Raw genomic sequence first — 72,089 nt, forward strand, 5'->3', positions numbered from 1 at the left:
ACACTTTCAACTGGACCCTGAACCCTTTCTGCCAATCCAACGATCGTCCTAAAACTGTCTCATCCGAACATCAAAATGTGGAGGTGCACCATACTGCTGGAATGTTATTTCATTTTCTACAAAATTTTCATCATTTTCTAAAATTTGTGTAATTATAGGATCTACACAGTCTTGTAATAGATTCAAGTATGTGTCTCCATTGAGATTACCTTCAATGAAGAATTGTCCAACACTATGATTACCAAGAATGACGGCCCAGACATTTAATTTTTGTGAAGTTTGTGAATGAGGATTCACATCGCTCCAAACCTGAAGTTTGAAACCTATCCATTACCTGTTTAACGAATTGATGGCTCACGTTTTTCTTATTATAAATTCTTGCAGCAGCTTTAGCACACTCATTATTTCGATAACAGGTTGCAACAATTTCTATTCTTTCTTCAGTAGAATGAACCATGTTTGAACACAGTGAAGGATGACTGAATAATAATTCGTGAAGTGACAGTGCCCAACTATCTTCTTTTTGTTCTGCGACAACTAGATTCAACAAAAACTATCAGTGCAGAAAAAACTAACAGTGTCGTCCATTTCAAAACGTTTACGTCTAATTGAATGAATTTTACAAATCCAGAAGACTTGCGACAGAGAAGTGTTCGGGAATTCCGATTTCTGACTTTGGACATCTTCAATAATGTAAGGAACGCTTTCGGAAGTGGACTGTACTATTGTCTGGAACTGGACGGAAGTTTTTTTGTATATTTTATCCGTTGATTGTGTTACCATTGATATTAAATTTCTTGATTTCCTCAATAAAATGAGTGACAGCGAATTCTCTGTTTTTCTTAAATAAAACGTTCAAGATTCAATATCTCAATAATGAATGAACCAATTTCAAAAAAATTACAGAGGTAATAGAGGGACAGAAGACCATCACTCGATCCCCCATGACATTGAAAAAAATAGGGGGCTAGTTGCTGATCGCAGGGGGTGAAGTTTCGGGTATGGTTTCCATATCAGAATTAGTCCCCCTAGAAATAAAAATTGACGTGTTCTTCGAAATTTTCGATTACACGTCCATTTTCGACTCACACGGGGTGTAAAGTATACGCCCTGTATATTTACAGCATTTTCATACAGATGAAAGGCATGGGCTTCTCAACCCTTCACGCAAGTTGCATGGTATCGGGTATCAGGAAACGTATCTCATCTACAGGAGCCCGAGACTTTACAAACTCATCATATTCCTAATCTTATAATAACACTCTTTCAAGTCTTATGTAAAATCGACTTTTTTTATATTAGGTTTTCGATTTCTAATACATAATTGGCAAGAAGACACGCAAAATAGTGAAACACATACCAGCAAATAAAATATTTGAATATTGAATATTTTGAAAAACTGAATGTAAATTTTTGACTAACTTTTTTGTAAATTAATGATTTTTGTGTACACAGGCCGTTTTTTATAAAATATAGGATAGAGAAAATAACCTCTGTCAAATTTCCACTGCGATTTTCATTTGTTACGACCGGTTTTGGGTTATTAAACCATTCTCAAGTAAACGTTCCTTTTTCATGATATATTATCAAATCTAACAGATATGAAGATGGGTAAACGGGAAAAAATGCATTATTTCTCAGAATATTGTGAAAAGTTGAAAAGAAAAAGTTTTTGAAATGAAATTTCCATTCATATACAAAATTTTACCTGCAAAGTATAATGTTGACTCTCTGGCAATTTATTTGTGAATTGCGCCTTCCTTGCGTAAAAGTTCTTTGTATTGACGATACTGAATTTCATACATATCTTCAAAGCAGCACTATATCAAATATGTTTCTTTTCATAATTTTTATATTACGCCTATAGTTGGTACAAGACAAGAAAATACCTTTTCTCGATTTCTCTTGGGAACTTTCTTTATATCCACAATTTGCAGTAACCGCTAAGCGTAGCATGTTCTCATTCACATTTTGAATTGTTGATTCTTGATAAACTTTGCACTCTGGGTCAGTTCGGTATATATAGTGTCACCATTAAAGTGCGCACCATATGGAAAACTTTTTTTTCGAAAAGTTTCAATGAGTTTAATTTAATTCATCTTGTTTGTGCTTTGATTATTTAACTCAAAATGATGCGGCCAACTGCGACCCACTGACGTTCAGTGTTTGTCAAATTCAACTTTTTTTTTAAATTGAAAAAGTGCATTTCTAGATCGAATTTAACAAAAAGTTACTTGAAAAAGTTGTGTCTACGGCAATCTTATATCCATTTGCCAAATTTCATGTAACTAGGAAAAAGTTAACGTTTTGCTTATTTTTGACAGATATCCCCTTTATTTTAAAAAACAAGTTCGGTTAATTGTCATCAATTCATGTATACATAACAAACTCATCATGGAGTTTAACTTTTCTGATACAGTTTTACTTATACGGACATTTTTAGAGAGAAATTAAAAATTTGCTATAAAAATTTTAACATGACTGGTGCAAAGTTTCAATCACTTGGCTATTTTCTTAAAAAAACGTCAGTACCTTCAATTTGAAAAAGCAGACACAACTCAAAAATGCAATAAGTATTAATAACATTACTAGAGTTGAAATTACATTAAAATTTCAATATTCAGTATTTACAGATTATTTATAAACACTAACTAGGGCGGTAAGGATGCTCAATCACGTTGAATAAAATTTCTAAGTATCAAGTTGTTGATACTACCATAGTTTACTTGTCAAATTTTTAACAGTTATTGTTGCAATAATGTTGTCTCTTCAGGAAAGAATAGATATAGTTTTAATATGTGTTGAGAATACACCATACCGGCAAGTAGCTAACATTTTTAATGAACGTCATCCAGGAAAAAATGTTCAACATACTACTGTGTAAAGGATAATGTCGAAATTCAGAGAAACAGGATCCGTAGCAAATCAATTTAAGAAAAAGCACACTCCAAGTAAATATGATGAGGAGGCCCAACTTAACATTTATTCAAAAGTTATTGAACACGGGCAAACGGGCATAACCGATATTATAAAAAATACCTATTACAAGAGAGAAAGTGTTAGAAAAATTTTATTAAAGAATAATTTTTGACCTTACAAGCCAAAATTTATTTACACATTAAAAGAACGAGATTTTGATGTCCCTTTGGGGTTCCCATTCTGGTTTCAAGGAGAGAAAGAAGAAAATGTAAAGTTTCCGTATGAAATTTTATGGACAGATCAGGCAGCGTTCTCTTCAAATGGAACGGTAAGTTCTCAAAATTGCCGATGATGGGTCCAAGAAAATCCCAATTTCACAGTTGAATGTAGTGATCAGTATTCCTTCAAAACTAGAGTATGGTGTGTGATACTTAACGACCAAATAATTGGGCCATTTCTCTTAAGGAAAAATGTATCATCCGTCGGTTATGTCAACCTTTCAAATTGAGGTTAGTGAAGTTTTAGATAATATGCCTTTAAATATTGAATACGACCTATGATATGAGCTTGATGGCGCACCAATACATCACACGGTTGCTGTAAAACAGTCCCTCCAACAAATGTTCAGAGGCAAAGTTATCGGACGTAACTGGGAACATTATTGGCCACTTACATCACCCGACTTGACGCCTTTAGATTTTTCCTTGTGGGGTTACCTGAAACAAAAAGTATACCGGAGTAGACCATTTGCTGACATACAACATCTGGAAAATACCATTCGCGAGTGCTGTGCAAATATAAATCCCCGATTTATCAAAATGCAGTTACAGATGTCAGTAGAAGGACCATAATTTGTATTGAACGTGGAGGACGACATACTGAAATGTAGGCTATAAGTGTTTGACAACCTCATTTAGATCAATAAGTAATTTTTTGTACCCATTTGTATTTTATATAATATTATTGTTGTTTAAAATTTATAATAATATTAATAGTTCTATCGAAATCATTTGCATTTTTTCAGTTGCCTCTGCTTTTTCGAAATCAAAGGTTTGTTTAAGAAAATAGTCAAGTGATTGAAACTTTGCACCAGTCATGTTAACATTTTTATAGCATGCATGAAATTCAGCATATGGATATAAAATTGCCGTAGAGATAACTTTTTCAAGTAAATTTTTGTTAAATTCGATCTAGAAATGCACAATTTTTTCAAAAAAAAAGTTGAATTTGACAAACACTGAACATCAGTGGGTAGCAGTTGGCCGCATCATTTTGAGTTAAATTTAAAGCACAAACAAGTGCCGAAGTTGAACTTCATTGAACTTTTTGAAAAAAAAGTTTCCCATATGGTGCGCACTTTAATGGTGACACTGTATATGATGGAATCGGCCGATACTTGATGAAAATCCATAACTAACGTATTCTAAAAACACTCTATTGTGTGATTTTCACTAGACAGTTTTACAAAAACGCAACACGTGTTTCGCCATACAATGGCTTCCTCGGCGTGTCTTAATAACTAATTCTACACATTCAATGCTATATACATATATACCTCATTCTACAATTTGAAGTACCTGCATTTCAAGTTCCTGATTTTTCACCTAAGTTTGTAATGAATTGAATTACCTGAGCTTATGTTCCATTTTCCACATTTGAAAAAATATTCAGTAACGGAGAGTTATTCAATTCTAATTGATCATTCAGTAAATTACCCGAATTCCTGACTCTATTGATTTCTGAACAGTCTAGAAGATTGAGTTTCAAACTCTTCTCTTCTCTCGTCTAAAAACGCTATACTCAAAGGTTACATCAGATTCGTTTGTTAAGCAGTGATGCCAGTTGGTGATTAATTGTAAATTTTTGATACAAAAAAAAAGGATGAGGGAGGCTTCCAAAGAAAGGAAGGAAGTAACTCTATATAAATAATATATATAATATATATAATATATATATATATATATATATATATATATAATAAATATAACCCCTTCAATTCAAACAATTGTAAATGTTTTAGTTTACTATAGGTGTACAAGAAATTACACACTGGTGTCATATGAAACATTCTTTGATAACTTATCGAGCTTTTGTCAGATTTTTGAGATGGCAGGACTGTGACGTAAAATGAAATCAATGAAAACAGTTATTCCACATCAGAACATAAATAATGCCTTTCGACGCGTATTTTACTAACCACGTTAAATATCTTTATGAGCATACTATCATAATTAACTTCATTAATTCGAGAATTAATTTGCATCTATTAAGTCTTTGTTGGTTGTTACTAGTGTTTCTTTCGGTTACCCAAATAGACTATGGAAGCAAAAGTTGATTTCTGAACGGCGAACATTATTTAAATTAATATACATTATTCCGTGCATATAAGGTTTCAAGGAAAAAACACGTTCTTGGTGGTTCCGAAAGAGCCTGACCGCTAGCTGAATAGAAGTAGGTATTACAGCAAAGCAGAATCGAAAATAAAGTAAACTTATTTACTTACATTTCTCGAGACAAGAGAGGACTATTTCGTCTTGTTTCGACCAAGTTGACCCAATCTTTTGTCTTGTCGACAGAATATTGTTCAAAAAAAAAATCGCCTATTGTCTCGTTCAAGACGAGACAAGATGAGACAAGACAGCCAAGACAAGACAAGACAAGACGAGATGAGGCAAGACGAGACAAGACACTCTTGTGTTATCGGTTTCATTAGTAAATTTGAATATTAACAATAAAACTATTTTCCTAATATATGTACCTTCTTCATAAGTGTGTTACTTCAAAGAGAGACACTACTTTTCAAAAACAGATTATTTATGAATGTACCTCAAGTACCACCAGTGATATATTTTAATTTTGTATAAAGACACATATTGCAGCGGTTCAGTTATAACTATTCCGGAAAATAACCCAACTTTTGGATTTTTTCAAAATTGAAGTTCGACAGATTATGCGTTTCATCGTGTTTCGACCATATACAGCGTATAGCTGTGTTTCAAAAATTTAAGCCCAATCTACTTAGCCATTCATACTAGACACATCTATGATATGATTTCAGAGCTGTATATCATTTTGCTCCTACTTCTGTGAACTTACTTATCGTAGTGTGGATATCAGAATAAACTCAACAACTGTTTCGAAGAGAGGTTCATACGTATTGAAAAAATAAATGTTTCGAAATTAAATTCAAAATGTCAACGTCTCCCAACGTCATTAAACTGCAGAATTTGGTAAATGCCTGTCGGAAAACAACTACTTTCTTGGCTATTACAACCATGTAAATTTAATTATATCTAACAGATATTCGTGCAAGTTTCTCCACAGAGAAAGTTCTTGTAAATGTTTTTCATTCTTCCAGCAGCAGGACCTCGCTGAAATCATTCGAGTGTTTACCAACAAACCGCTTTCGAGATATTACCCTGAATATTTGTATTACATTTCAAAGTATCTATTTTCTCAATACGTACATATATCTACTCGAAAATGTCGTGTAATTATTGTAATTTAAACGCTTATATCATCTAGATTGAAGAAAAATGGATGCAAATGTTGAATTAGGAATGAAGCCAATAAAGGAAAGAATATGGTCAAACTGTATATTAACGAAATATATTCAGTTCTGAACAGGCGTCATCAACATAATATTTTTATAGTAGGTACGCTTTCTCGTTTGGTGCGGCGAGTGTACACTTAGTACAAAGGGTGTACTACCCACATAAAAAGAACCAAAAAAATAACTATACCTATGAACATAATTCGTTTTATTAAATAAATTATAAAAAAAGTTTTTTTACTGACCCTGTATATAGGAGATATCCAAAAATACTTCACAAACATATTAGATAAGAAATGGATCAGCTTCCAGTCATCATCTCAAAATATATTTCTGATATGTGGACAATTCGATGAGAGATGAAGTGAAATATATCAGTAGTTTCAATTATTATTAAAAGGTGGTATGATTTCAAAAATGTTTTTGTCAATATATCTCCTGTCAATAGCTGTTACGGTAAATGGTAAGTAGAAGAGAATTACTGATTTTTGAAAGTGTCTGAGCCTATGAGCATGATGATAAATACTAGTTTTTGAAAGAAATTAGCTTGTTGAAGTCCCATTAATTTAGCGATTCATATAAAGACAAACAATGGACTGCTTGAAATATGTCCTTTGTATGGCTGTTCTGCAAGGCGTAATAAGCGTCATTGGATTTATCTGTGATTACATAACAAATTTCACAAACATGGATTTAATGGATCCTGTTATTAATTTTCATCAAGTAACGGGTCAGTCCATTTATAAGTCATTAGATTTTTTGGCCTCCGAAATAGGGTATGGGCTTCATGTTCTTTGTAACGAGTTTCGATGACTCACCTTGTCTGAGCGACGTATTTTTTATCAAAATCTTCACAGCTCATTTAATAAAACCCCGACATTTCATTTTCCAACATCTTGTCTTCAGGGTAATCTAAAATTTTTTGGAGTGAGGAAAACATTTTGAAAGCTAATTCTAACTTCAAACTTTTTAGAAATTCTATCCTATCAATTAGGGACCTTAGTTCATACGGACGACTGGGTATTAAGGCTGCGTAAAGCATATTTATGCTGACTCAGGTAGTTTGGTATGCAAATACCTGGAATATACCTGGAATAGGTAAATTAACAATAACAATCTTCGAATTTGTGTAATTGGTGACTTGGTCAATTTGTGGAAATTCATAATCATTTCAATTGAATGAACGAAAACCTTTTTTCTTATTTCCACTAGTTATTTCATTTTTAGGACTGGTTTCGGGTTTTATTCCAGCATTATCATTGTGGAATTGGCCACGGTGGTAGTGCGCCCGACTCACTATCGGAAGGTCGTGGGTTCGATTCCCGCCTCGACCAGATATTTTTCTCTAGAGAATTTATCTGGTTGAAGCTGGGATGATTCTGCAACCGTGTTAGGAATCACACGTTGAAAGGTAAGACCTCGTTAGTCCTTAGCTCGCACAAGTTTCTCAACTTCTGAGAGTTGTCGTTCATATGGGGGCGACAGCTGATTAACGGAAAAACATATTTTAAACAGATCAAATATAAAACTAACTGATACATTTGAAACTGTAACTGCCAACTGTAGAAATTCAACACTGGAGATTATAGAAATTCCTGAGAGTAGGAGATTTGAGCCGGTTCTAAGCCTCCCCCCACCACTATGACGTCACGTGGGGTGGATGACCTAGACCGACTCATGTGACCCTGAGAAATATGTCTGGTGCATGCCACCTTGAAAAATATGTATGGTGCATATGACCTTGAAAAATATGTCTGGTGCATAGGTGGTATGTGTACATCACAGATTACAGCCGGTTCTGGGCCTCCCCCCACCACTATGACGTATTAATTGATTTTTTTGTTGTTGTTTAGTAACATCAAGGCGATGTGACCTTGAAGGGTCTGGTGCATGGATCGTTCAGAATTTTTTTCATATGAGATTTTGTGTGTGTGTGTGTGGGTGTGACATAGTGACGTAATTACATTTGATTGGTGTGTGTGTAAGAATGCACGGTACAGGGTTTCATCATGTGCTTGTCTATGTACAAACATACGTCTGCATACTTCGAAGATCCTTCAAGTAATTAATGTTCCATCGATGTGAGCCCACCAAGTTATTAGTGGTGTGACGTCACAGCATCAACCGTTCAACGGTAAGAGAGCGAGATGTTCACTCCCCGACGTGCGGCTGAGTAATGCGTATTCATCGGTGTGCCCTCACCTATATCGCTGCAGTGAAGGAAGTGACGTAACGCATCGCTCTAGCCTCGCTATCGATGGTGACACGCAGGTGGCCGAGGACTGTGCTAACGTCTGCCCTCTTCGAGAGCGCAACGCCCACTGCCTGTTCGTAACGACATCCAGTTGGGAGGTGGGCTTGGCTGTGACGTCAGGCATCTCTAGTGGGTAGCGAAGTGGGGTGAACTGAAGAGAGTTAAATAACGTGCATTTGTATAGATAATATTGTAGAATCTCGTGAAGAATCAATTTGAAAATTATCAACTTGAGCTGTGCCAAGGTATGGTTAGGGCGAATGGGATACATATAACAATTGACTGAAATTCTCTCTATTATAGCAAAATTTGATCTCACATTTTCGCTTTGAAACCTCATTGAACTATTGAGGCCCGCGTCGGACTGCAAAGTTAAAGGTTATAATATAATTGGAGATAAGTAATGAGAAGAGTTCATTGCATGTATTCAAATGATTCAAGATGAAACAAACCAATGAAGCACAAGTGATAAGAAATGAGAGTTCAGAGAGTGGATTCTTGTTGCTTGTAACTATCCAATGGAATTTAAGATCTGAATCTTGTGTAATGTTATATTCATGATGACGAATAAAAGAACAGTTATTATTTAGGTCTATTTTATGTACGGAAAACACTGAAGAGATTGAAATTGAATTACAGAATACATATTCGGAAGAGAAATAAATATACTAGGATTTGGAAAAATCTTGAGTTTTGGATAGAATTTAAAAATTGTGGAAAGAGACAACTGCTTTGATGAGCCGATTTTCTATAGTTTGTGCCTGTATTTGCCGTATGTCAAAAACTTGTCGATTTTGATATTGCACGTAGCTTTTGCATTCCGTTTCGACCTTCACAGCATATGACATCAGCGCAACTATAACTGAAAAGTAGGATGTGCCATCACTTTGATCGAAAATAAATTCATTCACCTGTCATTGCCAGATTTACCGGCAAGTTTGGTTTGACTTTCAAATAAATACAAGGTTATTATCTGCCCCGAAACAGATGCGTAGATTCAACACATAACATTTTACAGAAGAACAGACTGACATTTCTCACGCATATGCTTGTCTAACATGAACTAGGTACCGCATACTTAATGATGATTCAAAATGCTACACTATATTTTTTCTTGAAATATGATTACATTACAATTTGAACCAACCTAGTGGATGATATTGACGTAACTTCAACTGAAACATGGGTATCGCCTCACTTTGGTCTCTTTTTTTCCACACATTGGCAAAATCTGATGGTGAAGTTTGATTTAACCTTGAAACTAAATACAAGGATTTTCTCGAGGGTCGAGTTTTCATGTATGCCGATGGCACAACATTGTGACGTCCCCAGATCTGAATGAAATTGAAAATGAAACGAAACTAGTAATCAATGAATTCGAATGTTGGTGTAGAAACAATCATTTAATAAATAATGGAAATAAAACAACATTCATCCAGTTTTCAAGTAAGTATCAGCGACTTTCCAAATAAATCTAGGTTTCGAAACTGAATTGTCTTTCAATAATCACATCGAATACTTGTGCACTTCTCTGAAAAACGTATTTTGCCTTGCTAACAATGAAATCAAATTTTTTGAGACATTATCTCTTGGATATATACTATGGTCTAGTGTATTCTAAGCTTAGTATAAATATTACCATTTGGGACACTCATCAGAAATAAATAGAATCTTTATAAGGCAAAAACGCTTCATTAGACTAATTTTTGATCTCAAAAACAGAGAATCTTGTAAGAAAACATTCCAAGACAAAAAAAAATTTCACATTACCATGCATTTATCCTTACAAAATATCAAGCTACGTTCATGTACATTCTCATTTGCTAACAAGAATTGAGGAAATTCACTGTCATTAAACGAGACGGAGAAACGATTTCCATCAGGAAAAAATGAACCATAATGAAACAAATTTTCTCATATTCAAGAAAAAAGTCAAAGACTTTTTGGTAACAAGTTGTTTTTACTTCCTGATAGAGTATGAAAATAATATTTTTGTGTAACATGTGCTACTATTGATATAAGTGCTATAAGATAAAATATCTTTTGTAAAATGTGACGTGTCATATATACATTCATGTATCAAAAATGATGACTAAAATTTGACTTTGACTTCTTCGCCAATGTTATGCTAGACTGAGATTTGTAGACATGTAGTGTCAACACTTGACATTTTACAGGAGAACAGACTGATATTTCTCACACATATGCATGCCCTACATGAACTTCCGCATGCTTAAAAATGATGTAATAATTTAAAATGTCACACTACGTTTTGTCTTTTCGAAACATGATTGATTACAAATCTGAAGCCATACAGTAGATGATATTGATATGATTTCTACTGAAAAGCAGGTTTGTTCTCACTTTGGTCTGTTTCTCCCCCACCATGTCAAGATCTGACAGAGCAGTTTGGTTTGAGCTTGAAACTGAACGCCCAGGTTATGCTAGATGGAGATTTGCGGAGTTTCCAAAAGAGATGCGTAGGGTCATGCCATTTTGCAGTAGAATAGATTGATATTTCTCACACATGCATATGCTCGCCTAACAAGAACTTTCACGTATTGCAGTACAATCTAATCATTTGAAATTCAACACTATATTGCAGTATCTGACGGTGGAGTGTGGTTTGACTGTGAAAATGAATACAAAGTTCATTCTTAGCGAAAATCGTGCTAAACGGGGTTTGGAAGTTCTCCAAAACAATGTATAGTCACAACACAACATTTTGCAGCGAAAAAGACATATTTTTCACACCTAAATATATTCTCGACATGAACTTTTACATGTCGCAATACACATGTTTCAATTTGAAATGTATTACTATCTTCTTCTTAAAACCCAATATTATCCAAGATTCAAGCCAATATACCGTATGACGTAAGCGTGTATTCAACTGAAAAGGAGGTATTTTCACACTTCAACCTGAAAACTGATTCCTCCCCTCCACCATTTCATGATCTGACCTTGAAGTTGAGTTTGATCTTCAACTTGACTACGTGGTCATTTTCTGTCGATGTCCTGCTATACTGGTTTGTGAGTCCCCAAATATTACATAATGCACACATTTTTCGTACATACACACGCATGCCTCACACCATGCATGCTTATGTTTATGTTGTAGTATTTTTCTCGAGAGAATTTATATGGTTGAAGCTGCGATGATTCTGCAACCGTGTTAGGAATCACACGTTGAAAGGTAAGACCTCGTTAGTCCTTAGCTCGCACAAGTTTCACAACTTCTGAGAGTTGTCGTTCGTATGGGGGCGACAGCTGATTAACGGAAAAACAAGAAACAGAACATTTACTTGCTGCATGATAAAGATACAGTAATGCAACTTGTCGCTATCGAATTGGGTACTATAATAACGTGATCAACATTTTTGTCAACATTTTTACTGTTGTTCCTGTGAATATAGTATTTCAGACTAATATATCATCATAGAAATTCAGTTTTCTGATATACTATGATTCCATAAGACATGTATCTCAATAGCAGATTTTATTCATATTTATATTTGGTCACATTACTTCCAACGCAAAGTTTTCCCCGCTAGGTAGTGCTGTTTCTAATTTACTGTTCGAGGAAAATTTTCTGGCGCTCCATTTCGGTCAATCAGTTATTGTTGAACCTGCTTCTGCAATTTTGAAAAATGATTGTTGATTTGATGAAATATATCGCATCTATCTTGAGCCTCATAATAGATGAATAAAAGGAGAAAACAGTGAACGATGGACTTGAAGAGTGTTATAAGGCTTCTAAACGAATAAAAAAAGATCTGAAAAATACTACTACTATGGGTGGGAAACAAAATCTACTAGCATTCTTGATCAATAATACAACACTACGTAATCAGATGAAATTTGAGATGAAGAAAGGAGCAGGCCTGATTAGCCGGAAAGAGACAGCCTCTAATCGAATACATTGGGATGATTCAGAATCGGCATTCAATTCGCGTATCCGGACTGAAGTTATTAGTAATCTCAAGCATAAGAACCCTACCTCATTTTTGATCGACTATAAGACCCTTTTTGTGAGACTAATTCAAAATGCATTGAAAAAGGATGCATTTTTGAAGGTTAATTTGACATTCGGTGGAGAATTTGAGGTTGTCAAAGGCGATCAAATCTTCAACGAATATAAGTATTTCTCAATATCTAACGCATCCATCCATAGTAACACTGATATGAATATGTGGTTTGAGGAATATGTTCTGCAATCATGATAAAGTTGGAAGAGTTTCAGGAACGTGACAGAGGTTAGACGTTGAAAGCAGTAGTGAATTTGGGGGTTACCGTAAACAAATTTGTACCGCAGAGAGGTTCATCATACATTGAACTGCCTTCTCAAATCAAAAGAGAAATCATGATATAATGCCTGCTTCGCTTGGGCCATTGTTTCGGCGTTGTATCCAGTTCCCCATGGACAACATTCAGATCACATCCCATCTTATCCTGACTATTCAAAAGTTCTGAAGTTGTGAGGTATTCACTTTCCGATGAAAATTATTCAGATGAATAGTTTCGAAGAGCAGAATGATCTCTCAGTCAATGTTTACACGTTCAAACTTTTTAAATCCAAGTATACTGTAATACCGCTAAGATTGAGCATAGCAAAAAATAAAAGCAAACATGTGAATCTACTCATGATTCAAGACATGTATTACGATGAAAGATGTGAGGATTCAATAAATGTCTGGTCACCAACCAGAAAACACTTTGTTTGGATAAAAGATCTATCTAGTTTGGTGAGTAATCAACTCGACAACCGTAATAGAAAAAAATATTATTGCCATAGGTGTTTTCACTGTTTTTCCACGCAAGCTACGTTAGATAAACACCTTGAAGACTGCTCGAATACAAAGGAATGTCTACCAAAATTACCTATGGAGGGAAAATATATTTTGAGGTTCAAAAATTTCAAAAATAAAATTACATCGCCTTTCGTCAAATATGCCGAGTGTATTGGTATCTGCACAAGATGGCAATAAATATCAACGACATATTCCGGCATCTATTATATATTATTATTTTATCGATCATTTCGTGATGAAAATTGTATGAAATGGTTTGCAGACGAGATAGGTCAGTTTGCTGAAGATGTTGCAACTGTGTTCCAGTGTCCTTTCGATGTAGATATATCAGCCAGCCAGGAAACATTTTTTCAGGCAGCAACTCATTGTCACATATGTGACAAACCATTCAATATATCAGACAAAATAGTATGCGACCATAATCGTCAAATACCTAAAAATAATTAATCGCCAACCATCACACAATGAGTGCATTATAAACTATCAAGATGATCCAACAATTCCCATCGTATTTCATAACTTATCAGGATATGATGCACATTTTGTTATAGAAAATATTGCATTGGATCTCAATGGAAGTGTCGCCGTTTGGCCGATAACAAAGGAAAAGTATATCTCCTTCACTAAAAATATTTCTGGTAGCAAGATCCACTTCAGATTTTTTAACTCATTCAGATTCATGAGTTTTTCGCTGGATACGTTAGTATCATATCTATCAGATTTTCCAAATCTCATATCATATTTCTCCAACCGCTCGAATGATGAAGAGTAGATTTTGACAAAGAAGGGTGTAATGCCGTATGACTATATCGATTCTTTCAAAAAATTCAATGAAGATTGTTTACCCCCTATCGAAACCTTTTACAACATATTGGAGGAAAAACCGTGTCCTAGGAGATCTTACTTACGTGTCAAGCTGATATGGGCTACTTTTAATATAAATACATCGGGAAAATATACGAATCTGTATTTGAAGACGGATGTTATGCTTCTGGCTATGTCTACGAGCAGTTCCGCTCAAATTGTCATGAAACTTACAGTTTGGATCATGCCCATTATTTCACTCTGCCTGGCTATACATGGGATGCTATGTTATTCAAAACGAAACAGCAACTTGAACTTCTCACCGATGTAGATCAGTAGATGTTTTTCGAAAAGGGAACAAGAGGTGGACTGAGTCAAGTTCGCTCCAAGCGATGAGTCACAGCTAATAACAAATACATGGGTGACAATTATGATGGAGCTAAAGCTGACTCATACCTAATGTATTTCGATGTTAATAATCAATATGGCTGGGCAATGTCTCAATATCTACCATACGGCTGGTTTGAGTGGATGGACACCAAAATTGATATCACAACTGTGCCTGATGATGCCTCGGAAGGTTATATACTAGAAGTTGATATGGAGTATCCAAACAACCTTCACGATATGCATAAGGATTTACTGTTTTGCCCCGATCATGTGGATCCTAAGACAAAAAAATCTCGAACCGAAAGTACATCGGATGTGAAACAATTTAAATTGATGGCTACTCTATAGTCGAAGAAATAGTGTGTAACTTTACAGAAATCTCAAGCAGGCCTTAGAACATGGTCTCATTTTGAACAAGATTCATCGTGTTCTAAAGTTCAAGCAGTCCATATGGTTGAAGCCCTACAAAGGCTTGAACACACGTTTGCGAACTGCTGCCTCGAATGATTTTGGAAAGAACCAATTCAAACTAATGAATAATGCCGTATTTGATATGTACTGCTATCTTCAAAACTCAATTTTTGTCCCGTATATATAAATATTTGTTTAAGGGAAAACTATGGAAAATCTGAGAAAGCACTCTGATGTTCGCCTTGTAACGAGTTGGGATGGGCGATATGGTGCCGAAGCCAGAATCTCCAATCCTCGGTTCAAAAGTTTGACTGTCTTCGATGAAAACTTGACTGCCATTGAATTGGGAAAATCCAAAATATTCTTCAACAAACCTATATATGTTGGAATGGTAGTACTGGATTTGGCAAAGTTGACCACATATAATTTCCATTATGAATACATGGCTCCTAGGTATAGAGAAAATTTTTGCGCAGTTTATACTGACACGGACAGTTTGATTCATGAAATTATAAATTATGATCCATATGAGATGATGAAAAATGATTGTCATCAGTATTTCGATACTAGCGATCATCAATCAGATATCATTTACAATATTCCTCGAGCGAATAAGAAAGTGATTGGATTGATGAAGGATGAGAACAACAGAAAGCTTATGCTCGACTTTATTGGACTCAGATCTAAATTATACTCAACTAAAACTGCAACGTCAGAAGATTAAATCACTGATCTGAAAAAAAGATTGAAGCAGGAGAATTATGAAAATGATGAAATCAAACAAATTGTGGCCAATTTCGGAGTATCCAAGAAAGCGAAGGGCGTTAAACATAATGTTGTCAAAAAAAAATCGCTTTCGAAGATTACGTGGCCTATTTGGAAAATTATACCGAAAAAGCAATCACACAAAAAAATTTGTGAAATCCTATAAGCATAGGGTGTATTCAACAGAACAAACGAAGATTGCTCTGAATCCTAACAATGATAAACGCTAGCTAATTCCTGAAACCTACCATACTCTTCCATGGGAACATTTTTCAATTCAAAATCTATGAATATTGATTAATAACAATATCAACTACAAATTATTCTCGTCTCACAAGAACTGTTCTATGTACGAGTGAAAATCACATATCATATTGAAAGCTTTTGTTAACATATTATCTTGTTGCTGATATACAGGTGTATTTTTGTGAGTCAAAGCAGAACTATTGGAAAAATGAACCATACTGTCATTTATTTCGAATTGAACCACACATCTATTTTCTTTCGAGAGAGGTTTTATATGGGGCTATTGGCGATGTTTTTCTTCCTCTACAATCTAAAAATCAAACGCTCCAGCAGCTCTAACTCCTGGGTGGTGTGTTGGTGTTTCAACGATGAACTCACAACCAGATGATATCAACCACTTGTCCTCATTTTTTAGGGTAACATTTCTTGGTCTCTTCCTTCGAAGGGCTCATAAGTATCTATTAAGTCGATGTATTTCCTGAAAATATTAAATTCAACTCTTCCATCATATCTTTTGTAAACAGACAACAATAAAAAATATTTATGTATTGTGTAAGATCGTGTTCATTATATCTTTTCGGTTTACATTTTGTAAGTAGTTGTTTTGAATCATTAGTTAACTTGAGTGTGTTTTTATTGATGTTCAAAATATTAATTTCAATAGAAAAATACTTTTTCTATGACATCCATCATCTTGTAGAATCAAACCATAACACAGAGAAAGATCCATGTTGACTTTACGACGACAGATTGACATTACCAGAAACATAACCCAAATAACCAAAAAAATAGCCATTAAATCATCTTGTGTGAAAGCTGTTTGGAAAAATGTGTAACTGAAACTGGTTTTGATCTATTTCAGTTTAAAATCAATTCAAAAATATCTGTTAATTTCTCTTGAATACATGTTGTTGATATAAATAGACGAAAACCCACATAAAAATTCAGTTTTGACCAAATTGCAGTATATTTCATAGTAAAGCACTCCATTAATTATGAATCTCGATATTATAGAAAATGCCAAGTCGAACAAACATGTTATTATCAGCATATACCCTTTTCAATATTAGTCCTTATTGAGATTAAAATCTTTCATAATTACCAATCAACCACATCTATCCTTCCACTATTCTAGACAAATATCTTCAATTTCATCAAAAGTCAAATATGGAGCTACATAATCGAAAATTGGTATGATGGAGATTGCGATCATACTGTTGGAATGGAACAATCACATTACAATTGTAGCGAATCAATTGTTTTGCTATTCGTCTGTAGTTTTGATCTAAATACATAACATCGATATCTTTATGGCTACACATTGATATATTTATGGCTACACATTGAAAACATTTTCTCAAATTTGTACCAATATATTTCAGATACGCACTTGGTGTTATGAGAGTTTACTTGATTTTGAGATTTACTGGTGTGTAATTTTTCTGCGTATCAGTAGAAAAACTTCAGTTTTATAGGGAGACTAGATCAAGTTTTTTTTTTCAACCATTCTTAGCTGGAAATAAAGCCCAAACATAACGCATTTATAATTCAATACCAGACAGCCCTGTTTCAATCCGCCATAGCTCTCATCAGTGGTGTTAAGCTGAACCACAAATTCATTGCTAGAATCAACTGTAATTGAAGAACAAGTTATAGTAAAGAAGCGGGTTTACATCTCTGCCCACGGCAGGGGTGGAATTTGCAGATCGGTTTCGGGTCTATAATGAACGTAAAGTCTAGTGGCCAAACTGCCCGAAACCGATCTGCAAATTCCACCCCTGCCGTGAGCAGAGATGTAAACCCGCTTCTTTACTATAACTTGTTCTTCAATTACAGTTGATTCTAGCAATGAATTTGTGGTTCAGCGTAACACCACTGATGAGAGCTATGGCGGATCGAAACAGGGCTGTCTGGTATTGAATCATAAATGCGTTATGTTTGGGCTTTATTTCCAGCTGATAATGGTTGAAAAAAAAAACTTGATCTAGTCTCCCTATAAAACTGAAGTTTTTCTACTGATACGCAGAAAAATTACACACCAGTAAATCTCAAAATCAAGTAAACTCTCATAACACCAAGTGCGTATCTGAAATATATTGGTACAAATTTGAGAAAATGTTTTCAATGTGTAGCCATAAAGATATCGATGTTATGTATTTAGATCAAAACTACAGACGAATAGCAAAACAATTGATTCGCTACAATTGTAATGTGATTGTTCCATTCCAACAGTATGATCGCAATCTCCATCATACCAATTTTCGATTATGTAGCTCCATATTTGACTTTTGATGAAATTGAAGATATTTGTCTAGAATAGTGGAAGGATAGATGTGGTTGATTGGTAATTATGAAAGATTTTAATCTCAATAAGGACTAATATTGAAAAGGGTATATGCTGATAATAACATGTTTGTTCGACTTGGCATTTTCTATAATATCGAGATTCATAATTAATGGAGTGCTTTACTATGAAATATACTGCAATTTGGTCAAAACTGAATTTTTATGTGGGTTTTCGTCTATTTATATCAACAACATGTATTCAAGAGAAATTAACAGATATTTTTGAATTGATTTTAAACTGAAATAGATCAAAACCAGTTTCAGTTACACATTTTTCCAAACAGCTTTCACACAAGATGATTTAATGGCTATTTTTTTGGTTATTTGGGTTATGTTTCTGGTAATGTCAATCTGTCGTCGTAAAGTCAACATGGATCTTTCCTCTGTGTTATGGTTTGATTCTACAAGATGATGGATGTCATAGAAAAAGTATTTTTCTATTGAAATTAATATTTTGAACATCAATAAAAACACACTCAAGTTAACTAATGATTCAAAACAACTTCTTACAAAATGTAAACCGAAAAGATATAATGAACACGATCTTACACAATACATAAATATTTTTTATTGTTGTCTGTTTACAAAAGATATGATGGAAGAGTTGAATTTAATATTTTCAGGAAATACATCGACTTAATAGATACTTATGAGCCCTTCGAAGGAAGAGACCAAGAAATGTTACCCTAAAAAATGAGGACAAGTGGTTGATATCATCTGGTTGTGAGTTCATCGTTGAAACACCAACACACCACCCAGGAGTTAGAGCTGCTGGAGCGTTTGATTTTTAGATTGTAGAGGAAGAAAAACATCGCCAATAGCCCCATATAAAACCTCTCTCGAAAGAAAATAGATGTGTGGTTCAATTCGAAATAAATGACAGTATGGTTCATTTTTCCAATAGTTCTGCTTTGACTCACAAAAATACACCTGTATATCAGCAACAAGATAATATGTTAACAAAAGCTTTCAATATGATATGTGATTTTCACTCGTACATAGAACAGTTCTTGTGAGACGAGAATAATTTGTAGTTGATATTGTTATTAATCAATATTCATAGATTTTGAATTGAGTAATGTTCCCATGGAAGAGTATGGTAGGTTTCAGGAATTAGCTAGCGTTTATCATTGTTAGGATTCAGAGCAATCTTCGTTTGTTCTGTTGAATACACCCTATGCTTATAGGATTTCACAAATTTTTTTGTGTGATTGCTTTTTCGGTATAATTTTCCAAATAGGCCACGTAATCTTCGAAAGCGATTTTTTTTTGACAACATTATGTTTAACGCCCTTCGCTTTCTTGGATACTCCGAAATTGGCCACAATTTGTTTGATTTCATCATTTTCATAATTCTCCTGCTTCAATCTTTTTTTCAGATCAGTGATTTAATCTTCTGACGTTGCAGTTTTAGTTGAGTATAATTTAGATCTGAGTCCAATAAAGTCGAGCATAAGCTTTCTGTTGTTCTCATCCTTCATCAATCCAATCACTTTCTTATTCGCTCGAGGAATATTGTAAATGATATCTGATTGATGATCGCTAGTATCGAAATACTGATGACAATCATTTTTCATCATCTCATATGGATCATAATTTATAATTTCATGAATCAAACTGTCCGTGTCAGTATAAACTGCGCAAAAATTTTCTCTATACCTAGGAGCCATGTATTCATAATGGAAATTATATGTGGTCAACTTTGCCAAATCCAGTACTACCATTCCAACATATATAGGTTTGTTGAAGAATATTTTGGATTTTCCCAATTCAATGGCAGTCAAGTTTTCATCGAAGACAGTCAAACTTTTGAACCGAGGATTGGAGATTCTGGCTTCGGCACCATATCGCCCATCCCAACTCGTTACAAGGCGAACATCAGAGTGCTTTCTCAGATTTTCCATAGTTTTCCCTTAAACAAATATTTATATATACGGGACAAAAATTGAGTTTTGAAGATAGCAGTACATATCAAATACGGCATTATTCATTAGTTTGAATTGGTTCTTTCCAAAATCATTCGAGGCAGCAGTTCGCAAACGTGTGTTCAAGCCTTTGTAGGGCTTCAACCATATGGACTGCTTGAACTTTAGAACACGATGAATCTTGTTCAAAATGAGACCATGTTCTAAGGCCTGCTTGAGATTTCTGTAAAGTTACACACTATTTCTTCGACTATAGAGTAGCCATCAATTTAAATTGTTTCACATCCGATGTACTTTCGGTTCGAGATTTTTTTGTCTTAGGATCCACATGATCGGGGCAAAACAGTAAATCCTTATGCATATCGTGAAGGTTGTTTGGATACTCCATATCAACTTCTAGTATATAACCTTCCGAGGCATCATCAGGCACAGTTGTGATATCAATTTTGGTGTCCATCCACTCAAACCAGCCGTATGGTAGATATTGAGACATTGCCCAGCCATATTGATTATTAACATCGAAATACATTAGGTATGAGTCAGCTTTAGCTCCATCATAATTGTCACCCATGTATTTGTTATTAGCTGTGACTCATCGCTTGGAGCGAACTTGACTCAGTCCACCTCTTGTTCCCTTTTCGAAAAACATCTACTGATCTACATCGGTGAGAAGTTCAAGTTGCTGTTTCGTTTTGAATAACATAGCATCCCATGTATAGCCAGGCAGAGTGAAATAATGGGCATGATCCAAACTGTAAGTTTCATGACAATTTGAGCGGAACTGCTCGTAGACATAGCCAGAAGCATAACATCCGTCTTCAAATACAGATTCGTATATTTTCCCGATGTATTTATATTAAAAGTAGCCCATATCAGCTTGACACGTAAGTAAGATCTCCTAGGACACGGTTTTTCCTCCAATATGTTGTAAAAGGTTTCGATAGGGGGTAAACAATCTTCATTGAATTTTTTGAAAGAATCGATATAGTCATACGGCATTACACCCTTCTTTGTCAAAATCTACTCTTCATCATTCGAGCGGTTGGAGAAATATGATATGAGATTTGGAAAATCTGATAGATATGATACTAACGTATCCAGCGAAAAACTCATGAATCTGAATGAGTTAAAAAATCTGAAGTGGATCTTGCTACCAGAAATATTTTTAGTGAAGGAGATATACTTTTCCTTTGTTATCGGCCAAACGGCGACACTTCCATTGAGATCCAATGCAATATTTTCTATAACAAAATGTGCATCATATCCTGATAAGTTATGAAATACGATGGGAATTGTTGGATCATCTTGATAGTTTATAATGCACTCATTGTGTGATGGTTGGCGATTAATTATTTTTAGGTATTTGACGATTATGGTCGCATACTATTTTGTCTGATATATTGAATGGTTTGTCACATATGTGACAATGAGTTGCTGCCTGAAAAAATGTTTCCTGGCTGGCTGATATATCTACATCGAAAGGACACTGGAACACAGTTGCAACATCTTCAGCAAACTGACCTATCTCGTCTGCAAACCATTTCATACAATTTTCATCACGAAATGATCGATAAAATAATAATATATAATAGATGCCGGAATATGTCGTTGATATTTATTGCCATCTTGTGCAGATACCAATACACTCGGCATATTTGACGAAAGGCGATGTAATTTTATTTTTGAAATTTTTGAACCTCAAAATATATTTTCCCTCCATAGGTAATTTTGGTAGACATTCCTTTGTATTCGAGCAGTCTTCAAGGTGTTTATCTAACGTAGCTTGCGTGGAAAAACAGTGAAAACACCTATGGCAATAATATTTTTTTCTATTACGGTTGTCGAGTTGATTACTCACCAAACTAGATAGATCTTTTATCCAAACAAAGTGTTTTCTGGTTGGTGACCAGACATTTATTGAATCCTCACATCTTTCATCGTAATACATGTCTTGAATCATGAGTAGATTCACATGTTTGCTTTTATTTTTTGCTATGCTCAATCTTAGCGGTATTACAGTATACTTGGATTTAAAAAGTTTGAACGTGTAAACATTGACTGAGAGATCATTCTGCTCTTCGAAACTATTCATCTGAATAATTTTCATCGGAAAGTGAATACCTCACAACTTCAGAACTTTTGAATAGTCAGGATAAGATGGGATGTGATCTGAATGTTGTCCATGGGGAACTGGATACAACGCCGAAACAATGGCCCAAGCGAAGCAGGCATTATATCATGATTTCTCTTTTGATTTGAGAAGGCAGTTCAATGTATGATGAACCTCTCTGCGGTACAAATTTGTTTACGGTAACCCCCAAATTCACTACTGCTTTCAACGTCTAACCTCTGTCACGTTCCTGAAACTCTTCCAACTTTATCATGATTGCAGAACATATTCCTCAAACCACATATTCATATCAGTGTTACTATGGATGGATGCGTTAGATATTGAGAAATACTTATATTCGTTGAAGATTTGATCGCCTTTGACAACCTCAAATTCTCCACCGAATGTCAAATTAACCTTCAAAAATGCATCCTTTTTCAATGCATTTTGAATTAGTCTCACAAAAAGGGTCTTATAGTCGATCAAAAATGAGGTAGGGTTCTTATGCTTGAGATTACTAATAACTTCAGTCCGGATACGCGAATTGAATGCCGATTCTGAATCATCCCAATGTATTCGATTAGAGGCTGTCTCTTTCCGGCTAATCAGGCCTGCTCCTTTCTTCATCTCAAATTTCATCTGATTACGTAGTGTTGTATTATTGATCAAGAATGCTAGTAGATTTTGTTTCCCACCCATAGTAGTAGTATTTTTCAGATCTTTTTTTATTCGTTTAGAAGCCTTATAACACTCTTCAAGTCCATCGTTCACTGTTTTCTCCTTTTATTCATCTATTATGAGGCTCAAGATAGATGCGATATATTTCATCAAATCAACAATCATTTTTCAAAATTGCAGAAGCAGGTTCAACAATAACTGATTGACCGAAATGGAGCGCCAGAAAATTTTCCTCGAACAGTAAATTAGAAACAGCACTACCTAGCGGGGAAAACTTTGCGTTGGAAGTAATGTGACCAAATATAAATATGAATAAAATCTGCTATTGAGATACATGTCTTATGGAATCATAGTATATCAGAAAACTGAATTTCTATGATGATATATTAGTCTGAAATACTATATTCACAGGAACAACAGTAAAAATGTTGACAAAAATGTTGATCACGTTATTATAGTACCCAATTCGATAGCGACAAGTTGCATTACTGTATCTTTATCATGCAGCAAGTAAATGTTCTGTTTCTTGTTTTTCCGTTAATCAGCTGTCGCCCCCATACGAACGACAACTCTCAGAAGTTGTGAAACTTGTGCGAGCTAAGGACTAACGAGGTCTTACCTTTCAACGTGTGATTCCTAACACGGTTGCAGAATCATCGCAGCTTCAACCATATAAATTCTCTCGAGAAAAATACTACAACATAAACATAAGCATGCATGGTGTGAGGCATGCGTGTGTATGTACGAAAAATGTGTGCATTATGTAATATTTGGGGACTCACAAACCAGTATAGCAGGACATCGACAGAAAATGACCACGTAGTCAAGTTGAAGATCAAACTCAACTTCAAGGTCAGATCATGAAATGGTGGAGGGGAGGAATCAGTTTTCAGGTTGAAGTGTGAAAATACCTCCTTTTCAGTTGAATACACGCTTACGTCATACGGTATATTGGCTTGAATCTTGGATAATATTGGGTTTTAAGAAGAAGATAGTAATACATTTCAAATTGAAACATGTGTATTGCGACATGTAAAAGTTCATGTCGAGAATATATTTAGGTGTGAAAAATATGTCTTTTTCGCTGCAAAATGTTGTGTTGTGACTATACATTGTTTTGGAGAACTTCCAAACCCCGTTTAGCACGATTTTCGCTAAGAATGAACTTTGTATTCATTTTCACAGTCAAACCACACTCCACCGTCAGATACTGCAATATAGTGTTGAATTTCAAATGATTAGATTGTACTGCAATACGTGAAAGTTCTTGTTAGGTGAGCATATGCATGTGTGAGAAATATCAATCTATTCTACTGCAAAATGGCATGACCCTACGCATCTCTTTTGGAAACTCCGCAAATCTCCATCTAGCATAACCTGGGCGTTCAGTTTCAAGCTCAAACCAAACTGCTCTGTCAGATCTTGACATGGTGGGGGAGAAACAGACCAAAGTGAGAACAAACCTGCTTTTCAGTAGAAATCATATCAATATCATCTACTGTATGGCTTCAGATTTGTAATCAATCATGTTTCGAAAAGACAAAACGTAGTGTGACATTTTAAATTATTACATCATTTTTAAGCATGCGGAAGTTCATGTAGGGCATGCATATGTGTGAGAAATATCAGTCTGTTCTCCTGTAAAATGTCAAGTGTTGACACTACATGTCTACAAATCTCAGTCTAGCATAACATTGGCGAAGAAGTCAAAGTCAAATTTTAGTCATCATTTTTGATACATGAATGTATATATGACACGTCACATTTTACAAAAGATATTTTATCTTATAGCACTTATATCAATAGTAGCACATGTTACACAAAAATATTATTTTCATACTCTATCAGGAAGTAAAAACAACTTGTTACCAAAAAGTCTTTGACTTTTTTCTTGAATATGAGAAAATTTGTTTCATTATGGTTCATTTTTTCCTGATGGAAATCGTTTCTCCGTCTCGTTTAATGACAGTGAATTTCCTCAATTCTTGTTAGCAAATGAGAATGTACATGAACGTAGCTTGATATTTTGTAAGGATAAATGCATGGTAATGTGAAATTTTTTTTTGTCTTGGAATGTTTTCTTACAAGATTCTCTGTTTTTGAGATCAAAAATTAGTCTAATGAAGCGTTTTTGCCTTATAAAGATTCTATTTATTTCTGATGAGTGTCCCAAATGGTAATATTTATACTAAGCTTAGAATACACTAGACCATAGTATATATCCAAGAGATAATGTCTCAAAAAATTTGATTTCATTGTTAGCAAGGCAAAATACGTTTTTCAGAGAAGTGCACAAGTATTCGATGTGATTATTGAAAGACAATTCAGTTTCGAAACCTAGATTTATTTGGAAAGTCGCTGATACTTACTTGAAAACTGGATGAATGTTGTTTTATTTCCATTATTTATTAAATGATTGTTTCTACACCAACATTCGAATTCATTGATTACTAGTTTCGTTTCATTTTCAATTTCATTCAGATCTGGGGACGTCACAATGTTGTGCCATCGGCATACATGAAAACTCGACCCTCGAGAAAATCCTTGTATTTAGTTTCAAGGTTAAATCAAACTTCACCATCAGATTTTGCCAATGTGTGGAAAAAAAGAGACCAAAGTGAGGCGATACCCATGTTTCAGTTGAAGTTACGTCAATATCATCCACTAGGTTGGTTCAAATTGTAATGTAATCATATTTCAAGAAAAAATATAGTGTAGCATTTTGAATCATCATTAAGTATGCGGTACCTAGTTCATGTTAGACATGCATATGCGTGAGAAATGTCAGTCTGTTCTTCTGTAAAATGTTATGTGTTGAATCTACGCATCTGTTTCGGGGCAGATAATAACCTTGTATTTATTTGAAAGTCAAACCAAACTTGCCGGGTAAATCTGGCAATGACAGGTGAATGAATTTATTTTCGATCAAAGTGATGGCACATCCTACTTTTCAGTTATAGTTGCGCTGATGTCATATGCTGTGAAGGTCGAAACGGAATGCAAAAGCTACGTGCAATATCAAAATCGACAAGTTTTTGACATACGGCAAATACAGGCACAAACTATAGAAAATCGGCTCATCAAAGCAGTTGTCTCTTTCCACAATTTTTAAATTCTATCCAAAACTCAAGATTTTTCCAAATCCTACTATATTTATTTCTCTTCCGAATATGTATTCTGTAATTCAATTTCAATCTCTTCAGTGTTTTCCGTACATAAAATAGACCTAAATAATAACTGTTCTTTTATTCGTCATCATGAATATAACATTACACAAGATTCAGATCTTAAATTCCATTGGATAGTTACAAGCAACAAGAATCCACTCTCTGAACTCTCATTTCTTATCACTTGTGCTTCATTGGTTTGTTTCATCTTGAATCATTTGAATACATGCAATGAACTCTTCTCATTACTTATCTCCAATTATATTATAACCTTTAACTTTGCAGTCCGACGCGGGCCTCAATAGTTCAATGAGGTTTCAAAGCGAAAATGTGAGATCAAATTTTGCTATAATAGAGAGAATTTCAGTCAATTGTTATATGTATCCCATTTGCCCTAACCATACCTTGGCACAGCTCAAGTTGATAATTTTCAAATTGATTCTTCACGAGATTCTACAATATTATCTATACAAATGCACGTTATTTAACTCTCTTCAGTTCACCCTACTTCGCTACCCACTAGAGATGCCTGACGTCACAGCCAAGCCCACCTCCCAACTGGATGTCGTTACGAACAGGCAGTGGGCGTTGCGCTCTCGAAGAGGGCAGACGTTAGCACAGTCCTCGGCCACCTGCGTGTCACCATCGATAGCGAGGCTAGAGCGATGCGTTACGTCACTTCCTTCACTGCAGCGATATAGGTGAGGGCACACCGATGAATACGCATTACTCAGCCGCACGTCGGGGAGTGAACATCTCGCTCTCTTACCGTTGAACGGTTGATGCTGTGACGTCACACCACTAATAACTTGGTGGGCTCACATCGATGGAACATTAATTACTTGAAGGATCTTCGAAGTATGCAGACGTATGTTTGTACATAGACAAGCACATGATGAAACCCTGTACCGTGCATTCTTACACACACACCAATCAAATGTAATTACGTCACTATGTCACACCCACACACACACACACAAAATCTCATATGAAAAAAATTCTGAACGATCCATGCACCAGACCCTTCAAGGTCACATCGCCTTGATGTTACTAAACAACAACAAAAAAATCAATTAATACGTCATAGTGGTGGGGGGAGGCCCAGAACCGGCTGTAATCTGTGATGTACACATACCACCTATGCACCAGACATATTTTTCAAGGTCATATGCACCATACATATTTTTCAAGGTGGCATGCACCAGACATATTTCTCAGGGTCACATGAGTCGGTCTAGGTCATCCACCCCACGTGACGTCATAGTGGTGGGGGGAGGCTTAGAACCGGCTCAAATCTCCTACTCCTGAGGTTGTCAAACTTTGAGTTCAAGAGAGGAGACCTCCATAAATCGAGTTGCTCGTTTGGGGTTATAAATTTTGGGTTTTTAATTGCTTTATTGAATTCCATGGCTTCCAACAAATTCATTTTTTTGCCATCATTACACGTGTGTAGGATTTTGAAATTATCTCTACCTATCTTGTGTTTTGATTTTTGCAAATATTCATACATTGTAGATTTTTTGTCCAATCAGACATGTTCACGGAGCCATACGTCGTAATTTCTTCCGGTTTGGCCTGTATATACTGTAGATCACACTCTATTGTATATTTACCTGATTTTTTTCATTCGTTTGGGTTTTGCATCGAACAGAATACTGCTTAAATGATCATTATATATGAAAGCTGTTGTTATTTTGTATTCAGAAAATTTTGAATATTTTCTACAAGCTTACATGAGCGATAAAACCCGAAATCGGTTGTGAAAATGAAATAACTCGTGGAAATTAGAAAGAAGTGTTGTCATTCATTTCATTCGAATGAACATTCGTCGACCTTTTGCAACCTTCCATCATGCTGCTTATCATTCTTGAACTTCTCACAATAGGATTCCATATTAGTTTGGGGTTCACAGCTTCTTATTTTCTGTTGAAATTATCCGTGTGTTTGTGAATCTTTATTGTTTTTTGTATCAGTCGGCTCTGGTATCCTTGGTTGGAGTTCCGTGTTTTCGAACATAATTCTGTGATTTCTCTCGTTGAGTGCGTGCTCCGCCACAGCCGACTTGTCCATTCGATCTAGTCGACAGCTTCTTTCATGATCCTTCAGCCTTGTTTCCATTGATCTTTTGGTGGTTTCGATGTATACCTTCCCACAAGTGCACGATATGCGATAAACCCCTACTGCCGATAGTGGGTCTCTCTTGCCTTTAGCCGACCCCAGACACCTGATCTTCTTAATGGGTTTGAAAACCGTTTTATGTTGTATTCCTCCAAGAGTTCTCCAATTCTGTCTGGGATATATGGTAGATATGCACGTGCAGCCATCTGAGCCTCCCCGTTCTGAACCGTGGAACTCTTCAGTTTCAGGGCCGTGTTGATTTCGGGTACGCTGTATCCATTCGATCTCCAGTTCCAGTTCTTTCTCGAGATGCTCTGGTTAACATACTCTTTGAGCCCGTTATAATAGAGATGACTCCACTCTTTTGACTAGGATGATGGTTTGATAGTGCATGCAGATATTTATCCTGATTAACCCATCCACTATATTTGAAGGATATATGTTGGTTACATATGTATCTGATATAATTTTTCTTAGTATCGTATCTTCCATTACCTACTCAAGGAAAACGAAACAAGCCTATCGACAATAATGTTCTGTCCTGCCATTTGGTTCCGTGAACAATACTATCAGGAAGTTATCTGGAAATACTAGCATCATACCTATATACATCGAATTCTAGACACTGGTTACTAATCACAAATACACCCAATAATGGTACCTCCTTGCTGTTTTCGGGTTCATATGTAAATTTTATATTCGAAAATCTGTTCAAAACAAACACTTTTTCCGAACATCAGAACTGCAATCCTTTTCTCGATATGGCAACCAAGTTCCACCTTCTGAAAATTGAGTGAACTGATTTGTTGGTGAAAGTTGAATAAACTCCTCTACTTCATATTTCATTGTTCTAAAATTTGCAAATATATCATCTGCATATCGGATTCGACTCTGTGAAAGTAATTTAAATGCTCTTTTGCTTCCAATTCTAATCTACCCTCTAACGGATGAGCTATAAGACAGGCAGTGGTTCATTCAATGCCGTGCCTTAGTGCGGTCTATAGAAACGGTTGTTGAACTGGGAGCAACTATTTTCCTTGAAGATTTTTGTTAGTTGTATGCATTCTTCAATTACACATACACTGATTCCAAAAAGCTTTAACATTTTTTTGCAGTGTTTGAGCATATCTCTGAAAGAGATATGTACTTTCCACTTGATGAGAAAGGAAAATACAATATATCTTCCATTCGAGTAACACATTTATTGAAAATATATTATGATAATGAGTTGTACGATATTGATATCTTGTTGTTTTAATGGCTAGACCACACAAAAGAAGTTAGAAATGAAAAATAACAGGAAATAAAAATAAACGAATCTAGGAAGGGACTTATTGATTAATTTTCCATTAAATATTTAATACGAGTATGACAGAACATCTTAGAAGAATAGCGAAAATTGATCTAGAACATGAACCTATTTGAAAAGTCAATTCTGCTTTAGATTGCTCCATGTCTATGATGAGCTGTGAGAAAATGAATTCTCATGACAAACTAATATGAAATAATTTTCAAGTTGCGAAGTGATAAGATCAGTCTCCTCATCAAATGGTCAGTCTAATATCTCACTTGCCTGGCCAGGAGAATCATGCAAATATGAAGTGCTACGTCATTATAATCATCGAAAATGTCGTATGCAATACTGTAATAATCTGATAATGAAACTTTTGAGTTCAAATTGATAACTGCTGCTATCCTCTATTGCTAGTAGTAGGCGTGAAAATTAGAAAATCGTCCGAAATAGACTCTAAATTAATCTTACTTTGATGAATCGTCACTTAGTCAATTCTGATTCTGCTGTCTGAGTATGTTCCATTTGAAACCATATAGATACTAGTTCGATATCTACTAAAATAAATTATTTCGTTGATAGCTCCCCAGGATTTCAATTAATCTATTTTATAAACTAGTCACTTGTAAGATTTGCACATACCACGTTTTATAAACTGATAATTTGTTTTTACTGCTGAACATATATTTTGCTATTAGCTATTTCAGGTGGTCACGACACCGAAATACACCGTCACAGAGCAGTTTTGTCTCTTCAACATCAGAATGAACATTTTTGTGGAGCAACTCTAATAGCTTCTAGGTGGGCATTAACATCCGCAAAATGTGTTAATCTACATCCGACCGACCTGACTGCACGCGCTGGATCCACTTCAAGGTCTTTGGATGGTCAAATTCTTATAGTAGTAAATGCAACACCACATCCAGATTACAACGAAATCACTCACGATTCAGATATAGCCGTGATTCAATTCAATGAAGATTTCAATCACACTCTGGCTTTCGCTCGGGGACTTCCTTACAAAAATCCTGATATAGAAGAATTTTCTCCAATCAATATAGTGGGATGGGGACAGACGAAAGTAGATGGAAGCTATCCAGACACTCTTCAAATGGCTCAAATTTTATCAATGTCTAGAGAAAATTGTCAAAGTGCTTATCCTTCGACTGTCATAAATTTGAACATGTTCTGCGGCGGATGGATTGGCGGAAATTCAAACATTTCTGCTTGCGATGGGGATTACGGTGGTGCAGGAATAATGAACGCACGAATATATGGAATTATGTCTTGGGGGAAGAGTTGTGGATCAAATAAATATCCAACCGTCTTCACAAGAGTTGGGAGTTACCAGGATTGGATAAATAGTACTATGAACGGTACACTGATTCCTTACTAACATGCTATTGAATTATCTTAACAGTTTTTTCTCGATATACAAATAAATAACAAAACTGAGGAGTTTTATAGATCTTAGTATTTGAAATTTTCCTAAAAACTTTCGATGCCACCGGTATTAGGTTATTTACTAGAAGCTACATGAATGATTGAAAAAAAAAGTTTCTCAGTTAATAACCGTTTCAAAGGATAGAAAACTGACAAGAGAACCTATCTTTTTAGGATGAACGGAAAGAGCAACATATTCTTTTCAATCCAACACAATCATCGAATCAAAACTGCAAACTTCACTTGCACCTTTGTTCATGAAGGCATGAAGGTTGAAAGGTAAGACCTCGTTAGTCCTTAGCTCGCACAAGTTTTGACTTCTGAGGGTTGTCGTTCGTAGGAATGCGATAGCTGGTTAACGGAAAAAACATATTCAAACATATTCACGAATTGGCGGAAATTTCCACTAATTTCCAGGGTCTGCTTCATGGAATAAGTGATCAATCAGCTGTTCCGAATATGTTCTCGGAAAACACTCAACTTATTTCATACTCTAGAAAAGATTAAAAAATGTATTGTCATTTATTGTTATCGACAGTTTTGAGCAATCAGTGTTCAGTGAGTAACTCAAGTGATTCTATGGAGGAGTGGATTGTAACATCCGTTGTCGTAGATTGAAACGGATTACTTTGTTACTCAGGAACTAAATCATGGGCTGCCGGAACTCAGCGGAGAGGGATGATGGGTAAATATAAGTCCACTTGGAGGATAAGTGTATTCTTTCTTTAAACACGCCAAGCTTATGGTGATTACAGGCTTATGGCCCAGAAGTATACTTTTGGGTTCACAGATATAAATGTCAGCAACTTATGATTAAATTTAAGTTGTGGTAAATACTTGGTTCATTCTAGAATTCGCAATTTGTGCCGCAATGTTGATTCGAGGTCGTGCGGAAGGGTGTAATACATAACAGGAAGGACCTTACATGCATGGGATATGGGACAATAGTCTCCAGCAGCACGATCCAACCCCTGTACGCAGTCCACTCAGGCAATGATCTTTTCCATGCAGATAACGTGCTCCTCGGAAGACCGTAATCAGAGATATAACGGGTGTAGTGGTCTAGCCTTGCGAGAGATACACCAGGATATACTTCACAATATCGACTTGAGGTGGTAATAAGAAGGCCTAAAATAAGGTTAAGGTTTAGAAGGATATACCCTTTAGGGTATTTTCGGGAAGTGGGTTCTTACCGTAGTTGTTGTGTGGCCTGAAGATTGGAATTTGACAAGAGAACGGGTACTTAATAAAAATCCCCAATACTGTGGGCGAGTTATTCCTTTAGATAACCCAAATATAGTTATTCACGTATTGAATATTTTGGTTTCTTCAAATCCACAAAGTGATGAGCTCAAAATTCTTGCTCCAGAGAAGATAACCAAACTCAACTCTCATTCCTAGAAAAAAAACCTTTTTCTTTTTCCTTTCCTTTTTTTTCCTATCAACGTTATTCAAGGTCGAATTATTCTGATTGTCACAAAAAACTGAACTGAATTGTTTTGAATGTTAAACAGGGTGGATGCTGTGCATAAATATATGATTTCAATATATTACATTTCTGTTATCTTATAAATCCGCTCTTGCATTTTGGGAACCGTAACATGATGACAAAAATTGTTTTGATGCCACATTGTATCCAGAAAAATCAATAATTTCCTATTCATAATTATCATACGATACATTCGTTATAGAGCAGTTCACATGAAGCAGGTACTGGGAGAGAAAGGAAATGTTTAGTTCCAAATAACTCGTCAATACATTCGCTACATTCTTCTTTCATCCTTCATCTAAACAAAATGAAAAAAAAAAATAGTAACTGAGCTTAAACTAAAAGGAAACAAATCAACATGATCTTAGCTTGTGGTGAGTTTTTAAATATTAATAATAATAATATTTATTTTCCAAAAATTTCAAATCACATATACAATATATGACATCTAAACAAAATGAAAAAAAAAATAGTAACTGAGTTCAAACTAAAAGGAAACAAATTAACATGATCTTAGCTTGTGGTCAATACATTCGCTACATTCTTCTTTCATCCTTCATCTAAACAAAATGAAAAAAAAAAATAGTAACTGAGCTTGAACTAAAAGGAAACAAATCAACATGATCTTAGCTTGTGGTGAGTTTTTAAATAATAATAATATTTATTTTCCAAAAATTTCAAATCACATATACAATATATGACATCTGAACAAAATGAAAAAAAAAATAGTAACTGAGCTTAAACTAAAAGGAAACAAATCAACATGATCTTAGCTTGTGGTCAATACATTCGCTACATTCTTCTTTCATCCTTCATCTAAACAAAATGAAAAAAAAAATAGTAACTGAGCTTAAACTGAAAGGAAACAAATCAACATGATCTTAGCTTGTGGTGAGTTTTTAAATAATAATAATAATAATATTCATTTTCCAAAAATTTCAAATCACATATACAATATATGACATCTAAACAAAATGAAAAAAAAATAGTAACTGAGCTTAAACTAAAAGGAAACAAATCAACATGATCTTAGCTTGTGGTGAGTTTTTGAATAATAATAATAATAATAATAATAATATTCATTTTCCAAAAATTTCAAATCACATATACAATATATGACAATGGTGAATATACAAAAGATAACCCACGAAAGTAAAAATTTTGCGTGGGAAGAATAGTGTAAAAATAATAATGATGTATATAAAGAACACTCCTTAATTGAATAATATAATAATAACAATGTAATAGTACTGATCTCTGTATCTGTAGAGTAGGAGGGGGGTGAGTGTAGGCTCACAGCACTTAGGCCACATGTGACCCATTGTGCATCCTCCCGAGGAGTTGTCCTCCTAGGTCATCTTATATCCTGTCCTTTCCAGGAAGGTGGACAGGTCACTGGGATACATCTCCTTTATATCGGCAGGTGTAAGCCAAGACTCGCCAAACACACACTTTCTTATTGACGATAAACCTGGACACTTGCATTAGACATGCCTGACAGTTTCACCTTCCTGTTCACACATCCTGCATATAGGTGTGTCCACTAGCCCCATATTATGGAGGTGTTTCCTCAGTTGACAGTGGCCAGTCAGAAATCCTACTGTTGAGCGTATATTTTTCCTGGTCATCGCCAGATATTACTTCGGTGCCAGCTTCCCAGGGTCGCCCAGGGTGATCCTGGCAAGATTGCATCCTTTGATTTTATCCCATCTCTTTAGGGATTGAGCATGATTGTCACGTTTGGCTAGTAGTCATCAGGCTGTAGGTGCCACTGGATCCTAAAATTCTCAGTTCATCCTCTTTTTTGACAAAAGAGTCGGCAATGTGATTACCTTTACTCCTGTCGTGCCCTTTGATCCACGTCAGGATAATGTTATTATCTAAGGAGGCTTTGGCTAAATCTTGGTGGCACTCTAGTACTAGCCCTGAGGTGACACGTTTTTTGTTCAAGGCTGATAAGGCTTGTCTGCTATGAGTGCAGATTGTTATGTTTCTGCTAGAAACTCCTTTCCTGATAATTTATTTTGTGGCGATTGAGATATCAGCCAGATCTGTTCGAACCACACTGGTATTTTTCCCATTCCCCACTTGATCCTTAGGCTGAATGATCTGGAGTACACTCCACATCCTGAGCCTTCTTTGGTTTTTGAGCCGTTTGTATATATGCGTATTGCATTTGTAGCATCTGACTCTGTGTTTTGTTTCATTTGTATTTTGAAGGATGTATTGAACACAAACCTGGGTTCAATTGCATCACGGGTTACCTGCAGAAGAGGTTGCGCAGCCTCAATTGACCCATTCCTACTTCAAGGTTTACACCAGCCGTGCACGATCGTGCCATGGCCATTAACGCAACCACCTTAACGTACAGGTACAGAGGGGTCGGACCAGTAAATAATTACAGTGCCGCGGTTGGTGTTGTTCTCATGGCTACTGTGATGTTCAAACAAATCAATTCCTGTAATTGACATACTTCTCAGATGGCCGTTGCTTGCAGAACTTTCGGTTCCCATGCAATGGCTCCGTACGTTAACATAGGTCTCATTATTGCAGTGTAGATCCAGGTGACCACACGGGGTGAAAGACCCAATGCGCGTCCCACTGTTCTCCGACATATGCTATTTTTTCTCTACTCTATAGGTGAGAGTTCCATGTTAGCTTTCTGTCGAGGATAGTACTAAGGTATTTCACCTCTTCAGAGAAGTTTAGTTTGCTTATGAAGATTTCGGGAGATTTTAAGCCCGATAGACTTATTTTCGTGATGAATAGTACTGATATTTATTGTTGTAAATATAAGTTTCTGTGTCATTCCATATGATAAGTGCAATAATAAATATCATTTTCATGGTTGATTTCCGGGAGGGAGACACACAGAAACCTTGGTGCCTCGAAGGCACATATCTAACCCAATCTTTCAGTTCCTGTTTCGTATTGATAGGTGTTCTATATACAATTCCTTTGATTTTTCCCCAGAGATGAAAATCTAGAGGAGTCAGATCCGAGGATCGAGGCGGCCAAATCCAAGTGCCCAAAAGGTCGTATCCCTCAATCTTCGAACATATTGGTTAGTTTCCTACTCACTTCACGTGTGCAATGTCCAGGAGCTCCATCCAACAATTCCGAGACAAGTTCATTGAAACTCATTTTTTGTTGGTATCCCCTTCGTCAACTGAAATGGGGACTTTCTGAAGCCCGGAAGTGTTTATTTCGACGATTGAATATTTCCTTACGTGAAAATTGTGATTCTTCAGTCCATATAATTTATTTTCAAAGAGTTTGGATCATAGTATATCCATGTAGTGCCATTTCTCAAATATTACCCATTTTGTTGATTCATATGTATGCAAAGCTTGCAGCCTAATGATAGGCATATTATGTTTTTGTACAATTCTCCATATAGAAGTTCGAGACATGTCCAAATCAACCGCAGTACTAGATACTGATGCATGAGGATAAGCATGCCAATATACTAAAATCTTTATTTCATTTTCCATATCACCAGTCACCGGACTCACTCGATTTTTTGAGGCACGAACTTTTCTATAGTTGGGGTAATTTCGTTTAAGTCTTCTGAATTTTTTTTACTATTTGCCGGTAAATTGGGATATGACTCATTTAAACTCCTACAGTTCATTGATATGATTTTAGCGCACTCAACATGAATATAAAACAAGTTTAGGAGTTTAGAGTTCGGATAATAATTATTATCCATCTTCACTACTTCATTATGACAGTCGGATTATTTAAACATGTCATTGTCAAATCCATTCTACATTGGTAACCAAAATTTGAAACTCTCATCTGTTTTTGGTCTCTAGATACGTGTAATAGATCATCGAATAGGGAATACCCTGTACATTGCTTCTCATATTCGAATTATGTTAGAGACTTGCTCTTGAGAAGTATTGGATTGTGTAGGGTGTAGGTAAATACCGAGCGGTTCAGTGGTTATTTCAAAAATAAGTTCAAAACTGTATGTATTCATCTCTCCTCATTTCAATGAAAATTTATTCAAACAATTTGTTTTTTCATGAAGTACTTTTGAAAATAAAGGGATATATCCACATAAACATTACATTTTGAAAAACTTTTATACGCCAAACTTCTACTGAATATTCTGTGTACTATTCCGGAAAATAATTCATTTTCGATAGATCGTGTTTCGACCACATACATATGTACAGCGTACAGCTGGGTTTCAAAAATTCAAGCGTAATCTACTTAGCCATTTATTCTAGACATATCAGTGATATGATTTTTGAGCTTCTACGAACTTACTTGTCGTAGTGTGGAAATCAGAATAAACTCAACGATTGTTTCGAAAAGAGGTTCATATGTATTGAAAAAATGAATGTTTCGAAATTAAATTATAAATATGAACGTGTCCCAACGTTCCTAAACTGCAGGTTTTGTCAAATGCCTGTCGGAAAACAACAACTTTCTTGGCTAATACCACCATGTACACTGAATTATATCTAACAGATATTTGTGCAAGTTTCTTCACAAAGAATGTTCATGTAGATGTTTCTCATTCTTTTAACAGCAGGACTTTGCTGAAATCATTGGAGTGATAACCAACAAACCGCTTTCGTGATATTACCCTGAATATTTTGAATTATATTTCAAAGTACCTATTTTCTCAATAGGTAAATATATCTATTCGAAAATGTCGTATAACTTATTGTGATTTAAACGCTTATATCATCTTGATTGAAGGAAAAATTGATTCAAATGTTAAATTTTGAATAAAGCCAATGAAGGAAAGAATACGGTACTGTATACTAACGAAATATGTTCAATTCTGATAAAGCGTTATCAACCTATCATTTCTAATACGCTTTGCCGTTTAGTGCGGAGAGTGCACGCTTCGTACAAAGGGTTTACTACCCACATACGAAGAACCCAAAAAAATGAAAATAATTCGTTTTATCACAGGAATAATATAAAACGGTTTTTTACTAACCCTGTATACAGTAGATATCCAAAAGTACTCCACAGACATTTTAGGTAAGAAGTGGATCAGTTTCCAATCATTATCTCAAAATATATTTCTGATATGTAGACAGTTCGATGAGAGATAAAGTGAAATATATAAGTAGTTTCAATAATCAATAGGTGGTATGATTTCAAAAAATGTTTCTTTCAATATCTCTCTTGTCGATAGCTGTTATAGTAAATGGTGAGTAGAAAAGAATTACTGACTTATTTGATATTTCTATGAGTTTGAAATAACTAAAGTGCGGATTTATAAAGGGGTAATGAGGGTAATTACCCCCCTCTTTGCCGACGTCAACATTTGGCGCATTTTTCACCAACCAAGTTGCCATCTTCAGGAATTGAAGTGCACCAATTCCTAACTCTCAAGCTGGTCTCTATTAATACCCAACAATTACACTCTCATTTTAAGACAGACATCGATGATTTCTGGGGTAGACATTCATGAGAAATTCGCTTGTTGAAGTTTCCATTAATTTAGCGATTCATAGGTATAAAGAGAAACAACGGACTGTTTGAAATGTGTCCTTTGTCATGGCATGGTTCTCATGCCAAACTTTGGTATTTCGAGACTTTCGAAAGCATCCAAAAATCTATTGTCATGTACCATCTCAATAATTTCAGACAGTTTTCATTTATTCATGGCCGATCTGCAAGGCGTATTAGGCCTCATTATATTTATCGGTGACGATTATCTGACAATTTTCACAAACATGGATATCATAGATACTGTCACTGATTTTCATCAAGTAACGGGTCAGTCCATTCATGAGTCATTATCTTTAGGGTTACCTAAAATTTTTTGGAGTGAGGAAAACATTTTGAAAGCTAATTCCAAGTTAAATTTTTCTTCAGAAAGCTGTTGTTATTTTGTATTCAGAAAAGTAATCTTGAATATTTTCTATAAGTTAACATGAGCGATAAAACCCGAAATCGGTTGTGAAAATAAAATAACTCGTGGAAATTAGAAAAAAATGTTGTCATTCATTTCATTCGAATGAACATTTGTCGACCTTTTGCAACCTACCATAATGCAGCGTATTATTCTTGAACTTCTCACAATGGGATTCCATATTAGTTTGAGGTTCACAGCTTCTTATTTTCTGTTGAAATTACCGTGTGTTTGTAAATCTTTATTGCCTCTTGTATCCTCTGGTATCCTTAGTTGGGAGCAATGAGTTTCGTGTTTTCGAACAGAATTCTATGATTTCTTTCGTGGAGTGCTTGCTCCGCCACAGCCGACTTGTCTGTTTGATCTAGTCGACAGCTTCTTTCATGCTTCTTCAGCCTTGTTCCCATAGATCTTTTGGTGGTTCCGATGTATACCTTCCCACAAGTGCACGATATGCGATAAACCCCTACTGCTGATAGTGGGTCTTTCTTGCCTTTAACCGACCCCAGACACCTGATCTTCTTAGTGGGTTTGAAAACCGTTTTATGTTGTATTATCCCAAGAGTTCTCCAATGCTGTCTGTGACCCTAGGTATATATAGTAGATATGCACGTGCAACCATCTGAGCCTCCTGCCCGTTTAAAACCGTGAAACTCTTCAGTTTCATGGCCATGTTGATTTCGGGTACGCTGTATCCATTCGATTTCCAGTTCCAGTTCTTCCTCGAGATGCTCTGTTTCAGATACATTTTGTCCCGTGGACAAAGGTGTCAGGAAAGTATCAGAAAATACTGGCATTCTTCCTATATAGGTACATCGAATTCTACACATTGGTTACTTCTAATCACAAATACATCCAAGAATAGTACCTTCTTGCTGTTTTTGGGTTCGTATGTGAATTTTGTATTCGATAATCTATTCAAAACAAAAACTTTCACCAAGTATCAGAACTGCAATACTTTTCTGGATATGACAACCAAGTTCCATCTTCTGAAAATTGAGTGAACTGATTTGTTAGTGGAAATTGAATAGGCTCCTACCTCATACTTTATTGTGCTAAAATTCGCAAATATACTATCTGCATATCGGATCCAAGTCCGTGAAAGTAATTTATCTAACTTCTTTTTCTCTTACAATTCGAATCTGCTCATGAACAGATGAGCTATAAGAGGGACAGTGGTTCATTCATTGCCGTGCCTTAGTGTGGTCTATAGAAGCAGTTGTTTAACTGGGAGCAACTCTGTTCCTTGAAGATTTTTGTTAGTTGTATGAATTCTTCAATTACTTCTCCACTGAGACCATCAACTTTCATAAGATACTTGAAAACACGAGGATACATCAAATGATAGTGAAATTTGTTTGAAGGTGATTGACAATGTTTCGTGATGAATTTTACTAGTTCGGACTTCCATTGTCTATTATATAAAAATGATTTGAAATCCCTGAAACAAGTAAAAAAGAATAATTAAAAAAGAATAGTTGAAAATAACAATTATATTAAGCAACAATAAACCTGAAATGAAATGATAGTAAAATAACCTACAAGTAAAAATATAATAATTGAATAAATCATTCCTTTAATTTTTGATTTATTCAATTATTATATTTTTACTTGTAGGTTATTTTACTATCATTTCATTTCAGGTTTATTGTTGCTTAATATAATTGTTATTTTCAACTATTCTTTTTTAATTATTCTTTTTTACTTGTTTCAGGGATTTCAAATCATTTTTATATAATAGACAATGGAAGTCCGAACTAGTAAAATTCATAGTGAAATTTCTCATTTCGCAACTTTACATTCTCAGTTTTGTCTATGGTCACACCGACTCGTCAAATTTGTGAATTTTTGGTATACACTGCACATTTTAGTAACTGTAGAATTATAAACCTGTAAACCGAAGTCGGTGCCATCAAATTTTCCAAAATTATTCTATGTGTTTTTCACTTCTGAAATCATCTCAGGCAATTTGTTCCTTGATAATTTGTTATAGGGTCCCTTCTCAACTGAAGTATCAATTCTTTGATTCGCATGTTTGTTTTGATTCGTCTGTTTTCAGATATAAATTATTTCTCTTTTCCGATCATTTGATAATCCTTCTTTCTTTTTCTACCTGGGATCATTGATGTGTGTCTTAAAGTAGAAGTGTATTCTGTTAGATATAAATTTAGGTGTTAGTGGTCATCCCTGCTTATTAATATTATGTAAGTTACTATCTTCCTTAGGATCAGTTTTACTTAACTTGGTTATATTGAAAAATAAAAATGAATTATACCTCACAACGATCTGTATATAGGACAAATCACACATACACACTGATTTCAAAAAGCATTAACATTGTTTTTCAAGTATTTGAGCATTTCTCTGAAAGAAATGTGATCCAAATATGCAGTTTTCGCATGATGAGAGAGGCAAATACAATATATTTGTTATTCGAGTTACATATCCATTGAAAGTATATTATGAAAATGAGTTGTCTGATATTGATATTTTGTTGTTACGAAGGCTGAAACACAGCCAGAAACATTTTTGACTTGAATGATGAAGCGGTTGCTAAAGATAAAGAGAAGCCGAAGTTAGAAATGAAAAAGAACAGCAAATAAAAATGAAAGAATTCAGGAAAGGACTCATTAATTGACTTTCGATCAAATATTCAATATGAGAGTCTATCGATCTAGAATATGAAACTATTCGAAAAGTCAATTTTCTTTATATTGCCTTATGTATATGAAGAACTGTTCAAAAATGAATTCTCATGACATACTGAAATAAAATAATTGTTACGTTGCGAAGTGATAAGATCAGTCTCCTCATTAAATGGTGAATGGTCAGTCTTGTGTCCCATTTGCCTGGCCAGGAGAGTCATGCAAATAAAAAGTGCTGCGTCATTATTATCATCAAAAATGTCATATGCAATACTGTAATGATTGATCTTGAAACCTTTGAGTTGAAATTGATGACTGCTGCTATTCACTATTGCTAGTAGCAGGCGAGAAAGTCAGAACATATATTATCGTCCAAAATAGACTCCAAATCAGCCTAATTTTAATGAATCGCCACTTAGTCATTTATTCCGCTGTCTGAGTATGTTTCATTTGAAACCATATAGATACTAGTTCTATATCTACTAAATAAATTATTTCAAATCATCTATTTCATAAATTTGCCACTTGTAAGATTTGCAAATATTACTTTTCATAGATTGGTAATTTGTTTTTACTGCTGAATATATATTTTGTTATTAGCTATTTCAGGTGGTCACGACACCGACATCAAACGTCACAGAGCAGTTTTGTCTCTTCAACATCAGAATGAACACTTTTGTGGAGCAACTCTTATTGCTTCTAGGTGGGCATTAACATCCGCAAAATGTGTTAATCTACACCCGACCGACCTGACTGCACGAGCTGGATCCACTTCAAGGTCTTTCGATGGTCAAATCCTAATAGTAGCAAATGCAACACCACATCCAGATTACAACGAAATCACTCACGATTCAGATATAGCTGTGATCGAATTCACTGAAGATTTTAATGACACTCTGGCTTTCGCTCAGGGACTTCCTCACAAAAATCCTGATATAGAAGAATTTACTGCAATCAATATAGCGGGATGGGGACAGACGGTAGTAGATGGAAGCTATCCAGACACTCTTCAAATGGCTCAATTTTCATCTATGACCAGAGAAAATTGTCAAAGTGTTTATCCTTCGACTGTCATAAATTTGAACATGTTCTGCGGCGGATGGATTGGCGGAAATTCAAACATTTCTGCTTGTGATGGAGATTATGGTGGTGCAGGGATGATAACCGCACGAATATATGGAATTATGTCTTGGGGAAAGAGTTGTGGATCAAATAAATATCCAACCGTCTTCACAAGAGTTGGGAGTTACCAAGATTGGATAAATAGTACTATGAACGGTACACTGATTCCTTACTAACATGTTATTGAATCATCTTAATAGTTTTCTCTTGATATATGAATAAATTACAAAACTGAAGAGTTTCATTGATCTCAGTAAATGAAATTCTCCTATTATAAGTTTATTTACTAGGAGCTACATGAATTATTAAAAAAAAGATTTTCTTTATTAATAACCATTCTGAAGAATAGAAAACTGACAAAGAAACCTAAATTTTCAGAATGAAGTTAATGGAAGAGCAACATATTTTTCCTATTCAACACATTTATCAAATCAAAACCGCAAACTTCATTCACCTTTGTTCATGAATGCATTATCAAGAAGTGTCAGAAGTTTCTATTAATTTCAAGGGTCTGCTTCATGACATATTGATCAATCAGCTATTGCGAATGAGTTCCCAGACAACATTACTTATTTCAGACTTACGAAAGCATTCAAAAATTCAATGTCATTTTCGACAGTTTTGAGCAATCAGCGTTTAGTATGTAACTCAAGTAATTCTACGAAGTAGGAGTGGATGACAAAAACTGTTGGGATGGCACATTGTATTTGGAAAAATTCAATAATCACTTATTCATAATTATCATACGATACATTAAATGTATTTTTGATTCAACAAATAATTTGTCCTATTGCATGGTATGGGATGAATCAGAAGCTGGCAGAGGGGGCAATGAAATCGCATCTGCAATAATCAAATGGGCTAAAAGTGTTATTACTGATCCTACCATAGAACACTTAATTATATAGTCAGATAATTGCCCCAGTCAGAACCGTAACGTTATTATGATGCTCACGTATCTATGGCTATTAAAAGTTTGTACAAATTTGAAACCTGTGGAACATAAGTTTTTACTGAAGGGTCACACACACATGGAAGCTGATCATGTTCACGCACTAATTGAAAGATCTTTATGGAAGCAATCAACTGTGTACTCCTTTGGACTGGCAACAATTAATAAGGTCAACAGGTGCAACTGTCATAAAACTGGAGCTTTCTGATTTTAAACATATTGACTACTTGTACAATCAACCAAAATCTCCTTTCATTATTAAGAAGAGAAATACTGAAAAAAAAAAATTCCTGATATCACATGTTGGTAATTTCCAAGTTAAAGCTGATCATCCTAGCACTATATTTCACAAAGTAAATTACGAGTATGAAGAATCTAAAACACTAAACGTCATGAGATCTATTCGAAATCCAATACAATTGCCGGATGAATTACCTAGTCTTCGCAGTAATTTAAAAGGAATAACAAAGAAAAAGCATTATTTAATAAAAAGTTTGGAATGGGTCCCTAAATAATTTCATTCGTTTTCTAATAACCTTCCGATTTGCAAAAAGAAAGTTGAAGTTAGTTCTGATGAGGAGGATTCTCTATAAATGTTCTTTAATACAATTCCTAATATTTTCATTTTTCAAAAATAACATATTCTTGTAAAATGTTTCACCTATTAATAATGTTACTGATATAAAATAAAACTGTTTTTCCATTATAAGAGGTCAGTTTTTATATTTACCTGTGTTTTCAAACAGAAGAAAAAGTCGTAAGTCCAAAAGTAGATTACAGGTAGATATTATTGAATTAATAATAAAATTTTTCAAAAAGGCCCATCAATTTAATTGATATACTGTAAGAACACCGTCACACATTGTGAAAAAAGTATTCAAAAGTTAAAGTGAATTGTCATTTGCAGTTGTTTTCTCCATTATTCAATATATTCATTTATGGACATACAATCTTTTACATCTCTGCTACAGATTTGGTATAGAGCAGGTACTCGTCAACACATTCGATATACTCTTCTTTCATTTTTCGCCCAAACAAAATGAAAAAAAAGTAACTGATTTCGAACTGAAAGGAAACAAATTTACATGATCTTTGCTTGTGGTGAGTTAATGAAGTCGGAGTTTTTATTTTCATCTTTCGTTTCGTCTTGGTCGTCGACGATGATCTATCTTTCTACAGTCACACAACTTCATAGAAATAGTTGTGATTCTGCACGACATACTCTTGAGCACGTTTGGAAAAGTAATGTCTATACTAATCTTCTACACATAAGTGGGTCTTGGACGATTTTCATCCAGGTATTTTGTTCAGATTCAGCTTGGTAGTACTGGTCTAAAAATTATTGTCTACTGTTTTTTTTATTTGCATTTTTTAAATACGTATCTAATATGAGCATAAAGATACGTCTTTAAAAGATATAAATAAAAAAGAAATGAAAAAAACGATATTTATTATTTTTATTTTTCAAAAACGTATCTATTATGTCTGATGGTTTTTAAAATAGTATTATCATCAACATGAAAAAACTACTTTTCGAGCCCCAAAGAGGAATTCAATTAAATTCGAAACGTCGCGTCGGCAAGAATACAATTGTTTTCTTTTTTTAAGAAAAAATTGATCCTGTTACCCAACCAACCCCTTTTTCATTCACACTAATAATGAAGTGACATTCATTCGATATAGGATTTGTGGAAAATAAAAAAAATTAAACAAGGAAGTATCCCTGAGGGCGATTGCTCATAATTCGTTCATATCCACTGCGTTTGTTCGGAAAATTTTGAAGAAAAATAAATGCAAGCCTTACCGCATCAGGAAAGTTCATCACTTGCGTTTGACGGACTTCAACAGGAGAAAAAAAATTGTAGATGGCTCATTAGATAATTTCGCCAAAATAATGAAATTTGCAAAAAAAATTGTGGTGTGATGAAAACAGAACAGAAATATTCATCATCACTGGCGACAAAAAAAATCAATATTTACATAAAGTTACCAGTTTTCAAGAGATATATAGTGTTAACGTATGGCTTGGTGTTCTTGATTATAAACTTAGTGACCCCCACTTTTTTTAAACATATATGATTGGGAAATTATTTTTGGACTTTTTATCAGAGACTCTAATCTAGAAGATTTGCCCCCTAGCCTAATGAGAAAATATGAGTATTTTCAACAAGACGGAGCTTCACCATAACGCAGAAGAATGCCAAGACATTTCCTTAATAACTATGCCAGGAAAATGGATAGGAAATAATGGTCCTATTGAATAGCCTCCACGTTCACTTGACCTTTCTCTTTTGATTTTTTTGTTATGGGGCTTTATAGGAGATGAAGTATTCAGAACAAATTTTGAAAATATTGAGGAATTGAAAGATTCAATCAGAAGACCTGCATGGCTATCACTCCACAAATGTTAGAGAACTGCCACAAGCAGTTGGTTTAAGAAAGATGAAAGACAATTTGAATATTTAGTGCGATATCGCGTGAGATGGTAACAAAAAAAATGTAACGTGAGGCATTCCGTTCATTTTCTACGATTTATTGTTTCGTTACATTCTCTTTCGCAACTGTTTCTTATTCAATGTGGTGTATTACGATACTATTAACTATGTGCTTGCAACAATATTTAGAAATTAAATTTTTCATTGAAAATAAAGTTGAATGATGAAATTTTGATGAAGTATTTTTTGAAAGAAACGTCGGGAAATACATATGTTGTAAATATGTCAATGAATTTGTAATCACAATGATGTATTGAAAAATATACAGGTTTGTATTAAAAACTTATATGGACTATGGATTTCAATGAACGAAACGTCGCATTGAAAAATGGGTTGACCCAGAGTGTGAAAAACATGAAATAAAGCAAAAAGTTCCCCTGTCATGTTTTGATATTATTGAAAATGGAGGCGGTTGAGCAAAAAAGGAAATCTCTCATTTTCAGTTTTTTGCAAATATCTCAGAAACGGTTGGTAATTTTGACGATCTGAGATTACTATTATCTAGCATCCCTAAAAAGGCAACTTTTGTTATATCTAACCTACCGTTTCCGAAATAGCAATAGTTGTTGTACAGTCAGGATGTAATACTTGTGACAAGTCATTGTTGAAATACGTGTATATATTATTGAGGAACCAAAAAAATGCAAAAGATAATATTCTCATATTGAAATTAGGTAATTTGTTTAGATATAATCTTGTAGGTTACAGATTCACAATCGAAAGCGCCGTGAATAATAAATACCATATTTCAGGAGAAACATAACGGAGGCCATGGTATAAAATATTTCACATTTCATTTCAAGTATCAGTCACGATTGAACAAATCTCGATGGTATGTCTTAAAACCACCATAAAGTCGCACCAATATCACTACAATTAATAAAAGCACCATCAATAATTATTTATCTTCACTGAGTTGATTTCAGTGTTCATTTCATTTTGCAAACTGTATTCAGTTATTTATTCAACGTTCTTTGCATCATACCATTAAATGTTAGAGTTGTAATGCTTATTATAGATAATAAGATTTCTTCAATTAAATTATACTACTCTGAAGCTCGAATATTCATAGTTCCATAAGAAATTTAGTTAAGGTAAGAGTTTTTTCTTTTTGTTTGAGTGAAAACAAGGAGTTGTCCTACTTGGTTATTTTGTGACGAGGCGAAAAACGGTCGATTGTGAATTGAATTTTCCAACAACAAAAAGAAAATCGTGTATTAATTTATTTTGCAATTTTCTTATTAGTCAGTGATCTATGCTTGAAGACTGTCAATAAACAAATCTGAAAAAATGAACTTTAAACGTTCAAGCCAGTCTCGATATACCTACACAGTAGGTTGAATGGACTGACGCCTATCAGAAAACAACTACTCCCCTGGCTAATACCACGAAGGGCGTTGGATTATATCTGACAGGCGTCAGTGCAGGAATATTCACAGAAAATTTCCTGCATATGCAATTGGCAATGCAACTGAAAGAGTCGACTTTCAATTTTGGAACGGGCACACTTGCAGACCGGTTTCAGGTTCATTAGCCACTCGTCAGTGCAATATAGTGACCATCATCGATCTAAAGTCAATGATATTCCATAATTGAAAATCGGAATTCTTTCAGAGCATTTCATTTCTTTTCCGAAGTTGGGGCAAACATCACAAAATGTCACTCCATCTAGTGGACGAGATACTTACCAACTGCATATCCGTAATTTGCCCGATTCCTCTGAATAAGTAAGAAAAACTTTCTAATTAGTCAGTGGGCTATGCCTGTCGGATATAATCCAACGCCCTTCGTGGTATTAGCAAGGGAAGTAGTTATTACGGATATGCAGTTGGGTAGTATCTCGTCCACTAGATGGATTGACATTTTGTGATGTTCGCTCCAACTTCGGAGAAGGAATGAAATACTCTGAAAGAATTTCGATTTTCAATTATGGAATATCATTGACTTTAGGTTGATGATGGTCACTATCTTGCACTGGCGAGTGGCTAATGAGCCCGAAACCGGTCTGCAAGTGTGCCCGTTCCAAAATTGAAGGTCGGCTCTTTCAATTGTATTGTCAATTGCATATGCAGAAAATTGTCTGTGAAGATTCCTGCACTAACGCCTTTCGGATATAATCCAACGCCCTTCGTGGTATTAGCCAGGGGAGTAGTTGTTTTCTTATAGGCGTCAATTCATTCAACCTACTGTGTGGGTATATCGAGACTGGCTTGAACGTTCAAAGTTCATTTATTTAGATTTTTTTCTCGTCTATCAAAAACACCTGTTAACGCGTCTCACTAACTGATTAAGACTAACGCTCTTCACAGTTTTATGAAGAATGCCGAGTGATTATACAACAGTCAATAGACCTAACAGTATTGATGGTTGCCTACAAAATTTTCCAGCTACGAATCAACTTGAGTAGTTTTGCTCCGCCAAAATATTCATTCTGATCTACATATAAAAGATAGTTCCAGCAAATATAGTACTTTCAGCAAAAAAAGAGTTGTCTAATCCCTTGACGGCCAAGTTCATGCCATAAGTCATGAACACTATTTTTCTTAGCCACGAGAAACTTTTTTCCAAAATTAGTTAAAATCAACCTGCTGGGCCAAAGTCACCCGGTTTTTAATTGAAAATAGAAAACCTCTTTCCGCTCCCCGGAGAGCGTCGATAGGTGAAAGCACTCGATTGACCTATAAATAGTCAAATCTAATAAGTCCAGTTATCACCCGAAGACTATTGTGGATACTAATAAACTAAACGTCGTGAAGTTACTTGGCTTGGAATCTTTGGATTTTTAATTTTCATTTCTCGTTAATAATTTTTTAATTTTCATTTCGTGTTATTAGTTCAATTTTTGATTTTTTGGTTGTTGCTTGTATTTTATTTTATTGGTATCTCAGTTTTTTTGCTTGATATAATTGTTATTTTTCAGCTTAACGTTTTAAGTTTTGACAGATTTTTTCAGGGATTTCCATTCAATTTATATCATATTAGACAATGGAAGTCCGAACTGATGAAATGCACCACGAAACATTGTCAGCCACCTTCAAAAATATATGTTTAAACATTTTGTACAAATTTAATTGTGGAATCTGTCACAAATGCTACGTTGGTCAAATTGGACGGTATCTTAAAACACGAGTTTCGGAACACATGAGAAACTCTAAGAAACTGAATATAAGAAACCACACAGCTCTGGTTGAACATGAAAAATAATATGGACAGATTTTTTTTAATCATCCAACTATTCTAGACGTTCAACCATATTTATCCAAAAGACTTTTGAGCGAAATGAAACATATCCTCAAATGCGACAGTGTTAACACTAGAAGAGATGTCAATTGCCTTAATACTGCATATTTCATTCTTTTTATTTCTGCCATTGGTTAAAAAACAGACACCACCTTATCAGAATCACAGATAAAGCCAATCGTTTGTTTCATGTCGTTTTGTGTTGGTGTTGTCTCGGAAATTCATTGTCGCAATATTTTTTTAATATGTATCTAATATGTCTGATGGTTTTTAAAATAGTTATATTATTAACACGAAAAAACTACTTTTCGGTTAGTATTTCAATTGAGAACTCATTATTTCTTGTGAAATTGAAACGATAATAACCGTATAAGTTTTGTGGAAGGTATATTTTTGGAAATTCATTGTTACAGAGACCTGAAGAAGAATTTAATTTAATTCGAAACATTGGCAAAAATACAATTGTTTTTTGAGAAAAAAAATGATCCTCTTACCCAACCAACCACTTTTTCAGAAGAATTATTGGATCAATAAACTAGTTAACTGAATAAATTTAATTGTTTGTAAAACTCCTGAAGACCCATGGAAACCTACCTTTACCGTTACTAAGAGTTTTACCATATTTTCCTACTTTACTATTGGAACGAGGCAGTGTGGTGTCATTTGTCGAAAACGTCTAGACTTCTTCTGGCAGATTTTGTAGACCTTCCCTGCGGCTCCTGAGTTGAGTAGCTTTATATTTTTAATCCGTTTGCAAAAAACAATACATAGGCATGACCTCACAATTATTAGAAAATAGACAGAATGGGCATAAAATCTACCCTCATCTCCCCCTTTATAGCCAAGAAACAAAAAATCATTTCAGTAGAATAACAAGGAAGTTAGATACACGAAACAAATTCATGATCCTGCGCAATCATTCTTCCTCATGCAAATACAGGTTCACGTTTCCACCGTAACACCGCCACCGCCATTAACAATTGATATAAAAATTAAAAGAACAAGATCATAACATAAGAAAATGTCAGTATATCAGAAAAAACAAAGGAGATCCACATGAGTAGAGAAGGAAAATGTCAAAATATATCATATATTATCATGAGGTTATCATACTTCGATAGCCTCGTCTTCGAGATCACAAAGGTAGTTGTTCGCGTCAGCCCGAGCCTGTGCGTAATGTTTAAAGTCGTACAAAAACTTATCAGTATCACCCATTACCTGCTATCCGAGGCCTGTTTTGATTCATTATAGTTCTTACGCTTAAATTGTGTGTAAATTTTAAAAAATGCCCTAGCAGAATCACCATGTTTTTCGACAACTGACAACATCCATTGCTGTATAATTATAAGAAATTAAATTGAAAAAGTCCTTGGCCGAGGACGAAACGTCTTTATGTATTTCATAAGAAAGGAAAAACTTTCATTCAACAAGAATCCAAACCCCAAGAAATTCACACTTGGAGTGTGGAAAAAGACAAATGGAGGAATATTCTTTGGTAGCGGTTCGTGATCAAATGCGTGTAGCTTGCAGCTTCTAATCTTCCGCAGATTATGCAAGGAGTGGATGTGAGTTATTAGGAATTCAGTTTCAGATGGTGAACGTGTGAAACTGAAAGTGGATTTCGACTTAATAACAGCCGCCACTCTAAAATCGTGAACCAGCTAGAGCGATTACACCTAAAATATATGTGAGTCGGTGAGAGTAAAGTAGATACACTGGTCGATTAGTGGGATGATTACGTCTTTTGAGATTGATGGTCATCAGTAGAAGTCGAACTGATTTCAAATTCATTCGTGAATACTTCTCAACAAGAAAACTTGTATTTGTTTGTTAAGTGAATAACCGGTTCTAAAGATAGCAATGTCAAAAATGCTTCAAAATCAAAATATCATTTAAATCACCTTTTCAGTGACCGAAGGAGTTTATAATGTATGCATATAAAGGTGACGTTATAGAACAACACTGTTTATTTTTCATTTTATACCATCAATTTCAATCATCGAAAAGGATTGACTGAGGAGAACCTATATATGAAGTCAATTCAAATAAAATATAGTTACTGTTGTTGAAAGAATAATATAATTTTGAAATAAGTTGGCGGAAATTTCTTACTCTGTTTCCTCTACTTTCTGTAACGGAAAGTGGGAAAGTTTTGATCAGACTCAAATCTCAGGTTTGCTGCCCGGTCGCCTTAGAAAACTCATCTGCAATTTCTTTTAATGATTTCTGTTGAATCATTTGAAACAATTGAATAAATTTATTGTTGTCAGTTGATTGCAACTTCCGGTTTGCCATATAAAAACATTAACTGATATTTTGAGTATTTGCAGTCATAGAGAATCAAAGTGAATTGAATTTCAATAGGTTTTTTCTGAACATAATGTTAGCCTATGTAATAACAAAAATGTTCTCAGGGTAATGTTAATCTTGAAGGCTAAACTCACCAATATAATCAGAATTGTATGAATTTAAATAGTTTTATAACCCAACATCAAATCATTTATAATGCACTGTTTCGAACTATTGGTGAAGTAATAAATATTACTGTTTTATCCCAACACGAAACCAACACCTCGACACCAAGTGATCATATTCCAGAGGAAGATTGAACCCAACTCAGTTCAATCTCCCTTGGAATAAAACTCCTGTGATATTCAACATTTAGTCAGTTAATTGTTACATAATTTCTCGTTCAAATTTGATGTCTATCAAAATGATTTCAAGATATAATTTTCAATCCGATAAACTGAGAAAACGAAATACTCTGAACTAATCAACTGTTGAACTCTTACTGGTTACTAAGAATGAATAGAAAATATTTTCATTCAGCACTGGGCTTCTTGAAACTGCGGTACGAAACGGAGAATTAATTTACCGGCAACTTGGTAATACGAATCTCCTCATCAAACACTGTTTTTTATACATGATCAAGATTATAGTTCTGCTAAGTTATGAAACTGAAGTCGTTTTTATAGTTATGTGTCTAGATATTCAGGCATTTGGGGTTCAATGTTGTAGATCAAAAGAAGATTAACCTTCATAATGTTCTGCTCAACGTTCAGCCAATTTAATTGGTATGCGTTCACTACATCTTTACAATTTTCTCAATAATTCATTCTCTTGCATTTGTAATTTATGTACATCTTCTTGGTTGCAAGATATTATTATGGAAAGAACTACAATAAGTGAAATGCGGAAAAATGAAAGTTTTGAATATTAACATTTCATTCTTATTAGTCAGTCCACTGACTCGATTTTCAATTATGGAATATCATTGACAAGTGGTTGATCATGGTCACTATCTTGCACTGACGAGTGGCTAAGGAGCCCGGTCTGCAAGTATGCCCGTTCCAAAATTGAAAGTCGACTCTTTCAGTTGTATTGCCAATTGCATATGCAGGAAATTTTCTGTGGAGATTTCTGTACTGACGCCTGTCAGATATAATCCAACGCCTTTCGTGTATTAGCCAGTGGAGTAGTTGTTTTCTGATAGGCGTCAGTCCATTCAACCTACTGTGTAGGTATATCCGAGAAGGGCTTGACCACTTAAAGTTCATTTCTTTAAATAAATTAACGTTTCAGTTGACTCAGATACAAAAATTGATATTCGACTCAAGAATCCAATTTTCTTCCCTGGATTCCTACAAAGATCATCCATTTGAATGGAAAACTTCAATTGTGGATCCGAAATGATGCCCCAATACTTGATTTCTGTTACAAATTCGATGAGTGAACAATTTATGAACAAAGACAAGTCTAAATTATGAATTTCTTACAGTTTCCAATCGAACATAGTACCACACACTTAGTTTTTGGGAAATTCAACTCCAATCTATTTTGACATAAAGAGTTGTGAGATTTGCTGAGCACGTTATTCTGTTTAAATCCGTTTGAAATATGTTTTTCCGGTAATCAGCTGCCGTCCCCATACGAACGACAACTCTCAGAAGTTGAAAAACTTGTGCGAGCTGAGGACTAACGAGGTCTTACCTTTCAACGTGTGATTCCTAACACGGTTGCAGAATCATTCCAGCTTCAACCAGATGAATTATCTCGAGAAAAATATATGGTCGAGGCGGGAATCGAACCCACGGTCTTCCGAACGTGGGTTGCGGCCAATTTCACAATTTCACAAGTACTTATAGTTTCTGGATAAACCCTTTCAGATAAAGGTAACGTTGGCGAGGAGATGAAATAATTTTTTGAATCCACATTAAGATCATTGCTGTCCATCTAGCCTTTCTGGAGAGAGAGGATATATGGATTGCATACAAACTTGTGCACATTGCCAATTGCACAAATCAATTGTAGGCAGAGTGCAATAGACTGCTGGTTGACACTTGTAGTCACAGCATTCTGGAAATGACTTTATGCCTCCAACTGCCTTACGAACTGCCTTATAAAGTACTATTCTCGAGTAGAGAGGACTGGATCTTCCGGGAGAAGGAAATATTAAGAGCAGATAGTTGTTGGTTCACAGTTGGATCAAGAACACCTTCAGGTTTCGATGCATGTGATTTTAGTCGCAGACCCAAGACAGATATATCTACCTGTCTTGGAACTTATGCGACTGTGTGCAGAGATATTAGATGAATCCAACCTCACACACAAGTCACTAAAAATTCTCAGACAGTCAAGCGGCTTTGGAAGCTCTTATCTCCTACTGAGCAACGTCTAAATTGGTAGCAAATTGCCAAAAACGACTCTCCTCGATAGGAAGATTCAACAGATTGTCTCTGGTCTGGATTCCTGGCCATACTGGCCTGGAAGGTAATGAAGCTGCTTTCTCTTTAGCAAAGAAGGGTGCTGCAAGCGGATTCATCGGACCAGAACCTGTCATTGGCATCGCTTTGGGCTTGGCCAAACTAACATTGAACATCTGGATGGCAAGAAGATTTATGGACTTTTGGCAGAATCTTCCAGGGTTGGCTCACTTCAAGGCGTTTGTCCACCCTTCGGAGCTTGATACCAAACACTTGTTGGAATACAGTAGGGATGAACTACGATGTCTAACAGGCCTTCTTACTGGTCACTGTCATTTGAATCATCATATGCAGAGACTTAGAATGTCGGAAGACAGTGTGTGTCGCCTCTGTTTAGAAAATGATGAAACAGCAGAGCAAATACTATATGCCTGCTCCGCTGGGGACCGAATCAGGTTCTTAGAGTTCGGTAGATCCGTACTCTCACCATCTGACTTGAAAGATCACTCACCATACAAACTAATCGGCTTCGTTGAGAAGCTGGGTTTATTTGGCCGAGTGTGAATAGGCGTGAGCCGCAATAAACCCTTGTGGGTTGCGGTGGAGGGTCGAATAGTCCCACTCACTTCAGACCTAACCTAACCTAAGATCATTAAGATATGTTATAGATTAGAAGGGGGCCAAACTGCTCCCTTGGGGTACGCCCAGAATACTTCCTTCATTTTTTGAAACTTTATCATTCGTTTTTTGTTTCCTGAAATCTGCCTTTTGAGTAATCATCAAAACAATTCAAATCTTCAATATCATAACACTAACTTTTCAATAAGGATTCGATCAATTGTTTTACGTTCCCGCCTGAGATCTACAAAAACTACATTCACTATTCCAATTTTACATTTTTCATCTTCATTTTGCACAAACATACTGTATCGCTGACTCGCAATAATGCTAACTTCTAAACCCAGACTAGCACTTATTAAGTAACAAGCGGTTTTTCTCACAGTATTTTATTATATTACATAAAATTATTTCGATTATCTTATATAGGCCTGATAGAAAATTTAAAGGTCTCAACTGTGATAGAACTGTTTGTTCATTCACTATTGGGAAATTTATTGGCAGACTATTTTTAGGTCACTTGGTACTTTTCCGGTGGTTCGAGAATAGTTATCAATTACAGGGGTATCTCATTACACTTAAATTAACTTTCTATGTTTTTCATCACTTATATTTGTAACTATCGTTACTGCAGTTTCGTTCCATAAGAACATTTTCCAACTGATACAATACTGTATTGTATTAGTCCTTATGTCCACATAGGACGAAACTGCAATAACGTTAGTAACAAATAGGCGGGTTGGCTGTCCATGTTCATCTTTCACTGCCTGAACCACTGTACATGCTGTTTTTGGCGGGTACATTGGCTTGGGATGTGGGGATTGAGCAAACCGGCCATCAGATGCCTGCTTCCACGTAGCCCCCCTGGATACGGGAATGACAGAATCATTTGTGGTTCTGTAATTCCCTAACTGAATGGCATCCCAACGATGACTTAATCCCAAGGTGTGTGTATCTGTGCCGAGAGGATGAATGGCAGTGAGCCTGTCAGCTGTGTTTACGGAACCTTCTGAATACCAAGCGCCCTCTCGTCGTAGCATCGCCTTGTCACGGTGATACGAGGCTGCAGGGCTCTGCCGTGATTGACCTTCTTTTCCTAGCTATTCGTGGGACTTTGATGGACAGAGTGAACTTAAACATTATTTCTGAGGCTGAGTCTATGGGGAGATAGATGTCGAGCTCATGACTCCAACTGACGTCCCTGTAAATTTAGATCAGGAGCAAGTCTACACAGGAGATTGATGTCGAGTTCACGACTCCAACTGACCTCCCTGTAAATTTATTTCAGGAGAGAGTCTACGGAGGAGATGGATGTCAAGTTTACGACTCCAACTGACCTTCCTATAAATTTAGTTCAGGAGCGAGAGCTCCCCAAATCCTGATCCGACAACTTAACCTGAAAAAATGTTTGGTGATGCATTCAGGAAACGACTGAGTCGTCTCCTCAAGAGTGGGGTACCTTATAAAACCGCCTTGCACCAAATTCTTGAGCGACGTACGCAGAATCTGTCTCAAGTGGAGGAACAAACCTCCTCATAAGCAGGTTAGAAAACATTTGCGCTCAAGTGATGATTCACCAAAACCAGAGGCGAAAAAGCTCTGCATGGTTGAATCTGAGGCATCGTCAGGTGTAGCTGACCTGCAAAAACCCTCACATGGGAAGGTTGTCGCGGGTATCAAGGTGGGAATCTAGCACCTTGACCCTCCGACTACCTCATTAACGATGAATCAGCAGAGCATATACTTAGTGTCTGCCCCGTTCCAGACCAAATCAGGTTTTTACCATCTGACCTGAAAAACCGCTCACCATACAAAATAATCGGCTTCGTTGAGGAGCTGGGTTTATTTGGTCGAGTGTGAATAGGTGTGAGCCACAATAAACCCTTGCGGGTTGCAGTGGAGGATTAAATATACCCACTCACTTTGGACCTAACCTAACCTAGTAACAAATACAAGTGGTAAAAACATGATAAATTGTTTTTCTCATTTTTCATGGTGATCTCCTACCACGTAGTAACGGTTACATCCATCAATCTAACTGTTTTATCAATTCAATAAGTGAAGAGTCATCACTAGACGGTAACCTGTTGGGTTGACGTGGGTGGTTTCATTCACTCGCTCAATTCATCGCTGTGTGAACCGATGGTTCGAATCGCAAGGTCGAACGATCGATTTTCACTTCCTATCGTCCAACCCGTGTTAGGCATCACACGTTGAAATGTAAGTCCTCATTAGTGCTTAGCTTGCACAAGTTTCGACTTTTGAAAGATGTGGTTCGTAGGGGGCGACAGCTGGTTAACGGAAAAACAGATTTTTTAAAGATTTCAGGCTCATTATTTTTTAAACTGTATATTACTTTGTTTAGCTGAGAAATGTTCAAAGTGTCGAAATTAGAGAGCTTTGATTACACTTTGAACTTTTGATGCTTTCACTCTATGAACTCTATACTCTCTGAAATATAATGTGAAGATTCGAAATGAAAAGTGCTGAAGTCATTTTCTGCCAGGTCGTTGAATTGCTGAATATTTATGTTTGTGAGATCAATATATTGTTTGTTTCCCTTACATTTGTCAGTTTTTGTTCATAATGCTGCTTTTCGTTTTTCTCAATCGGACTATTACTTAATTTCTACATTTTTTGTGGTTTTGCTAGTTGCTAGTCAAAACATTTTCATATGCATTGTCTTTATTTTGTTACATATCTCTCACTTCATGATCCATCCAAAGGCTCTTTTGGTATTAATTGTTTTGTGGTGTTATTTAATTCAGAGCTGTTCTAATATATCCAGAGTAAATAACCTCTACATTTTTCTTGAAGGAATTTCACTTGTTTCCTGAAAGTTTCCCAAAATCTCGGGGATATTTTCTTCACTTAGATTTCCATCGAAAAACGGTGCCTGAACTTTATTTGTTTGAACATCGATTCCAATCGTTATTTTATGTTGTTGAGTAATCTATTAGAGATGACGAAGTATTTGTTATCCCGGTTGCCCCAGTTACCATTTGTTTAAAATCCGAACTGTTTCAGATTTTTCTTGTATCGCTATTATCTTTTCACTAGCAAATATTGTCGTCTCCCAAAACTAGTGTTGTTTATTGTTCAGGGTATATTTTATCGCCAATTTTTTTTTGGGAATATTGGAGAAAAGACTATCGGATTCGGGATAAAAGGACCAATTATGATATTGTTGTGCACAACTCTTAATTTCACAACAGTAATCCATCAATTACAATCATTAAGCGTTACAGAAAAACATACAGTTTCTTTCATATAGATGGACTGTCATTTCATTGTAGCATATACGTCAATGAAAAATTGTTTTCCTCAATATCGGACGTCAAGTGTGTTTAAACATCATACCATAGGTTTTCTCTCTGCTATTCAACTGGTATGATTCTTCCAACCATTTAATGGGACCCTGTATGTTTAGGTATACAAATAAAATGTCTATTCCACCAATGTCTTTTTTGTACCCATTAAATGTTACATATACTGGGTTTTGGTTTCCAATCTCTATCGCTTTTCAATACGACAAACAATGTTTATCAAATACTGAATGATTATACAAAAAATCTTTGATATTTGAAACATGACAGGCATATTTACAGTTCGTAAAATTTTTCATTTCTGATTGACATTCATCACTTTTATAATTCTGGTTATACATGGGGCCAAGAACATCTGCTTCATGACAAACAAAATTTTTATGTCGCTCGTTAAAAATGGTGTTAATACAAGCAAATATTTCAAGGCGATAGCATTCTTCAAAGCGGAAAAATGAAAGTTACAGGCCCAAAAAATCGAAAACTCATACGTTTGAACAAGTCCAGAGGTTTATAAATGAGGCGCCAGATGAAAAATATTTGATGATAAAAGTTGCTACTATTTTCGGGATATATGGAGCCTACCGGCGTGAATAACTGTGCCAGTTTTGAAAGAAGACATTGAATTAATGGATAAATCATTGATTGTTCGAATTCCAAATACTAAAACGAAAATAGGTTGTTCTGTACCTTCCGGAACCAAAGCAATATACAGGTCACTGTTTCAGATGGTCTTCTGCTTCTTTGCTAGCAGAATCAGAAGGAAATATAACGGATATAAAGAAGCACGGAGAATGGAAATCTACAAGAGTAGCTGAAGGTTACATTAATCAATCTATTTTTTATAAAAAGGCTATTGCTGAAAGAATAAACCCAACAGCTAGACCCGGCGGTACAGCATCGTCCTTTTCACTCCAAGAATTAAATGTTGATGCCCATCAAATTGTCAACTCAGATAGTTCATATATATTACAAGGCTTTTCAACATCGCAAGGTATTGATAGCAGCAGTTGTTTCAATTGTATTTTTCATATTAATGTTCATAAATAATAATAATAATAATAATTTAATTAATGTATATAATACATTTCCAACCGAATATAATTGTATCTATATCTATTGTTCATAATAAAACTTCCTTGAAAATTGAATAATTGTTTGTTGTTTATTGCTATTTGGACGAAAAAAATCGTCCAAATAGCAAGCTACTTTGTATACATCATTTTTTATACTCTTGACAACCATTAAAGTTGTCACTTTCAATGACAGTTGTACAAAAATATTTTTTTCTGCTTTTCACATAACGACATTACTACAATGATTTTCTATTTTCCGAATTCTTAAATATTCGACTGCAAGTGTGAACTTACGAGTTCATTACAAATATGTGCCTTGAAACGTCACTCGTATTTAAAAAAAAATCCCGTTCAACTATAGCAGGAAATGAAAATCAGTCGGCTTCAATCAGAATTGTATTGCATTCGAAACCCGTTCACTTGGCGACAAAGCGGAAAGCCGCCTCGCAGTTTATGCGAGCAATAAGATATTTTTTGATTCATATTGTTTTCCGTATTATGCAATTGCATTTTGCCGTGTGAACGGCACGATCAAGAAATAATATTCCACTTGCTCCCACGCAAAATTATCAGGTTGATCAGATAGAAAAGTTGTGTGTGTGTGTGTGTGTGTGTGTGTGTGTGTAAACTGTTTCTCTAATCAGATGGATGGCTCTTTTCTGGATGGAATCCAGCAACTTCAGGGTATGTTTGGGGGCAGACCTGCATACATGACAACCATACTCCAAAGAAGGTCTGATCTGAGATTTACAAAGTATCAAAAGTTGCTAAGGTGTGTATAGTCTTCTGGTTCGGAACAGTGTTCCAAGCTTTTGAGAAGCAGCCTTTGCAATTCCAGCGACATGATTGTGCCAAAACATATTGGTGTCTATTTTAACCCCCAACAAACTTATCGAAGCAGAAAACGGAATTGTGTGTCACGACATAATTATATCCGGTTCGGAGACATTTATCTTTTTGGAGAAAACCAATGTTCGGGTTTTTGTGACATTGAATTGAACCTGGTTATTTTCACACCAATTTAAAATTACTTCTAGATTCTCATTAAGATATTCAACCTACTGCTGCCGTTGAAGATGTGCCTCCTCAGATGATTTCCTGGAATCCAAATGAAAAGACGCGACAAGTGTGCTGTCATCAGCAAAGCAATATAATGCAATCTTGGTTTTTTCCAGTAAGTCGTCGATATACAATAAAGAGAGGGATGCAGATAACATGGATCCCTGGGGAACACCGGCGTTAATGGTGAAAATATTCGAGAGATATCCATCGACGCCCACTTGCCGGGAACGTTTTTTCAGTAAACTGAAGAGCCATACACAAAAATGATCCGACAAGCCATATTATCGAAGTTTGGCCAGCAAACCCTCATGCCCACACACGCTCAAAGGCCTCAGAAATATCAAGCGCAACAGCTCTTGATTCTCCATGTTTCTCGATTGCGTTATTCCAAATAACGCAATCGAGAAACGAAAATATTTGAAACAATAATTAAAAACAGATTAGTCTCTTTCCTCAACAAATATAAATTCTTATCAGAACATCAATTTGGGAAAGAAAGTTTTTCTACTACTCCATTTCGATACAAAAAAAGGTGAGGGAATCTTTCAAAGAAAGGAAGGATGTAATCAATTTGAAAATAAGTAACTCTACACATGGATGTATAGATCATGCAAAGAAGTAACTTTCAGACACAAACTGAAAGAAAGTCCTCAATTTGGCTTCAGAGAGAAGACATCTACTGAAGACGCAATAATTGCTTAAACAGCAAAAATAACAGAAGCCCTCAATGAGTGCAGTCTTGTCTGTGTATATTTGTAGACTTGTCGAATGCTTTCGACACTGTTAGTCACGGTCTCCTTCTGAAGTCACTGGAAGATATTGGTGTCAGAGGAATGTGCTTGCAGCTCTTCAAGAGCTATCTGAATAATAGAACTCAGTCAGTAAATGTTGATGGTGTACTCAGTGACGTGAAGCCGTTTGACTTTGGAGTACCCCAAGGTACAGTCCTAGGGCCTATACTTTTCTATATATATATATATATATATATATATATAGTTATAGTATATGTTAACTCGAAGATTCTCACGGATAAAGTATGATGAGCTGTTTTCTCGGGTTTCGCTCCGTGTTCTGTGTATTTTCTCCCCATAAGGATTATTTTCACAACGTTTCGGCAAAGTCTCATTTGCCATCTTCTGGTGATGTCTGGTTTTTTCAACTAAACTGATTAATTCGAACTCTGTGTCTCAATTTATAGGGATGGATGTTTCCCTTTACCTGCGTTGCTGCCACTACCTGTGTTTGCTCGACTACCTGTTTTGGTCTTATTACCTGAGCTGCCTCTCCTGTCTCTGTTATTGTACCTGTATTGTCATGTACCGAGTTTTGCCTCTGGAGTTGAGCAGTCTGATTGCTTGTGCGAAGTGATAAAACGGATCTCCATGTTGATGGTAATCTTTGCGCATCATCCCTCTTGTTCGAATTAATCAGTCTAGTTGAAAAAACCAGACACCACCAGAAGATGGCAAATGATACTTTGCCGAAACGTTGTGAAAATAATCCTTATGGGGAGAAAATACACAGAACACGGAGCGAAAATGGAAAAAAAAAATGGAAAAAATGTTAATAAATTCGAAGTGTACTATGACGATGTAATAATGAATATTCCATGAATCGTTCCATGTCAACATGGCCCCCATCAACTTTTTTTTAAAATAAGGACCTTTTTTTTTATAACAGATATTGATAAAGTGATAAAATCACAATCCAAGGGTATATCAAATTTGATAAATTTATATCGTTTCATTTGAAGTAACTACCATCATCAGTGACAATCAAACAGAAAAACAATTTATTTTATCATGAACTTTTTGTGAAAAATGAAACCAGTACGGAAAATTAAAGCTACGTGGCAATCTACATTGAATGCTCGAATTGACGACCTCTTTGTTGAATGCACATAAGTTGTCGGTCCAGCAATTTCTGTGGCAATTTTCTAGCATAATAGGTGTAATACTGATACATGCATCTCTAATTTTCTGTTTGAGATGGTCGGTACCTGTACTTGGTGTTGTACCCACAGACAAAAAATCTGAAGAAGTAAGATCTGGGGATCGAGCAGGCCAGTTAATTGGTCCATTGTTGCCAATCCATTTTCTTGGTAATATTGCATCTAAATGTTCCCTTACTATTGCTGCATTATGGGGTGGAGCGCCGTCCTGTTCATCGTGAAAAAAGGCCCAAGGATGTTTGTCCCACAATTCACAATCAAACATTTATTCCGAACCTTTCTTGGAAATGGGTTTCTCTATGTAAATGTTCATTTGTATTATTCCATTTATAATGGATATTTTTGTTAAACCAACCTTTTTTGTACAAATATTTTTTTTCAAAAATATTTCCAACTTCCTTATTTCTACGTCTCAACCACTTCGCAAATTGTACTCTTCTTCCGTAATCCCTTTCATTGAAGTGATGAACTTTGCGTTTCCTTTCAATAGTTCGGACTTCCATTGTCTAATATATAAAATGATTTGAAATCCCTGAAACAACTAAAAAAGAAAAATTGAAAATAAATAGCTGAAAATAACAATTATATTAAGCAAAAATAACCTGGAATGAAATAATAGTGAAATAAAATACAAGTAAAAATGGAACGATTGAACAAAAAGTGAAAAATAAAGACATGAAAATAAAAATAAAAACTTAAGAGATTCCAAGCCACGTTAGTTCACGACGTTTCGATTGTTAGTATCTACACAAGATGAGGGACGGTCAATGGGATCGCCACTTTCACCAGTCATAGCCAACATATATATGGAGTGGTTTGAAACTCTGGCCATTGAAGGAGCCCACAAGAAACCTCGAGTCTGGTTGAGATATGTTGACGACACCTAAATAATATGGGACCATGGGAATACTGAACTAGACGCCTTCCTGAATCACATCAACAGCATTAGACCTTCCATCACTTTCACAATGGAAAAGGAAATCCACAACTAATTGCCATTCTTAGACGGTTTGGTGAAGAGGAACGACACTAAGTGGGAAACATCTGTATACCGAAAATCCACTCACACGGGACAGTATCTGAACCACGAATCAAACCACCATCAATCGACTGAAAGAGAAATCATCAAGACTCTATTAGACCGTGCTTTCGGGCTCTGTAATATGAAGGAAGGTCTCGAGAAGGAACAAGACATCATCAAGAATGATCTTCAACGGAATGGATACTCCAAAGCGATGGTAGAAAAGACTTTGGCTAAAAGACAGCAGGAGCCTCGCAAGGAAGAGAAGCCGTCACAACCAGTGCTTGCACTTCCCTTCATCAGAGGATTGTCGGAGAGGATAAGAAGAATTGGTTCGAAGTACAACATCAGAACCTGCTTCAGATCCGGTAACACTATCCGTAGTAGCCTCACGAAAACCAGGCCACCAAACGCGGACTGCGATTCCAAGAATTGCATTTACCGGATACCCTGTGAGTGCGGAGAATCCTATTTTGGTGAAACTAAGAGGCCATTGAATGTTCTCATTGCCGAACGACTCATAAATAGTCATCTCTCGGAGGAATCAGTCCAGTCATCATCTGAAAACGATTGTAGATACTAACAATCGAAACGTCGTGAACTAACGTGGCTTGGAATCTCTTGACTTTTCATTTTCATTTTTATTCCTTAATTTTTTATTTTTTGTTCAACCGTTCCATTTTTTCTTGTATTTTATTCCTTCAATGGCCAGAGTTTCAAACCACTCCATATATATGTTGGCTATGACTGGTGAAAGTGGCGATCCCACTGACAGTCCCTCATCTTGTGTAGATACTTGTGTAGATACTAACAATCGAACCGTCGTGAACTAACGTGGCTTGGAATGTCTTAACTTTTTATTTTTATTTTCATGTCTTTATTTTTCACTTTTTGTTCAATCGTTTCATTTTAAGTTGTATTTTATTTCACTATTATTTCATTTAAGGTATTTTCGCCTGATATAATTGTTATTTTCAGCTATTCATTTTTAATTCTTCTTTTTTAGTTGTTTCAGGGATTTCAAATCATTTTATATATTAGACAATTGAAGTCCGTAATAGTGAAATTCATCATGAAACATTGTCAATCACCTTCAAACTTTGCGTATCCTGTAGCATTTATATTTGTTCTTTTTCAAAATAGTTCTGGTGGATTTTACAGAAATCCCCATTTCGTGGGCAATTTCTCGTAAAGAACAATATTGGTGAGCATAATTTTAGTAACTGGCCGATCCTAAATTAAAAAAAAAGATGTTTTCACTGTGTAAATTTTTATGTGATGATATTTGCCTACCCATAACATTCATTTGATTTCTCATACTTCCAGAAACCACACATTTTCGTGTTTCCTTTGTGTCAAATGCACCACAGTCCTTCAAATTTCTTTCTAATCATCTAAACATTGGGATGTTCGGAACACGACGATTCGGGTATAGCCCAACTCACATATTCCTTGCCAAAAGAGGATTTCTATTTGATTTTGCATAACTAAATAGCATAACAGTCCTTTCATTCTTTGAATACATCTTTGATATGTTCATAAACGTCTGACAGTTCTCAACAGATATCTCAAACACATTCATTTTTCCTGCCATAGAAACCAAGCAAAGCCTACGCGTTCAATATGGTAAATAAATTGAGATGCTCCTTGATCATACCAAAGTATACAACAATGAAATTTTGACCAAAAACTGATATTTTCGTTACTTCCAGGATTGAGAATTATAAAAATATTACGAATTATAACTGATTAGGGAGAAATAAGTCTTGAAAAAAAGATTACGGCAATACAAAAATTTACAAAACGAAAAAGTACGAATGTTCATTGTGTTGGGTACCTACCTGTCGAATTCATTGGGTTGTCTGAATTATATTTTGGAAAAATCGAAACAACTCACAAAAGGACTAACGACAGGATCGTAAATTAAAATTGTTGCCACTGATGATGTTAGTTATTTAAAATGAAACGCTATAAAAATATTAAATATGATATACCCTTGGATTGTTAATTTATCGCTTTATCAATATCTGCAATAAAAAAAGACGAGTCCCTATTTTAAAAAAAGTCGATGGTGGCCATATTTACACGAAACGTTTTATCGAATATTCATCATTATATCATCATAGTTTACTTCGAATACAATAACATTTTCTCTTTCCATTTTTTGATATTCTTCGAAATAAAAATTCCATTCGAAAATACGGACAACAGCATTTTCTATTTTCCCCGTATAACTCAAGAAGGGCGAGAGTCCCGTAAATTTTCTTTGACCATTGTATTGTTTCCGATGACTTTTACTTTTTTTCCCATTTCGTCTTCGTATATGTAACGGTTTAGAATATAGCGATATTATCACGTGATAAAAGAAACGGCCTGTATATATCTGATATCAGACATTTTGATAATATAATTATTGAATCATTCTATGAAGATTTAATACCTACTGATTTTGAAAAGTGAAACAATTAGATAAGAATCTAGAACAAACGTCAAATGCAAAGCATACTTGATTGAAATATTATGGTTTTCTATTGATTAACAAATAATCTGTATCATTATGGATAATCTGTATCATAATGGATCTCATCATGAAACATTATGTATCATTACAGTATGGATATGGAAAACAGAACTTTCCTCGAACTTTTCGAATCCATTTTGCATTTTGTGTTTCGTTTCAATATACATTCCGATATTTTTTTTATGATTGAATGCAAAATGTATTGTAGTGGATGAATTCAAGAACGGTGGTTCACAAAGAACTATTCATGAAACAAGTAAATTATCATTATGATAGTTTATTGATGTGAACATACATATTCATAATAATATAACAAGTTTTACACTAATAACTGTAGTGAAAACACGTCATACTTCAGTAAAATGTATAGTGTGGTATTTGTTTTCATATCATAGATACAATCAATTAACTTTACCAATTCCCAGACCTCAAGAATGAGTGATTCCTGCGGGTCGTTCTATCTTAGGTCTGTGTTAAATAGACACAGAGTACTGACATCAATCTGATATTTTCTCTCGAGGCCTTTTCACTTTTCTATTCACTCAGCATTCATCGATTCCGCGCTCGTCTCCAATGTGAAGATTATTGCACGATATAAGATGGATAGATATTCCAGTACGAATTGTTACCTAAAGCAACACGATTCAATTATTTGAATAAATTCTTCGACAAATCGTGATTATTCTTGCTTTCAGTTCTGGGTTGTGTGAACTAGAGACACTTCGAGCAAGGAATGCGCTGAGAGCATCACATTGCTGTAATAAAGTACCTACATGGGCAGTGTAAACTTATAATGAATGGGGTTTTATTGTTGAAACTTAGTGGTAATGAGAAATTTTTTCTCTCCACACCAGTTAAAACTATTATAATATTCAGAAAAAAACAAATATCTTCCTTTATTTCTGTATTTGATTTTGATTTAGGAGATTCCCAAATCGAGAATTGCTTTTGAAATTACACTTTTTTATCATTCCATTCACTATCTGCATTGTGAAAAAAAATTTGTAATGTCAACAGCTTCTCTAACTAGACTCACCTGTACCGTTTACACTTACATAATTTTTTGATCTTTAGCCATTCCCACTTATATTCACACTACTCTCACTTACATATATTTTTATTACCATAACTTGACACTGGGTTATCATTTTGTTATTGAATTCAGTATATTTTCTCCAAATTGGTGGTATGGAGAAATAGAAAGCCAAGAAACTTTTACCCAAACCTGTTACATGTTTTAATTCATGTGTTTCCAATGCTAATGACCAAGTGGTCATTGGTTGATAATACTAACACACCGTCCGAATGGGTCAGAGCTTTCGGTGTAGGGCATTGTCAACAACTCGTTGTAGGTAAATAACGATGAAAGACGATGTGATCAAAACTTTCTCTCTGGATTGGAACCCGGTCAGCAAGTGATCCACATCAAAGTCACAGAGACAATTTCACCTAATGCATGAGGCTTTCTTCAACAACATGATAATTGTGAGTTCATAGGCAAGCTTTACTATATTCAGGTAATAGGGCTGGAATCGAAACCTAAGGGATTCATCATGATAGTGTCTCCACTCAAATTATGGACACATTAATCCATTACAAAATCATTCTTAATTTCAAAAACATATGTGAATAATTGAAAAAAATACAAATAACAGTTGGAACTTTACAACCTGAAAATATTAAAATTCTAGTAAGTGAACTTCGAATGAGAAATAAGCTGAAATGAGAAGAAATAATTCAATTCCTCATTCGAAAGTATACCTATATAAGTTTGCTTCAGTGTAAACATTAATTCACAATCACATAAAAAATGTTCAATTTTCACATTACAGAAAGCTGTAATAATAATACAACAATATGGAATTCGTGATGAAGTTTTGATAATTATTTAACTGAATGGGTTTTGTAGCCATGAAGAAACAGTAGGATTCAATCGACACAAATTTTAATTGACGTAAAATATTCTTATCCTCAAATTGAAGCTGCGTACTTGGAAAAGGAAATGAGAAATATAATTCATTATAACATTAAAATTAACAGTTCAAAAATAACATTTCAAAACACTTAAAGGTGCGACCTTGTTTCCTCCTTTTCATAAAAGAGGATGTATGCATCTCCACTCACAAGCGATTTTGGTGAAATTGGTGACACGTGTGAATCATTGTATTCGTGCCACGTGTTTGCAGAATTATGTATAATGTCCGCTGTAGGTAGACCCAATGTGATTTGAAAGTGCATATAGATTATAACGACAAGGAGTCACATTGTCTGCTGCATATGTGTTCATATCTAATCCCTCTAAAGGAAATTCGATGGCAACATTTAGCTTGCCTCTAAATCTTTCTGTTAGAGATAATCTTTTAAAATGAATGACTACGGTAAAACATATGGATGGATAGAGACATTGTGCATTTTCTTCTTTCTTTGCAACTGAAACATGTTGGTTTTTCATGTCCATCCAAAGTTTTCTCTCTTGTCAAGAAATCCAAGCATTGTGATAAAGTCTATTGGCCAGGGGAGTGACAAATCCCAGAAAAGATTGAAGGTTACAGAGGAGTGTCCACAGAGTGTGCACTTCATCGTGGATTTTAATTGACCAACGAAATTACCTACAATCATAGAGTTATATGAACTCAAATAAATCAGCCATGACTCTTGTGCTTTTCCGCTGTCGCTCAATTTTTCGTTAATCTCCATTAAGGTCGGTTTAGGATTCTCACTAATTCTATTAACGTCATCATGTGAAACTTTTAAAAGATAACGGATGAACTCCTGGGCGTGTTGATGCACATGATCCATGAATCGAGGGGCAAAACTATGAATATGTCTTTGTAAGGGGACTGTGTTCACTGCTCTATCAGATGAGCCTTCTGACCCCAATTCCTTGATAACTTCTGCTAAAGCTTTGATTAAAGCACCCTCATACTAGAAATATTGGTATTGATATCTTTCAGGTACTGATTCTTTTTCAAAGGAACTTGTTTATTTTCCTCTGCATATTCTGAGACAATCGAGAAATGACCAATCTGCTTACTCCATTTTGCGTTGTTCACATAGAAAATTTGGATTTGATTTGTGAGTTCAGGAATATTTCATCTAATTTTTAAGTAGAAGGAAGAGTACCCAATATCGATGTGGCATTACCACTTTGAATGACGATACTGATTCTTTGAATTAAAAATGAATAGGATCGGTTGTCATTGGTAGAATTCATCATTCTTATACCAATTTCTTTCAATAATTCAGAAGCATGAAATCGAAAAACACCCAAGAACCTAACCGAAGACCTATAGAAATTCTAAAAGATGCATCACCTAAGAAGGTACCCAAAAAATTCACGGGAAGAGAATTCAGCCAGGCACCAGATTCTTTGGACATAACAGCTCAGAGTCTAGCCATTTGAATATCGAAACGTTCAGCTGACTCAGGAAGATGATTATGAACCAAATGATCATTGGATAATCCCAGGCTTTCTGACACTTCCTATTTTCGGGATGGGTATTTTTTTGTTTGAAATAACCATTTATTTTCACTACTCAAGTAACAAGCATCAGAAATTTCAGACAAAGATTTGGAAAGAAGATCAAATGAAGAGAACTGTTATGAGAGAAAAAAATGCTGGCAGTGAGAGGGACGACGCTAATCGAATACCTAAACCACCAGAGTTAACTGGGGTTAGCTTGACTCTAAGTCATATCTTCGAATTGATTATTGGTAATTTTTTGTAAAGTAAAGTGTAATTGAATTTCTATAACTCCTTTTGACATATCCAAGTTGGATTGCATCTTAAGGTATACAATAATTTGGGGATAGCCAAACAGAATTTCAATAAAAAAAATGTTATATGGGAAGGAAGAGTATCGAAACGGGATGACAATAAAATTAGAGACACTATTTTCTGTGTGAGGCAACGTGATGAAGACTCCACAGAGAGAGAAGCTACCAGTAAAGACCAGTGTGTTTTGGGGACAATTTTAATTTGTGAAGAAATCATTGTAAAAGGATTCGTAAGCATCTGAAAAGGGGCAAAAATTTCACATTTGTCGAAATTCAATTCACGTCCAACATCATCATTAGAGATATAAATTCTTTTTTGAAATTTTTGGAGAACAGAATCTATATTACCACCAACTGAACCATCTTCTAGGTACTAGAAATTGAAATTGGTGTTGATAAACTTTGTCATTTCATTCAAAGTGGGGCAGAAAAGAGCAGGTCCTAGAGGATCGCCTTGTTGATCCCTCTCTGAGATAAGATAGTATTTTTTCCAGAGTTGAAAAATGTTGAATTTCGATAACATTGGTTGATAAAACGAAAGAGGTGAGGAATAATTCCGTGGGTTTTTCGTAAAATGGTATTTCTGTGAATCATGTTGAACGCGTTTTTATAATCTAGTTCAGCAAAAATTTGAGAAGATGGATTGGGACGCTCATTCAAAAAGAGACGGACAGCATGTGCAACTGTTTCGCATCCCTTTGGAGTTCCAAAACCAAATTGAACAGGACCAAATAAATTTCTTAACAAAAAACAGAAAAATATATATGACATTTTCCAGTTAATTGGTATAGGATATAAATAGTAGGTACGGTGCTCAATACCGACATCTCATCAGGTACACCCCTGATACCAATCATATTTTATACACCTTTTTATCTTAACTCACAATCTGTTGTGGGATTCTGAAATGAGAAAGAATCGAAATATGTTTCATACCATTTAAAACATAGAATAATATTTCATTGTTGAGACAGTCAAATCTCATATTGAGATTGCACCTACTTCAAGGTACTCCTCTTTTACCTCAGAGAATGAAATTATGGTAGTGTTAGTAGATCTATATGAATCTTGGTGGATAACCATGATGAGTTGATCTTCATTGCAGTATAAAAATGACATTCGATCATGTATTTCAAAAATGGACAATATTTTGCTTGTTTTCAAACCTGGCGACAAAACCGCATTAGCATGAAAAATTGAATGAGCGGCCAACTAATGAAAATTCAACATGATTTGTTTTTCTAGTCTAATGATCAATAGAAACTGCTATTTTTCTCAAGCACACCCCGATCATTACCAATTTTCATTTCATTTACGATTCCTAAGGATGAATCAATGAAAACATTATTCGTAAAAATCGACACATCGTCTCCATTTATATGTAAAATGTCATATTCTCAATTTGAAAATAAGCACCTACCACTTTAAGTTGATAATTCATTAGTAATTACTTTTACTGTAATTCTTCTGGTGTTCATTATGTTTCATTGTTTTGTTTGAAACTATATGATTCTTTTTGGCAATGATATTAACATTTTTTAACGTATCAGGATATTTCAGGATATATTATATTTCAAAATGCCCTTGTCGAAGTATCATGAAGAAGAATTGGTCGATGAACCAGAAAATATTTGAAATTCCTATTTACGAACTCCGCAAAATCCAAAAGATTTGCTTTTGGTTGCTTTTTTGGAAAAAGACCCCTGAAATCACCAAGCAGTCTCATTACTACTATTATTTTGGAGTTGTTAGGATTTGAATGTGAAAAGTTTAAAATATTACAGTTGATTTGACAATAATAATCTCTTTCTAATTTAGTCGTGTTGACTAGGCTATTACAGAATCAATAGTCTTACATACTGGACTAGAAACAAGCCGGAACAATGATAAAAATGAAACAACGTTTGAACTTGTACTACTTATACATTCATGATTACTTGTAATGCAGATAAACTAATTTTTCTCCAATCAAGCGAACAAATGCTGTTGTTGATTTTGCTGTTGTTCTGTTGGTGTTATGCAAATCCAAAAGGAACAGGAAGCGTATTTTATCTCGTTAGTCACCATATGGTCAAACCACAACAAGGGCACTGAACGAGACAATTCTGAAAACGAGCAATGTTTGAATATTCACGATATGAACGACTTGACAAAACAATAAGCAACCGTTGGTACCGTTGGTACAGATGACGCCAGCTATATTTGCGATGTTATTCCCAGATAGGGATTGTCTTGGCGGTGTAATTATATGCGGAAATCGACGAAGACCATAAATGAAAATTGTTGTTTCAGTTTGGTTTCAGTCATGTCACTGAAAGACAACTGCTGTTAGTTCAGCTCCAATGCAAAGAGTAGAATATGTCTCAAACCAAGATCACAATTCCCATTCGATGACTTGTTTTTTGATCAGATTGTACGTAGTTTCCACGTTTAATATTTTCAAGTAATTTTTATTTGCAATGCGTTGATACTCGTAAATGAAAAATCACCCATCAATCCGAAACTACATATAAAAACTTATGAAATTCAGATAACATGCGTGTGGTCAACAGTTGAGTTGATAACATGGATTAATGTACTTGGCCTTTTATTACAGATATGACTGTTCTTTACAAGTAGATGTATATCTTTTAAATACTTTCATGCCAGAATGTAGAATTAAGACTATAATTATTTTTGCTTGTGATGCACTGTTTGATTTTCTTCTTGAAGATGATCTTGGTGATCGAAACACGGGTCGAGGTGTTTAAATAAAGGTGTTGGTGTTGGGAAAACACTCCAGTGATATTCAATATAACTCTTGCCTAATTTCTACTAAGTTTATTATTTGTTATGACCGGTTTCTGTTTATCAGACCATTTTCAAGTAACTAATGCCTACTATTGATGTTTCCCGAGAATTTGAATTTTCTTCCATCAAAGTTTTTATTTAAGATATTGTGACTGAATCACTTCGTAATCGGGTGATTTATTGGCT

The 72,089-nt window shown here is 35.2% G+C and overlaps 2 protein-coding genes across 2 annotated transcripts; both read left to right on the forward strand.

Annotated features, from left to right (window-relative positions):
* The first annotated feature begins 6,797 nt into the window (after nt 1-6,797).
* On the forward strand, nt 6,798-32,163 carry LOC111510540 (trypsin-like). Its single transcript, XM_074177896.1, has 2 exons — nt 6,798-6,935; nt 30,487-32,163. The coding sequence occupies exons 1-2, from the start codon at nt 6,878-6,880 to the stop codon at nt 31,182-31,184; spliced, it is 756 nt and encodes a 251-aa protein (XP_074033997.1). The 5' UTR covers nt 6,798-6,877; the 3' UTR covers nt 31,185-32,163.
* Nucleotides 32,164-37,751: 5,588 nt separating this feature from the next.
* On the forward strand, nt 37,752-42,610 carry LOC111510539 (trypsin-like). The gene is made up of 2 exons (XM_023166460.2): nt 37,752-37,899; nt 41,853-42,610. The coding sequence occupies exons 1-2, from the start codon at nt 37,854-37,856 to the stop codon at nt 42,548-42,550; spliced, it is 744 nt and encodes a 247-aa protein (XP_023022228.2). The 5' UTR covers nt 37,752-37,853; the 3' UTR covers nt 42,551-42,610.
* The last annotated feature ends 29,479 nt before the right edge of the window (nt 42,611-72,089 follow it).

Source organism: Leptinotarsa decemlineata, unplaced genomic scaffold (genome assembly GCF_025532065.1).
Source record: "Leptinotarsa decemlineata unplaced genomic scaffold, Ldec_3_MD MMD2_tig00003335_RagTag_RagTag, whole genome shotgun sequence".
Taxonomy (NCBI): domain Eukaryota; kingdom Metazoa; phylum Arthropoda; class Insecta; order Coleoptera; family Chrysomelidae; genus Leptinotarsa; species Leptinotarsa decemlineata.

Coding starts and splice junctions, on each gene's coding strand:
- LOC111510539 (XM_023166460.2), top strand. CDS start 37,854: ATGTTTCTTTCAATATCTCTCTTGTCGATAGCTGTTATAGTAAATG. Junction 37,900..41,852: donor GATAGCTGTTATAGTAAATG/GTGAGTAGAAAA, acceptor TTTTGTTATTAG/CTATTTCAGGTGGTCACGAC.
- LOC111510540 (XM_074177896.1), top strand. CDS start 6,878: ATGATTTCAAAAATGTTTTTGTCAATATATCTCCTGTCAATAGCTGTT. Junction 6,936..30,486: donor AATAGCTGTTACGGTAAATG/GTAAGTAGAAGA, acceptor TTTTGCTATTAG/CTATTTCAGGTGGTCACGAC.